This window comes from Anguilla anguilla, chromosome 5 (genome assembly GCF_013347855.1).
Source record: "Anguilla anguilla isolate fAngAng1 chromosome 5, fAngAng1.pri, whole genome shotgun sequence".
Classification (NCBI taxonomy): domain Eukaryota; kingdom Metazoa; phylum Chordata; class Actinopteri; order Anguilliformes; family Anguillidae; genus Anguilla; species Anguilla anguilla.
Window position 1 is genome coordinate 73,469 of NC_049205.1, and position 71,532 is coordinate 145,000.

At 47.5% G+C, this 71,532-nt stretch overlaps 5 protein-coding genes and 1 non-coding gene across 15 annotated transcripts in view; 3 read left to right on the top strand and 3 right to left on the bottom strand.

Annotated features, from left to right (window-relative positions):
* Positions 1-3,461: 3,461 nt before the first annotated feature.
* LOC118227397 lies at positions 3,462-14,678 on the top strand. Of its 2 annotated transcripts, none has more exons than XR_004765272.1 (9): positions 3,462-3,843; positions 5,939-6,166; positions 10,489-10,599; positions 10,988-11,053; positions 11,428-11,454; positions 12,102-12,137; positions 12,229-12,264; positions 12,493-12,670; positions 13,335-14,678. XR_004765272.1 is itself a non-coding variant. In XM_035417800.1 (9 exons), exons 1-9 carry the CDS (start codon positions 3,756-3,758, stop codon positions 13,388-13,390), a joined length of 687 nt encoding a protein of 228 aa, XP_035273691.1. In that variant the 5' UTR covers positions 3,469-3,755; the 3' UTR covers positions 13,391-14,678. The 2 variants fall into 2 exon arrangements, 1 of the variants encoding a protein (XP_035273691.1); XM_035417800.1 differs by having other exon boundaries at positions 3,469-3,843; positions 12,493-12,531.
* Positions 14,679-14,768: 90 nt separating this feature from the next.
* Positions 14,769-28,814, bottom strand: fam114a1 (family with sequence similarity 114 member A1). The gene is made up of 14 exons (XM_035417799.1): positions 28,677-28,814; positions 27,040-27,343; positions 26,708-26,792; positions 26,204-26,305; positions 25,712-25,806; positions 25,236-25,370; positions 24,379-24,531; positions 23,807-23,936; positions 23,455-23,540; positions 22,707-22,919; positions 22,308-22,447; positions 22,071-22,143; positions 21,064-21,117; positions 14,769-18,376 (listed from the first exon to the last, which is right to left on the bottom strand). Exons 2-14 carry the CDS (start codon positions 27,337-27,339, stop codon positions 18,233-18,235), a joined length of 1,710 nt encoding a protein of 569 aa, XP_035273690.1. The 5' UTR covers positions 27,340-27,343; positions 28,677-28,814; the 3' UTR covers positions 14,769-18,232.
* An 815-nt stretch (positions 28,815-29,629) lies between these two features.
* On the top strand, positions 29,630-29,701 carry trnap-agg. Its single transcript has one exon. It is a non-coding gene; the product is annotated as a tRNA-Pro (tRNA).
* Positions 29,702-33,445: 3,744 nt separating this feature from the next.
* klf3 (Kruppel-like factor 3 (basic)) lies at positions 33,446-52,199 on the bottom strand. The gene is made up of 6 exons (XM_035419807.1): positions 51,795-52,199; positions 43,581-43,641; positions 40,171-40,609; positions 39,159-39,300; positions 34,208-34,371; positions 33,446-33,901 (listed from the first exon to the last, which is right to left on the bottom strand). Exons 2-6 carry the CDS (start codon positions 43,620-43,622, stop codon positions 33,720-33,722), a joined length of 969 nt encoding a protein of 322 aa, XP_035275698.1. The 5' UTR covers positions 43,623-43,641; positions 51,795-52,199; the 3' UTR covers positions 33,446-33,719.
* Positions 51,942-53,894, top strand: LOC118227459 (repetitive proline-rich cell wall protein 2-like). The gene is made up of 3 exons (XM_035417954.1): positions 51,942-51,956; positions 52,600-53,433; positions 53,838-53,894. Exons 1-3 carry the CDS (start codon positions 51,942-51,944, stop codon positions 53,892-53,894), a joined length of 906 nt encoding a protein of 301 aa, XP_035273845.1.
* Positions 53,895-70,708: 16,814 nt separating this feature from the next.
* The window catches only part of tbc1d1 (TBC1 (tre-2/USP6, BUB2, cdc16) domain family, member 1), a 57,040-nt gene continuing 56,216 nt past the window's right edge, over positions 70,709-71,532 (bottom strand). For 2 of the 9 annotated variants that reach the window (XM_035418639.1, XM_035418640.1), the window contains exon 22: positions 70,709-71,186. In XM_035418639.1, coding sequence (XP_035274530.1) covers positions 70,968-71,186 — 219 coding nt within the window. In that variant the 3' untranslated portion in view covers positions 70,709-70,967. The remainder of the gene's footprint in view (positions 71,187-71,532) is intronic. The other 7 variants (XM_035418645.1, XM_035418648.1, XM_035418641.1 and 4 more) reach the window with 6 other exon arrangements.

The window sequence follows — 71,532 nt, forward strand, 5'->3', positions numbered from 1 at the left end:
AATTATGCATTTATTAGACATTTTGTATGGTCATAGGTACACATGCTACTAGAGAATTTTTTTGGTTCATTCAAAATCATTAACAAACCCATGTCTTAACCTTTCTTCAAGCTGCTAAACACAACCGTGAACTTGCCTCAACCCTCAGACTTACCGTTTTCGAAACCCTAACCCTAACCCTAACCCTAGCTGAACCCTAGTTTGAGCCCTAAACACTAATTGAAGCCATTGGTACCATTGAAATCATCATAAACCCATTTAAAATTGATGGAAAACAAGGTAAATTTCATGAATACAATAATTCACATGCAAAATAATATATTGGAGGTCATTTTAGAAACAAAAAATGTTTTCCCTACAAAATATGCATTTATTAGACATTTTGTATGGTCATAAGTACACATGCTATGATAGAAATATTTTGGTTCAGTCAAAATCATTAACAAACCCATGTCCTAACCTTTCTTCAAGCTTGTAAACACAACCGTAACATTGCCTCATACCTCAAATTTACCGTTTTCCCAACCCTAACCCTAGCTGAACCCTAGTTTGAGCCCTAAACCCTAATTGATGATATTGGTACCTATGAAAACATCAGAATATCCATTTAATATTGATGGAAAACAAGGTAAATATCATGAATACTATAATTCAAATGCAATATAATATGTATGAGGTCATTTAAAAATCAAAAATGGTCTCCCTAAAAATACATGCATTTATTACACATTTTCTATGGTCATAGGTACACATACTACTAGAGAATTTTCTTGGTTCATTCAAAATCATAATCTAACCCATGTCCTAACCTATTTTCTGCTTGCTAAACACAACCGTGAACTTGCCTCAACCCTCAGACTTTCCGTTATCCTAACCCTAACTCTAACCCTAACCCTAGCTGAACCCTAGTATGAGCCCTAAACCCTAATTGAAGCCATTGGCACCATTGAAAACATCATAAAACCTATTTGAAATTGATGAAAATCAAGGTAAATATCATGAATACAATAATGCACATGCAAAATAATATATTAGAGGTCATTTAAGAAACAAAAAATGTTTTCCCTAAAAAATATGCATTTGTTAGACATTTTGTAATATCATAGGTACACATGCTACGAGACAATTTTCTTGGTTCATCCAAAATCATTACCAAACCCATGTCCTAACCTGTCATCAAGCTGCTAAACACAACCGTGAACTTGCCTCAACCCTCAGACTTACCGTTGTCCTAACCCTAACCCTAACCCTAACCCTAGCTGAACCCTAGTTCGAGCCCTAAACCCTAATTGAAGCCATTGGTACCATTGAAAACAACATAACACCCATTTGAAATTGATGGAAAACAAGGCAAATATCATGAAAACAATAATAGACATGCAATAAAATATATTAGAGCTCATTTAAGAAAGAAAACTTGTTTTCCCTAAAGAAAATGGATTTTTTAGACATTGTGTATGGTCATAGGTACACATGCTACGAGAGAATATTCTTGGTTCATTCAAAATCATTAACAAACCCATGTCCTAACCTTTCTTCAAGCTGCTAAACACAACCGTGAACTTGCCTCAACCCTCAGACTTACCATATTATATTGCATTTGAATTATAGTATTCATGATATTTACCTTGTTTTCCATCAATATTAAATGGGTATTCTGATGTTTTCATATCTGCGCCCCACTGTCACCCATCTAACTATCTCTGCCTACCTGCTCTGGCTTCTCTCCCCTTCCCAGCTGTGGCGTGCACACCAAATCCTTATAGGACACACTACTCAGTTCCTGGAACTCTAACAATTGCGAGAGGTGGTGTCCAGCAAACTGGCCCTCAGGATCAAGAATCTTGCTCCCAAGGTGCTCAACCAGTTGGCAATGGTAGCAGACAAACTCGCCCTGGAAATTGCTTTCCAGAAGTGCGATCATCCTGCAACCCTCACACAGCTTTGGCCACATTTTTAGCCCCTAACTCTCACCCTGTCTCTCCCTATGTCTAGAGCAAGTTACTGCCAAAACGAAAGCACCAAGACCACACTTAAAAACGGGGATAAAAAACGTGCAGGTGGTTCTGGACAACTAGCAGCAGAAATTGGAGAATAAATAAATAAAAATAAGGTACTTTTAACTATCTAACATTAAACATTGAATAAATAACACTGAAAAGCACTACCCAGAGTGAAATCCCTCTGGTTATAGTAAACTTAGATAGCTTTTTACTAAATAGCAATGACTGGAGGAACCCCTGTACTAGGAAATATTTTGTTTATCTCAGAACAGACTACAACAAAAATCTACCCAGAATCAGATTATAATATTATACTAAACTACAGCCAATGTTAGCACAAAACAATAGGGTAAAATTCACTATAACTACAATAATATTTTGCTCTACTATCTAACCGGCTAGTTTGTTAGCCAAGTGCTTAACGGAGGAAAAACAGTGGAAAAGCCCCCCCGTCCCCTAAAGGCAACAAAGATTTTCACCTTAGGAGCAAAACGGTCTTACCTTACCTGTAATATGGGGGATTTGTTTAAATAAAAAGCCCAAAATAATATCAAATACACACTTGAAAGCACAATACAATCTTGTAACAAACTATGTCAAATACTCCACACTCTTTTCACCACAAACAGGAAGTGCGTGTCAGACACAAGCAATCGAGCAGGATAGCAGCAATCTTGAGCAAAAAACCTAATAATGGAGAGGAGTCTTCAGAAGGATTGGGAAGGACGTGGAGGTCGGTGGATGACCCAGCCTGGATTGAGAAGGACGTGGAGGTCGGTGGATGACCCAGCCTGGATTGAGAAGGACGTGGAGGTCGGTGGATGACCCAGCCTGGATTGAGAAGGACGTGGAGGTCGGTGGATGACCCAGCCTGGATTGAGAAGGACATGGAGTTTGGTGGATGACCCAGCTTGGATTGAGATGGGGAGCTCCTCCCACTCCGAAGGGACCCAGGCTGAGAGTTAGGATTCCCCAGGGGCCCCATAGAGCAGCATTTGATGGAAGGGGCTGTCAGTCAGTACAGGAGGAGCACAGGACACATACTTATGTCAGTTTTAGAATATTAACATGGACATTGTGGGTAAATACCCAAAATGCTCCTGACAGCATTGAGCTAATGCAGGCATAAACAGACAGCCTATGGAGGGAGAGATAATGTGTGTATTCTTGAAATGTATTAAAATTTAATTAAACTGGTAGCAGATTTGTTCAGGAAAGCACATGCCTAATGGTGGTTAAGGGTGATCTACTATAGTGAGGAACACAAGAGTGGTTGTTTCAGTTTCCTGCTCTTGCCACTACCATGACAATGTCTGGAAAGAAGGAAGATCATAACTGGGTGAGACCATGTGAGTATGCTTTCCGGATCTCAGAACCCTGCAAATGTTCCGTTAGACTGGTGGCCACACCCACCTGTCTCAGGAGAACCGCAACTGATGGTAATTATCTAACGCTTCTCTGAGTCACAGATAGAGGAAGCTCAACAGGAAGTGGTAAGGCAGGAGGTGGTTGTGGGTAATTCTGTAAAAAAATTTGACTGCTGACAACGTGACATGCGACACAGTTACACTAGAAGGTTGATGACATATATTCATATGCTTCGTTCTGGAAACAAGAAATGGTCAAAAGAAGCAACAAGTGCCTGTAGCACCAAGGGCCAGGCTGGAAGATTACAGCGTACTGTACAGGGCAGAAAGCCACCAAAAGGCCAGAGTCTGGTCATGCCTGCTTATCCGTCTGTGTGTCGCCGCAATGACACGCATCGTTTTCATCAAACTCCTCATCGTCGTGCTGGCGGCCTTCATCATTTGCCTCCCAGAGTTCTTCACTTCAGATCAAGGTTGGTAACAAAGGCAGCGTGTTGGTCCTGTCCATGCTAGATTCTAGGGAAAATATTCTTTGTTTCCTGTTCTGTGTTCTTGGGGCACTGCTCACCTTGTATGCTGTGGAAGATGGCAAATCTACTTTCACAGCTTCGCCTGAGACACACACAGCGATACTGTGAAAAGGTATTGATAGTTCTGTCATCATTTAGCATTTATATTTATTTGAAGAGTAATATAAATTTTTTGCTTTTTGTAACAGGACAAGTAGCATTTGCTTATTGAAAGTGATTGAAGGAACACAATGTGCACAGTTTTTTTTCATAGTTTCTTCATTAAAATTCTTTTTCCTTTGTGTAGATTCAAGAAGTTATTCAAGAATTTAATTTTAAGCTGTATTTAAAGTTACTTATGAGGGAAATGCTGTATATTAACCCATTGAACAAAAATAAGTCTGTTTGGTCTCATCCCATTCACTGACAGCTTTTAGCACTCCTCTTTAAACCTGCACCGTGAATTTATGATGAAACGACATGTTTGGGACGAATGGTATTTATGATGAAATGATATGTTTGGGACGAATGGTATTTATGATGAAACGACATGTTTGGGACGAATGGTATTTATGATGAAATGATATGTTTGGGACGAATGGTATTTATGATGAAACGACATGTTTGGGACGAATGGTATTTATGATGAAACGACATGTTTGGGACGAATGGTATTTATGATGAAACGACATGTTTGAGACGAATGGTATTTATGATGAAATGATATGTTTGGGACGAATGGTATTTATGATGAAATTATATGTTTGGGATGAATGGTATGCCCATCAGTTATTGGTTTTTGGGCCAGGGCATATAGAAATAAAATGCTGTGCAATTTAAGCCTTTTTCTACCTCTAGCCAATATTTACAATTTTTCGCTCCATTTTCTGTTTCTGTTCAAGTTTATGAGGGCTGTACATCTAGCATTACTATATTCTGATTCAAAGCCTGGCACACAGACATACACAGCGGCTTTGCTCAAGACAAACTATGCAGAGAGTGATTTCCGGTCAGTTATGGTAATAAAAAATACACAGTGCAGCTTTGCAAAAAAAATGTTTTCTATTTTTATCTTTTTTTTTTTTTTTTTTACATTATTTTAATTCATCAATGTGTTGTTAGCTGGCATGACTGAGGAACAGGTCCCCGAGGCAGCCATATAACAAACATTTGTGAGGGGAGGAATGCATTAAAGCCGCATTACTATCTGCAGAAGGAAACTGCTGATACTGATAGAGAAATAGCTGTGCCCTGTGTCGCGCTGATAGAGTTGCAGTGCCCTCCTGTGGACACAGGCGGTTTTACCATAGGTCATAGGTAGGCAATTGGCTTGGGGCCTCGTCTGCCAAAGGGGCCTCGTGAATTTGAGTTTCCTTTTTTTTTTTTTTAATTTATAAAACATTTTTCCTTTCTTGTCACTCCAAACGAATGATAATGTGTAATAGATTTAAAAAAAAAAAAAATCTATCTACATGTAAATGTGGGCCTATCCAATTAAATATCTATATTTACCAATATTTATCACCCACATTTCACATTTAACGGACTATTCCACCTTGACCTCCCTGCATTTGCGCCTAATCAATGATGTCGAAATTCAAGTTTCCATCAGAGGCAGAGAGCCACTATGTTACTGTGAAGCATTTTCAAATTGGATTTGAGAAGAGAAAGAAGAAGGAACATGCCCAGTTTAAGGAAAGTTTGCCTAAATGGACGAAATTCTTTAATAAAACAGCCAGAGACTCCACGACGGAGGAGCAACAAGTAGAGTGAGAGCACCTATTATCGACCACCCTAACCGCTAGTGTATTTACTTTGTATTTATTAGAACTGGACATTGATACCTATTTAAATGTAAGTCATGTAAAAATACACATAATAAATTGTCTAAATGTAAAAGACCAACTTCATACACAAACTGTGTAACAGTTTGCACTGTTAGAACAGTGCAAACTATAATAAGAGAAGAACTAAAACAGCATACCCAAAATGGCATTATAATTCAATGTTGTCCCATTTTCTACTGGACCTGTGATCTGCTGACTTCTGGCTCCATCAGAAGAGGCACATCAGCAGTTCTTCTGCTGCAGTAACTGCACCGCACAGCAGGAGAACAGAACCGCGCAGCAGGAGAACAGAACCGCGCAGCAGGAGAACAGAACCGCGCAGCAGGAGAACAGAACCCATGCGGCTACCAGACTCAACCACCACTGTTGCATCCTCCACTCTCCGGGAACAAACCCAGCGGGATGTAAAACTTCCCCTCTGGACACACACACACCGGGAGGTAGGGTTCCGGGGACACACACATTGGGAGGTAGGGTTCCGGGGACACGCATCGGGAGGTAGGGTTCCGGGGACACGCATCGGGAGGTAGGGTTCCGGGGACACGCATCGGGAGGTAGGGTTCCGGGGACACGCATCGGGAGGTAGGGTTCCGGGGACACGCATCGGGAGGTAGGGTTCCGGGGACACGCATCGGGAGGTAGGGTTCTGGGGACACACGCATCGGGAGGTAGGGTTCCGGGGACACGCATCGGGAGGTAGGGTTCCGGGGACACGCATCGGGAGGTAGGGTTCCGGGGACACGCATCGGGAGGTAGGGTTCCGGGGACACGCATCGGGAGGTAGGGTTCCGGGGACACGCATCGGGAGGTAGGGTTCTGGGGACACACGCATTGGGAGGTAGGGTTCTGGGGACACGCATCGGGAGGTAGGGTTCTGGGGACACACGCATTGGGAGGTAGGGTTCTGGGGACACGCATCGGGAGGTAGGGTTCTGGGGACACACACATTGGGAGGTAGGGTTCTGGGGACACGCATCGGGAGGTAGGGTTCTGGGGACACACGCATTGGGAGGTAGGGTTCTGGGGACACGCATCGGGAGGTAGGGTTCTGGGGACACACACATTGGGAGGTAGGGTTCTGGGGACACGCATCGGGAGGTAGGGTTCTGGGGACACACACATTGGGAGGTAGGGTTCTGGGGACACGCATCGGGAGGTAGGGTTCCGGGGACACACATTGGGAGGTAGGGTTCTGGGGACACACGCATTGGGAGGTCAGACCCACTCCTGGCTTAGTCCAGGCAGAAGAGACTGTTTTTTTTTTAACATTCCAGTTGAGGATTAAAAAATATCAACATATAACAATGTACAGTAGAGCCTAACACCACAGCTAATAAAAATGTCTCTATATAGACAAGAGAATTGTAAAATCAATTACACTCTGTACTGAAAGGGCTTATGATATTAAATGGCATCCCAAAGCAGTATTTCATGTAAATCCACTGCTGGCTTTAGAACCCACAGCAGGGTGGCTGTTCTTCAGGAACCATAGTACTGTAGATTCCTTTGTCTTTATTTAAAGGACTTTTGAAAAAAAAAAGGTCTGTATGGCTCTGCAGATATTCCCGAAGCGCCAGTGAAATGGAGGAGGTGGGATTTATGACCCTTATTTTATTTATCAAGTATTAACCCAGGTTCCAATGAGAACATTTTTTTAAGGCAGCCATGATCAAGTGTTCACAGGACACAGCATAAAATACAACACGGTACAATAAAAATACAACACAACCACGAAACACAGTGTCTTGATGTCTAGAAATCAACAGCATCTTATTTGTCAAAGCAAAAACCCACGTGAGATACTATAGTTCATAATAAATATTTTAAAAAAGGAATGAAGTGTGGGAGCTGTGCCTGTTTCTGGAGCAAGCCCCAACACCACAGAGCTCACTAAACTAAGAGCCAGCCCCAACACCACAGAGCTCACTAAACCAAGAACCAGCTTCAACACCACAGAGCTCACTAAACTAAGAGCCAGCCCCAACACCACAGAGCTCACTAAACTAAGAGCCAGCCCCAACACCACAGAGCTCACTAAACTAAGAGCCAGCCCCAACACCACAGAGCTCACTAAACTAAGAGCCAGCCCCAACACCACAGAGCTCACTAAACTAAGAGCCAGCCCCAACACCACAGAGCTCACTAAACTAAGAGCCAGCCCCAACACCACAGAGCTCACTAAACTAAGAGCCAGCCCCAACACCACAGAGCTCACTAAACTAAGAGCCAGCCCCAACACCACAGAGCTCACTAAACTAAGAGCCAGCCCCAACACCACAGAGCTCACTAAACTAAGAGCCAGCCCCAACACCACAGAGCTCACTAAACTAAGAACCAGCTTCAACACCACAGAGCTCACTAAACTAAGAGCAAGCCCCAACACCACAGAGCTCACTAAGAACCAGCCCCAACACCACAGAGCTCACTAAGAACCAGCCCCAACACCACAGAGCTCACTAAGAACCAGCCCCAACACCACAGAGCTCACTAAGAGCCAGCCCCAACACCACAGAGCTCACTAAACTAAGAGCCAGCCCCAACACCACAGAGCTCACTAAACTAAGAGCCAGCCCCAACACCACAGAGCTCACTAAACTAAGAACCAGCTTCAACACCACAGAGCTCACTAAACTAAGAACCAGCTTCAACACCACAGAGCTCACTAAACTAAGAACCAGCCTCAACACCACAGAGCTCACTAAACTAAGAGCCAGCTTCAACACCACAGAGCTCACTAAACTAAGAACCAGCCCCAACACCACAGAGCTCACTAAACTAAGAGCCAGCCCCAACACCACAGAGCTCACTAAACTAAGAGCCAGCCCCAACACCACAGAGCTCACTAAACTAAGAGCCAGCTTCAACACCACAGAGCTCACTAAACTAAGAGCCAGCTTCAACACCACAGAGCTCACTAAACTAAGAACCAGCCCCAACACCACAGAGCTCACTAAACTAAGAGCCAGCCCCAACACCACAGAGCTCACTAAACTAAGAGCCAGCCCCAACACCACAGAGCTCACTAAACTAAGAGCCAGCCCCAACACCACAGAGCTCACTAAGAGCCAGCCCCAACACCACAGAGCTCACTAAACTAAGAACCAGCTTCAACACCACAGAGCTCACTAAACTAAGAACCAGCTTCAACACCACAGAGCTCACTAAACTAAGAGCCAACCCCAACACCACAGAGCTCACTAAACTAAGAGCCAACCCCAACACCACAGAGCTCACTAAACTAAGAGCCAACCCCAACACCACAGAGCTCACTAAACTAAGAGCCAACCCCAACACCACAGAGCTCACTAAACTAAGAACCAGCTTCAACACCACAGAGCTCACTAAACTAAGAGCCAGCCCCAACACCACAGAGCTCACTAAACTAAGAACCAGCTTCAACACCACAGAGCTCACTAAACTAAGAACCAGCCCCAACACCACAGAGCTCACTAAACTAAGAACCAGCTTCAACACCACAGAGCTCACTAAACTAAGAACCAGCTTCAACACCACAGAGCTCACTAAACTAAGAACCAGCTTCAACACCACAGAGCTCACTAAACTAAGAACCAGCTTCAACACCACAGAGCTCACTAAACTAAGAACCAGCCCCAACACCACAGAGCTCACTAAACTAAGAGCCAGCCCCAACACCACAGAGCTCACTAAACTAAGAACCAGCTTCAACACCACAGAGCTCACTAAACTAAGAACCAGCCCCAACACCACAGAGCTCACTAAACTAAGAACCAGCTTCAACACCACAGAGCTCACTAAACTAAGAACCAGCTTCAACACCACAGAGCTCACTAAACTAAGAACCAGCCCCAACACCACAGAGCTCACTAAACTAAGAGCCAGCCCCAACACCACAGAGCTCACTAAACTAAGAACCAGCTTCAACACCACAGAGCTCACTAAACTAAGAACCAGCCCCAACACCACAGAGCTCACTAAACTAAGAACCAGCTTCAACACCACAGAGCTCACTAAACTAAGAACCAGCTTCAACACCACAGAGCTCACTAAACTAAGAGCCAACCCCAACACCACAGAGTTCACTAAACTAAGAGCCAGCCCCAACACCACAGAGCTCACTAAACTAAGAGCCAGCCCCAACACCACAGAGCTCACTAAGAACCAGCCCCAACACCACAGAGCTCACTAAACTAAGAACCAGCCCCAACACCACAGAGCTCACTAAACTAAGAACCAGCCCCAACACCACAGAGCTCACTAAGAACCAGCCCCAACACCACAGAGCTCACTAAACTAAGAACCAGCCCCAACACCACAGAGCTCACTAAACTAAGAGCCAGCTTCACCACCACAGAGCTCACTAAACTAAGAACCAGCTTCACCACCACAGAGCTCACTAAGAACTAGCCCCAACACCACAGAGCTCACTAAACTAAGAGCCAGCCCCAACACCACAGAGCTCACTAAGAACTAGCCCCAACACCACAGAGCTCACTAAACTAAGAACCAGCCCCAACACCACAGAGCTCACTAAACTAAGAGCCAGCCCCAACACCACAGAGCTCACTAAACTAAGAACCAGCTTCACCACCACAGAGCTCACTAAACTAAGAGCCAGCCCCAACACCACAGAGCTCACTAAACTAAGAACCAGCTTCAACACCACAGAGCTCACTAAACTAAGAGCCAGCCCCAACACCACAGAGCTCACTAAACTAAGAGCCAGCTTAGGCACAGTCACCTGAGCACTTACCTGAGCACTTGTCTCCTGTCCTGTGTGCAGCACACTGGTGGAGCGGCAGACTCACCTGGCTGGCGCTCATCCTGGCCGTCATCCTGCTGGTCCTGGGCAGCCTCGTGTATGAAGTTCAGCGGGGGACTAACGGCCGCAGAAGTGCGTGAGACATTCGGACCTGAGCTCCTAGAGAGCAGCGAGGACTCTGAGACACAGGCAGGGCAGGCGACTGGCCCGTGCCCTGGGTGCTCAGTTTAGGAGTTCTGGGGAACCCGATGACAGCGGAAGTGGGTCAGAAGAGTCCATCAGGATTTTTGGCTTGGGGCCCTACAGCCTCTGCTTCAGAGCTAATAATATTATATATATATATATATATATATATATATATATATATATATTCACTGAAACATATTTGTGGCATCCAAGACATTTGTATTTTGTAAAAAGAGAATTTAAATACTAAAACAGGCACAAGATCCATAAATACTGTGAGTAGACTGGTCTGTTGTGATTCAACAGGCATTTATTTTCACTGTCTCAATCACAGAGAAGGCTGCAGTGCTCCCCATCAGCACCAATCAACCCCCCCAGTCCCCGGGGAGGCATATGAGCGGTAAGAGTGGTTGAGTGTGTTTGGGCAGAGAAAGCGGTAAGAGGGGTTGAGTGTGTTTGGGCAGAGAAAGCGGTAACAGGGGTTGAGTGTGTTTGGGCAGAGAAAGCGGTAACAGGGGTTGAGTGTGTTTGGGCAGAGAAAGCGGTACGAGGGGTTGAGTGTGTTTGGGCAGAGAAAGCGGTAAGAGGGGTTGAGTGTGTTTGGGCAGAGAAAGCGGTACGAGGGGTTGAGTGTGTTTGGGCAGAGAAAGCGGTAAGAGGGGTTGAGTGTGTTTGGGCAGAGAAAGCGGTAAGAGGGGTTGAGTGTGTTTGGGCAGAGAAAGCGAGGCTCACTCCAGCCTTCTCAGTCATTAAGCTGCTCTTCTGTTCCTGCAGGGAGAACTCCAGCAGAGCTCATGGATGGTAAGAAACAGACCTTGTGTGTGCAGTCTCCAGTTTTGGGCTGGGTTCCATGCAGCTCCAAGCTCTTGCTAGGGGTTTCCCCGTACCCCACAACAGTAAATTTCATATTACATTACATTCATTATCATGTATCACACATTTCAGATACTTGTATAAGTACAATATCAACAAAATTTAGTTCTACTTTCATACTAATGCCCTGAGTGCATGAGAAGCATTTCTGAGCAGTAATAATATGTAGGTCATGTTGCAATAGTATGTTGTAATAATATGGAGGTCATGCTGTAATATGTAGGTCATGTTGTAATAATATGCAGGTCATGTTGTAATATGTTGTAATAACATGGAGGTCATGTTGTAATAATATGTAATAATATGGAGGTCATGTTGTAATAATATGTAATACTATGTAGGTCATGTTGTAATAATATGCAGGTCATGTTGTAATAATATGTAATAATATGTAGGTCATGTTGTAATATGTTGTAATAACATGTAGGTCATGAGTACAGTGAGTACTGAATCACTTCTACAGGGAGACAGAGCGCACGCCCAGTGCGACTCACTTTTAATCAGACAGACACGGACATGTGATTCAGGTCTCATAAACACCAACGTGTTCAGAGTCTTTCTGTTTCCCCCTCCAGAGGTGTATTTCAATGGCTACAGATGCAGATATAAAAGTAAGGGACATTTTTCATATACAGCATATTAATTTTTACAATGTGTTATTCTCTGTTCTAACAGCAATTCGTGTTTTGTTTTTAATCTTAGGATCAACACTCTCCCCAATTTGTGAATATGAAGCAGGTAATTGTCACGGTTACTCTTAATCGACTTGAAGTATAAACCTGTGAATGGCACAGTACCAATAATACTGCAGCATAAAGCTCTGTACTGAGTGAGACTCCTGGCCTGTGATATACTGGACTAGATAACACATCACAGTTCTTGGCCTTCCCAAGTAAGGCTTAGGGTTAATGTTTTAATGGATAAGAGAATCTCGCCTGATGTCATGTGTGTCCATCTGTGTCTCAGGCCCGGAGCTTCCCGTCCAGGAGAACCACGTCAATAGTGGTGAGAGAAAAAGCGCCCATCGTTGGAGAACAGGAAATTGAGCAGAAAACACATGTTGAAATAACTTTTCCACCACCTTGTGTTTTTGTGCCCATTTACTGAGCTTTTGCCAAACAGAAATAGAGAAAAGAACACTGAGGTGAGGTCTCATTCCTAATAATATGTCCCCAAAGTAATGAGCCATCAGTAATATATTAGTACAAATAACAAGAACAATTCAATTACCACGAGCTTACGTGTTATGCAGAATAAGGTTTAATAATTGATTAAATAATTGTAGTATTTTTAAAAGTAACAAATTAAGAACTCTGGCACTCTACTTCTCCCCAAATGTATTTTTGGGTTATTACTTTCATATATTATGCATATTTAATGCTAAATTTACCAAAATAATTGACCCAGGAAATGGGTGAAACCAATAAGCGCAGATTATTAAGCAGAAATATTCAGATATATCCCATAAAGGACTGAGCAGTCATTATTCAGCTCAGTAACTGTGTTGTCATTTGTAAGTATTGATGTGAAACGGAATCATATGAACTGTGTTCAGTTTAGAGAGGGCTTGGCTGTATGAACTGTGTTCAGTTTAGATGGGGTTTGGCTGTATGAACTGTGTTCAGTTTAGAGGGGGCTTGGCTATATGAACTGTGTTCAGTTTAGAGGGGGCTTGGATATGGAAAGCTGATGGTCAGTTGTCGGGCACCACCTCCTTGACAGTTGGGTTACTGTGCAAGAGTTGGGTTACCGTGTGAGATGGGTTAGTGTGCGAGAGTCAGGATGAGTCTGTGCTTTGTGCTCCACAGATTCTGCCTCTGCGTCACGCCCAGCAAACGAGCCCTCCCTGACAGGAAGGAACTAACTCCAGCCCGCGCTCTGCTGCCAAAGCACATGTGAAACTTCAATGGGGCGTCAGTTAAGGATTCATTAATACTAGAAAAGGAGATTAAATGTGCTGCACAGAGTAGATTGGAAAGGTTCAGTTACAAACTTTACAATCCTCATTTCTCACCGTTAGCATGGAGACCTGGTACTGGTGGCTGGCTCACCATTCAAGCTGATACACTCCATCTGCTTAAGGAAGAACACGCTGAGTATGCAAGCATATACGCACAGAGCTGTCTCACGCAGTGCTGTGATTGGCCACACTCAGGCATGTATGCACAGAGCTGTCTCACGCAGTGCTGTGATTGGCCACACTCAGGCATGTATGCACAGAGCTGTCTCACGCAGTGCTGTGATTGGCCACACTCAGGCATGTATGCACAGAGCTCACTCTTCCGCAGTGCTGTGATTGGCCACACTCAGGCATATACACACAGAGCTGTCTCACGCAGTGCTGTGATTGGCCACACTCAGGCATGTATGCACAGAGCTCACTCTTCCGCAGTGCTGTGATTGGCCACACTCAGGCATGTACGCACAGAGCTCACTCTTTCGCAGTGCTGTGATTGGCCACAGTCAGGCATGTACGCACAGAGCTCACTCATACGCAGTGCTGTGATTGGCCACAGTCAGGCATGTACACACAGAGCTCAGTCTCAAGCAGTGCTGTGATTGGCCACACTCAGCATGTACACACAGAGCTCAGTCTCAAGCAATGCTGTGATTGGCCACACTCAGGCATGTACACACAGAGCTCACTCTCACGCAGTGCTTTGATTGGGGGCAACATAGCTCAGGAGGTAAGAGCGGTTGTCTGGCAGTCGGAGGGTTGCCGGTTCGATCCCCGCACTGGGCGTGTCGAAGTGTCCCTGAGCAAGACACCTAACCCCTAACTGCCCTGGTGGATGAGAGGCATCAATTGTAAAGTGCTTTGGATAAAAGCGCTATATAAATGCAGTCCATTTACCACTAGCCTTCTTTCCCCCTGTCTCAGAAGCCCCCAGTCACATTAGAGGCTTCTGTCCTCTGTTGACAGGTTTTCTTCTACTGTTATAAATTTACTTAATTTCATTATCCTGTTTTCATGGTTTTTGTTATGGAGTGTCTGGTTTATGCCTATTATTTTTTTTAATAAAATGATGCTTTAGGTATTTACTTTACCATTATGTAATAGAATTGTCTTCCTAAAATTGTGCAAAGTAAGGCTATTTATTTAATGTGCAATGTTTAGTAAACACAAAATGACTAATGGTCATAGTACCTGATTCTACTGATTCAGACGTTTTCTTGACTTGGACAGATGGAAATGGATTATGCACTTACATAATACATGACAAAACAAATGTTTGTGTTTCTCATATTTATTTGTTTGGAACACTGAGTTAATCTCAAGAAGACTCCAGCGTTAATAATTATTTTTTGGCAACGTCTTCAATGTAAGGCCACTTGGTCATAAGCATGTAAGAGATGACAGAGAGCACCAGTGGAGACAGTCTCTAAATGATGGATTGCCTGTGATGATCTGCAGCTCTATAGGTGTCAGGCTTCAGTCAAATCCAAACAATACTCTCTCTCTCTGCTCATCTGCCTCACTGCACACGGCAGGGTTATAAACATAATGATCTTTCATTTTAAGGCCGTCATTCTTTAGGTTGGAGCTATCAGCAGTAATTAGAACATTTCTGTGGGTGCTGTCCCCTGCCTTGGGGTGCCTAGCTCCAAAGTAAAGAAATGAACCACACATTCTGTTGCTAGGATACGGGATAATACAGACTAAAAATGACTTCCCACCTCATTCATCAAGGTGTCTGGTGCCGTAAACTTTAATACATATTTACATATCTGATGAAAACCTGCACTCTCAAAAACGCATTAAAAACAACACGTATAACTTGTCATTTTTAATACGTCTCCATGTCTGGTTAAGGACAGCACAGTCTGTTAAAACGTCTCCCTTTGTCCTCTACACATAAATTGTATATTTGTAAATACTAACATCGACACAAAATGTTGAAAGTAACACAAAAGTAGTAAAACAAAGTGTTGGGTATGAACACATTGTTTCTGAGAGTGTGGCGCATGCAACTGAAGCTTAAGAAGAAGGGAACAGACTGGAAAGCAAACCAGCCAAAGCTGTACTGTATTTCTGTAAAAACCACAGACTTAAAAATGTAAATGATAAAAATAAGCAAATGATCACATCCTTCAATCTTAAATATGCTCAATCTTTCATTATTATTTTTGATCACGCCTTTAGTCAGCTTGTCTCCTGACACGGTGCAGCTTGGGGTATAAGAAACTAAGATCCCAGAGCACTGAGATTAATATTGCCAGTGTGGAATAGCACACAGAGTATGAAGCTTGATTTATAGTGAGAACCATGGACCAGGTTTACACAGAGAGAACCATGGGCCTGGTTTACAGAGAGAACCATGGACCAGGTTTACACAGAGAGAACCATGGACCAGGTTTACAGAGAGAACCATGGGCCAGGTTTACACAGAGAGAACCATAGGCCTGGTTTACACAGAGAGAACCATGGACCAGGTTTACACACTTCATTCTGCATATTTGCATGTGGGAGGAGACAAGCTATGATTTTGAGAGACAGGTCCAAGTGCCTTTCGTCACAAAAAATTCCAGAGGAACAGCAAAACTTTGCCATCATCAAACTATTAGTATAATTATTAATATTTTCAACAGTAAACACTATTGCCATCCTCTGCTTTTTCAGCTCAACAAAGAAAGATCTCACACTAGATACAAAACACATTAAATGCATTCAGATCTGAATGTGAAACACTTCCCATTAAACAAAAATGTACATTTTATTTCATGGTTTTCTTTTATCATGTCAACAAAAATGACATTTTAAAAGATTCTGTATAATTCTTGACAAAAACTTCAGGTCAAGGTTGGAAATGTCATCCAAATTCAAAGTATGTGTTCAAGGCCTTTCTGTTATTAATGGCTAAAAGCCATATACATTCCCCCACAATTTACAAAGAACAGAAATGTAAAAGTTAATAAATGTTATCAATACAGCGTATGAAGGGTGCTTCTGCTCTTTTTAATTAATGAAATTAGCTTTTGTTAATTGTCATTAACTGTGGATTGACTTCCCAGACCTGCCACTTGAGCACTGTTACCATGTAGCAGTGGGAAATAAGAATTTAGTGTTGGTTTGACTTTTCATATGAAAAGAAAATGCATTTGATCCCTCTTTTAATATAGTTATACTTCACAACTGTCACCCTCAGCCTCAAAACTGTTGGCCTGCAGATTTAGGTTTGTAAAATAGTCATAACCCTCCTCTACTATACTTAATTTACCTGACTCTGCTATACTTAATTTACCTGACTCTGCTATACTTAATTTACCTGACTCTGCTATACTTAATTTACCTGACAACAAGGTTAAGGATCTGGGCTGCTATGAGACTGGCACCCAAAGCCTTGCAGCTCTCCCATGAGTTTGCTGGGTTTGTGCGGCGCTGGTCAGCTCAATTTACCGTTAATTACTCGACACAAGGTTTCGAGGCTCCAGAAAGTTGGATTCAATTACATGCTTTGTATTGTTTTGACTGCTGCTGGTAAGATGAATGAATATTCCTTCTCTGTTTTATTCTGTTCTGTAAACCCGTAACAGTAATACAGCGCTGCAGTGCAGTAAGAGCCGATGCCATCGTAGGATGTTCTCCTGGTAACCAAATTACGCCAAATAATAAAGCTGGCAGTGAGCTATTGCATCCAATAACCTTCCAGTGTACATGTGTATGTGCTGCTCTTTCCTGTGGTAAGAGGTAAAGCTGCTCTTTCCTGTGGTAAACGGTACAGCTGCTCTTTCCTGTGGTAAACGGTACAGCTGCTCTTTCCTGTGGTAAACGGTACAGCTGCTCTTTCCTGTGGTAAACGGTACAGCTGCTCTTTCCTGTGGTAAATGGTACAGCTGCTCTTTCCTGTGGTAAACGGTACAGCTGCTCTTTCCTGTGGTAAACGGTACAGCTGCTCTTTCCTGTGGTAAACGGTACAGCTGCTCTTTCCTGTGGTAAACGGTACAGCTGCTCTTTCCTGTGGTAAACGGTACAGCTGCTCTTTCCTGTGGTAAACGGTACAGCTGCTCTTTCCTGTGGTAAACGGTACAGCCCACACAGCCCTTCAGCTACCCACAGAAGAAATAAACTCACGTTTTACAAAATAAATTTGTCAGAGCAGATCTTTGCAAGTTTTGCGTTGCTATCATGAAAAGGAAACCCTTATTTATTTGTTCAAATTAAAGGACTGTTTCAGAATGTTGATCTGAGGTGCACTGCACAAACCCTGATGCTTCAGTCTAAAAGCTGCATTCATACATACGTCTGTCCTCTGTCTTTGTACATCACTTCTACTGCTACACATTTCTGTCACTTTTTCTGTTTGTCAATAAATGAACAATTACTAGAGGATTAATGAGTGAATACAGCCAAGTTTAATAAGATCAGTGAGTCATGCGCAGCGAGCGTCTGGTTAAGATCAGTGAGTCATGCGCAGCGAGAGCAGTTACTGTACTCTCTGCTCACCTCAGTTGAGCAGCTTTAAAACCACAGAGAAGGTAAAACATACAATAAGGGCAAACCCAGGCAAGAGGCCATCAATGAAGATGCAAACGACACTGCAGATACACAGCATCACTGCTATTAATCCACTATCCTTCCCTTCCAAAGACCACACATATATTACTACTGTACATACATACATACATAAATACATACGTGCACAGGCTCCGGCAATGACACTACTGCTGTGGTGGGTGGCAAGCAGGCAGGCAAGAGGACCTGCAGTCAGGCTGAACGCTGGTCTGAGTCCTGCTGGTCTCGGCCGGACTCCGGGCCAGTTCTGGCCCGGCTGGTCTGGATATGGGAGAACTGAAGCACTGGCAGTAGGAGCTGAAAGGCGTTCTGGATGTAGCTGGTGCTGTTAGCGCCCTGCAGTGCAACACACAGAACAGGCCAGTTAAGACAGGTCACCATGGATGGGTAATGGAGGTCTGGATGGTGTGCGGATAATGGAGGTCTGGATGGTGGGCGGATAATGGAGGTCTGTATGGTGGGCAGATAATGGATGGATGGGTGAATGACATGACTCTCAAAACATAATGTGATTTTTTAAACACACCTCCATCTAGTTAAGGACATAACACTTTGTGTTACTTAAACAGTCTGTGTTAAAACATCACCCTTTGTAACACAAATTGTATATTTGTAACACATAAGCTGCAGTTGTGCTGACGTCCACAAAATGTGTCAAAAGCACACTTAAGCCGCGTTTCCACCGCAGGAACTATACCCCGGAACTAGGAACCTTTTGAGGAACTCAGTGCGTTTCCACCGCAGGAACTAGGGTCTAAATTTTGTTCCGGGGGCTTTGTTTTACCCCCCAAAAGGTTCCTGCTCGGGGGGTAGTACTTTCCGAAAGTACAGGAACCTTTTGGGTGGAGCTTGCAGCGCTGAACATTTCTGATTGGTCGAGTACTCGCAGCATTTTTTTGTGTCTATTTTCAGGCGCCATGTTTAAAAATATGCAGGCGCAAACCGATTTATTTTCATAATAACTTCAAATCAAACTTGTATGTTATGCGGCGCAGTAGCCTACTTTTGGTTATAGCCTGCCAACGTCTTGGAATTATAACGTGCTCTTCTGTTCTTTTCTTGCTTTAGTATTTGTTTTATAAAATGCTAAGCATTCGTGCTGGGACAGCATATTACGTACCAAAACATTCAAACGGATTAATTTGGTTGCTGAATATTTTCTTCCGGATTTTCTTTGTTAGCCCGTTGTAATTGACTCAAAACGTTTGATACAGTTATGTGAGGTATGCGGTAGTTCTGCGTAATTCACATTGGTGATACAGTAAAAGCAAACTGGAAATCACCTTCCGCACTTTTTGTCATGGTAAAATAACAGGTTAATTCTAGTAATCCTACCTTCAGCTTTTTCAGACTGCCGTAATTTTACTCTGCCATTCTTCAATTCCACAAAAAGACCAGGAAGACTATGGACTAATTTATGGTGCATGGTTCGCATCTGGAGGGCACACTTCGCTGCTCCGCTAACAGTAACTTCGAAGGAAAGCAAACGGTGGCTGTACCACTACTAATTTACATTTTCACGCAAGTCCGAGTTTTCGTTCTATTCTTGTCATTTTGCGATTAGCCTATATAGAATTGACGATGAGAAAGTAATCAAACCGCAAATTGTTTACAACGTGTGCATGTTTTCTGCTGTTGTTGCCAGTTATATTGGAAATGTGAATGCATTCTGTCGCTTCGGATGTCAAGACATGAAAGCGAATGTTCGCATAAAAACATAATGAATGTGTTTGAGAGGATATATAAAACAGTTACAATCTGACTATTGGTCTGTTATATCCTATTTGTTGCATAACGGTCCAAGTTCAACTACCAACGACAGTTTTGCTTGACAACGGTAAAATATGCCCAAACGGCTGCAGAAGAATATTTCAATTCCATGTGATTAAATCGATAAAAATCAATAAATACAAAAGTAACCATATATAGTCATTGTTGGTAACCCGTTGTATATAAGTGGAATAAACCCCTCCGGGCTGTCCCGGTTATTAGAAAATAATGTAGGCTACTTCGGTGGTAGTATGGGGTTACAGAAGAAATCATATGACAGATGGACCGACGACAACGTTGCTTTTTCATACGTCAGTGGGCTAATTTGCCTAATCTTCGCGGGACTTTAGACCCCGGTGGAAACGCAGACAACCATTGGCTGAAGGAACCTTTTAGTTCCTGGTAAAGTAGTTCCTGGGACTGAAAGTTCCGGGTAATTTTGGTGGAAACGCGGCTAAAGGTAGTAAAAAAATAAGGTGTGTTGGATCTTAAGTGTTTCCCACACAGAAGAAAAGGTGTGTTGGATCTTAAGTGTTTCCCACACAGACGAGGACACTAAGCCCCACTGTGGAGCGGCCTCCACCCACCTCCACCTACCTCCAGCATCAAGACAGAGGACCCACCTCCACCCACCTCCAGCATCAAGCCAGACCCACCTCTACCCATCTCCATTCACCTCCACCCACCTCCAGCATCAAGCCAGACCCACCTCCAGCATCAAGACAGGACCCACCTCCACCATCAAGCCAGACCCACTTCCAGCATCAAGACAGAGGACCCACCTCCACTCACCTCCACTCACCTCCAGCATCAAGCCAGAGGACCCACCTCCAGCATCAAGCCAGACCCACCTCCACCCACCTCCAGCATCAAGACAGAGGACCCACCTCCACCCACCTCCAGCATCACTCGACCCACCTCCACCCATCTCCACTCACCTCCACCCACCTCCAGCATTAAGCCAGACCTACCTCCAGCATCAAGATAGAGGACCCACCTCCACCCACTTCCATCATCAAGACAGAGGACCCACCTCCACCCACCTCCACTCACCTCCACCCATATCCAGCATCAAGACAGAGGACCCACCTCCACCCACCTCCACTCACCTCCACCCATCTCCAGCATCAAGACAGAGGACCCACCTCCACCCACCTCCAGCATCAAGACAGAGGACCCACCTCCAGCATCAAGACAGAGGACCCACCTCCACCCACCTCCACCCACCTCCAGCATCAAGACAGAGGACCCACCTCCAGTAAAATGCTGTCCACCATGGGGTTGAGCTCCTCGGCCTTCTTATGGGTCTACAGGCACAGAAATGGAAGAACAGAAATCTTACAGGGAATCTAAAGCAGCTTCCTAAAAATCCATCAGCAGTTCACATCTGCAGTCATAGCATAGGTACTATGTGCAATTGTGTTACAACTTTACGGTAACTATGAATTAGAATATAATTAATATATATGGCAAAAGTGAAAAAGCCTTTTAAAACACACATGGAGGAAAGAGTTAGGCTGCACGAAGAACAGATCAAGTGAGCGAGGGGCCACCCCTAACGCAAATATCTTAATGTCCTGCATCTCCAGAGTAACACCTGTATAGGCATTTATAGCCTCATAAAACACACACTTCAGATGGCTTTGTAACCACGGGCTACACAGCTGACAGCCTTGGGCCAAATGCAGCACACCACAGATTTACTGGGGCCTCTGATAACTGAGAAACATAAAAACATGACATATTATCCACACGGAACGTAAATCAGGAGCTGTGTGTCTGCACAGCGAGTCTGCACCTCCCGCCAGTGACACAACACTAAATAACAGCCATGAAAACTTTATGAGTGCCTCGCCGTTGTTTACGCACATACAGACGCTGGTTATTCATTGTGTTCTTTTACAAATAGCTTGTGGAAAATGTTTGGCCAGTGTGCACCGTTTGAGAAAACATTTTGACATATTCACATATTAGTCGGCCAACAGATCTCTCACAGAGGACTGCGGCCCCACATTACCTACTAAACTGTCAGAAGAAGTCTGACTTCCCTTCTGTTTCTCTAAGGTGTTAATGAGTCATTTACTGTCTACTGATATACAGCCATATGTACACACTCAGTTCATCCTTAGGGGACCTTGGATGCTCTTAAGAAAGACCTGATTTCCACCAAGAAAGTCAGAGGGGGACACTAGGGAGGGGGATTATGGGTTGTATATTACTCGTTTATGAGTGTGAGCTGTGACACCCTAACCCTTCTTACCCCCACGATGAGCAGGGTGTCGGAGAAACTCTTGGACAAACAGCCAACCTCCTTGCACATGGCCGTGGTCAGCCTTACAAGAGCACACAGGGGAACACAAGCAAGAGCATTACACCAAATATCATTACAGTCAGTCTGAACACAAGCAAGAGCATTACACCAAATATCATTACAGTCAGTTTGAACACCGAACCACTCACAGGTACACCTGGGACCCTGTTCTAAAGTGGTGCTCACCTGGTGAGAATGTGTGCCTGGTCCAGTGCTGCCTTCTCCAGGTCCTGTCCATGCAGGATCAGCTCAGCCACCTTGTGCAGCTGCTCAATGCTGCGAGCAGTGACCTCCGCCAGACTGCCTACTGCGGACAGGTACACACCCTGAAACACACAAATTCAATGGCAAAACAGAACCCCATGAATGTTAGTCAAGTAAAATTAAAAGCACATAAATAGGCCCATCCAGATCTGCCCCCCTCATCATAAACACATGGCTTATATCTCAGCAAGAGGAGACCAATTACAGAAGCTCATTTCCTATGAAGCCAATAGTTTTAGCACAACCTGGGACCAGTGAAGCTTCAGCAGGGTGATGTCATTGTGAAAACCTGGATCTTCAGTGAAACAGAGGGTCGCTGACCTCCACTTTCTCGGGGCGGCCATTTTCCATTTGGTTCTCCTCCTCTCTCTGGCCTGCAGAAGGGGCGGGCTCACTGCCATGCTCCGCCTCTGGCTCCTCCCTCAGCCCCGCCTCTGGCTCCTCCTTCATCCCGTCCTTCGGCTCTGATTCCGCAGCCTGTTCCGCACTGGGGTGCGACACATCCCTCAGCCAATCATGTGCCCTCATCCGAGCCTAGAGATGCGAGCAGAGTCTGAGAGGGGTTGCCCAGCGGCACTACGCCTGTTCACACACTGGAACTGTGCTGCTTCCTGCTAACCCTGAACCAGGACATAACTGAACACAGCACATAACTGAACACAGGACATTACTGAACACAGGACATTACTGAACGCAGCACACTACTGAACGCAGCACATTACTGAACGCAGCACATTACTGAACGCAGGACATTACTGAATGCAGCACATTACTGAACACAGGACATTACTGAATGCAGCACATTACTGGACACAGGACATTACTGAACACAGCACACTACTGAACGCAGCACATTACTGAACGCAGGACATTACTGAATGCAGCACATTACTGGACACAGGGCATTACTGAACACAGCACATTACTGAACACAGCACATTACTGAACGCAGCACACTACTGAACGCAGCACATTACTGAACACAGGACATTACTGAACTCAGCACATTACTGAACACAGGATATTACTGAACACAGCACATTACCCGATACTGAACACAGGACATTACCTTGTTGAGTTTGTCTGGAGTAGCAGCAACATGCAGCTCAAACAGAAGCTCTGTCAAAACACTGACAAACTCCTCCCCACTGGCAGCTGAGGGGTTAGCACACGCACGTTATTACAGTTATATAATTTGATCATCTAACATGCTACAAGAACTGCCTACAGAATCAAGTAATATTTTCACAACAAATTACATAGATCACAGACTGCACGCCATCTGGTGCCCATGCCATGATTTCTGGAACGCTGTCCTTACCACGATTGTAATTTTGATTGCTGTTGCAGTTTTGGGGAACAACCTAATTTTGGTAACTTACAAAGGTGTGTAGGAAATTCAGTTAGCGAATAGGGTTCACCATTTTCCTCTGACTCCGCCTCCTGCTCCTTCTCACTGGCTCCCTCTAAGAAGACATCCTTGATGGCAATCAGGTCTTTCTTCAGAACCTCCAAGGTCTCGTCCTCGAGCGACACCAGGGCTGCTTGCACCTGTCGAGAGAGGGGAATTCTGGGACTGGAAAAACCGCAAAAACTCTGAAAGGAATGATATTGCATATATTTAAATAATTTACCAGGAAATTCCACAATATTAAGAAATTTCAGACATTTCATAATGGCGCATAGAATCACAATTCACCCCTTTACAGTGGGATGGTCTTCCCTTTTGCAGTTCTGTTGCCAAGGTAAGAGACTAAAGATACGTCATACATGAAATGCTGAACGCTTGTCCAGTGTGCTATCTAGTCAACAACCGACAATTTGATTGGTGAAGACGGTCACCAAAAAGCCAAAAATTCGGGTTGAGTTTTAGGCACCTTTGACTGGCTTGAGTAGGTCAGGTTTAGGGTCCTGCCTGTGTGCAGAGGAAACAGTGGTGTGTGCTGCCCCCATGGGTGAGGAGCATGACTGCAGTGTGGGCTGGCACACGGACCTGAGCCTCGCTCTCATTGGACAGGATCTCCAGCGCCTCCAGGTGGGACAGACCCTGGAAGTCGTCAAAGAGAATGCCATAATGCGCCGTGGGCTCACTGATTGGCTGGGAGCTCAGCCTCACCCTCTCCTTCTCCTTCGCCTCCTTCAGCATCTGGGGGGACAACCGGGGGGGGGGGGGGGGGCGGCAAGGGGTGAGGTTAGGCTTAGGGTTCGTGGGGGGGGGGGGGGGGGGGGGTGTTTGGGTTGGAGCCATCAGGGCCGAGGCCCAAGCTCAACAGGAGCAGATCAGTACCCCATCATTTCAAAATAAAAGACCTCTGCGAGATCAACCTGTTCACAACATTAACAGGGTTGATCTTACGGGTTGATTGTGCTGCAGAGACATGAATCTCACACACATCTCCTATCTCTTCCACGTATGAGCACTTCAAAGAGCCATGTAGGGCACATCTCATGCATTTGCTCAGGAGACATTAACGCATTAACGCAGGTTATATCTTACCTGAACAATCCAGGGTCAGGTACCGTGCTCAAGTGCACACCAGCTTCCCACCCCAGATTCAACCCGAAGACCAACCGGTCACAGGTGTGGAGCACACACTGCCACACACTCACACACACACTGCCACACACAGCAGACCTCACACACTGCCACACACACACAGCCACACACACAACAGACCTCACACACTGCCACACACACACACACACACACACACACACACACAGCCACACACAGCACACCTCACACACTGCCACACACACACACACACACACATACTGCCACACACATACACACACACACACACACACACACACACACACACTGCCACACACACACAGCAGACCTCACACCTGCGACAGGGACACAGTCCTCTGCATTAGCGTCTTGGTCCTCTTGAACCCAGGGTCACTCTCTGCCAGCACCGTCATGGTCTTCTTCCCGATGAACTCCAGCGCATCCAGGCCTCCCGTTATAACAGACTTTCCCTGTGTGAAGCCCAAACAGAAGCTCAGCCCATGTGTGTTCATGAAGAACACGCGCTCCCTCTGAACACCTAACTGCATCTCTGGGTCCACTCCATCACTGCAACTGCCTCTCTTAGTGAGGGGGTAACAGGGTGAGGAGTGGTGACAGGGTGAGAGGGGGTAACAGGATGAGGGGGGGAGGCAGGATGAGGAGTGGTGACAGGGTGAGAGGGGGTAACACGGTGAGAGGGGGTGAGGCAGGATGAGGAGGGGTGACAGGGTGAGAGGGGGTAACAGGGTGAGGTGGGGAGGCAGGATGAGCGGGGGTGACAGGAATGTGGGGGAGGGTAAGAGTGACCCACTGTGTTTTGGACAGCGCTGGTGATGGTGGAGAGAACTCCTCTGGTTGCCATGGCGGAGGAGCCCACAGACGCGCCAGGATCCCCCGGATCAGAATCTGCACAGACACAACACCAACATCACACACCTGCCACAGACACAGACACAACACCAACATCACACACCTGCCACAGACACAGACACAATACCACCATCACATACCTGCCACAGACACAGACACAACATCAACATCACACACCTGCCACAGACAACACCACCATGGAGCGGATGGAGGGGTGGAAAATGAAGGGGCGGGGCATGAAGAGGAGGGGCATGGAGGGGGGGGGCATAGTGGGGCAGGGCATAGAGGAACGGAGCATGGAGGGATGGGGCATAGAGGGGCGGAGCATGGAGGGCCGAGGCATGGAGAGGTGGAGCATGTAGGGGCGGAGTGTGGAGGGGTGGGCATTGGGGGGGCAGAGCGTGTAAACACTGCAGTGGCCGCTCTGGGTTACCTGTCTGGGCTGCCAGGTCTTCCTCGACCTCCTCGCACACAGAGGTTCTCTGCACGCGCAGGGTGACCCCCGCCTTCTCCTTCACAGCACTGAGCCCCTGGCCTGAGGAGCAACACCCACACACCGCTATCATCAAACACCTACATACCAGCCTCACCCAACACCTCCATACCGCCATTACCCAACACCCACACACCGCCTAGCACCCACATACTGTCAACACCTACACACTGCCATGCCATTACCCAACACCCACATACCGCCATTACCCAACACCTACATACCACTATTCCATTACTCACACCCCTATACTGTCATTACCCAACACCCTCATACCGCCATCAACCAACACTCATACACCGCCATTATCCACATATTGCCATTACCCAAAAGCCACACACCGCCATTACACAACACTGCCATTACCCAACACCCACACACCACCATCACCCAACACCCATAATGACCCACAGTGGAAGTTGTGCTGAAACGATGGAGACTCACCCACAGTGGAAGTTGCACTCGTCAGAATAGACTTTCCCCAGGAACCCCAACCTCCCCAGCCTTTGTCTCTGCTCTGAGAGGAGTCCTGCAAAACACCACACACACACACAAAAACACACACAAATACGTATACACACACACTGAAGTACCTCCATCAAAGACAAATCAGCTTTAGTGCATATCAGAGACAGCAGTGTATAAATCCTAGGCGATTCATTCTACAGAATTCCAATTCGGCTTTTCAGCAGAATACCACCCAGAAAGACCCAGAAAGCCAGGAGAGAGAATTCACCACAGAGCTGCATGCTTAGAGCAGCAGAAGAATGCTGTACCTGTAGTACGCCATCCTGCCCCACAACGCTCCCAACAGGTCCATCTGGCTCCAGGCTCACTGATTCGGTACACTCAGTCACCTGAATGCCAGCCGTATTCTCTGATTGGTTCCCATGGGACTCTGCCTCCCTCGGAGGGTTGGCCGCCTCGCTCCCTTCATTGTCCAGCAGGGGTCCAGGCTGAGCGGGGGGGTCACACGTCTCCGTGTCCCCAGGAGAAGAGGGGTCACTCTCGAGGGGCAGGGAGAGGTGCTGGGGCATCTCTGTGGTGGCACTGCCCTCAGAGTCACTGTGTGACATCACTCTACAGCCGGACACACAGACGCAGCTCACACTACCACACAGAGTCTGTGTGTGACATCACTCTACAGCCGGACACACAGACGCAGCTCACACTACCACACAGAGTCTGTGTGTGACATCACTCTACAGCCGGACACACAGACGCAGCTCACACTACCACACAGAGTCTGTGTGTGACATCACTCTACAGCCGGACACACAGACGCAGCTCACACTACCACACAGAGTCTGTGTGTGACATCACTCTACAGCCGGACACACAGACGCAGCTCACACTACCACAGACAGGAAATCAGGCTGAACTCACTGCAGCACGGAGAGCATCTCACTGAGCAGTCTAAACAGTGCGAGTTCAGCTCATGGCCTGTGTAGCATGCAATGCAATGCCTGCTCTAAGGCTTGATTTAAGGCTCAAATAAAGGATAAATATTTCTTTTCAAATCGCCAAATAATGGTTCACACTGTACACAGCTTTAAATGCAGTCATTGTTTTCATTGGAATATAAATAAAGACAAACCAACACCCCCACATATTACACAGAAGACTTTTTTTTTTTGCTTATGCATCATCTACAAAAATTATACTTGAATATTTGCAGTAGGCTATTCTAAGTAGCTGAGCCAGTCTAACACATTTACCTGTCAATGTTCTCAGTTTATAAAACTTGCTAATCTAAAAGTTTCAGGAACTGCATCACGCTAGATAAACTGCTTATCCATATTAAGTATTAAAAGGTGTCAGGACTATAAATTCACTGTCTAAAAGGACTATCAAAACGTGCACGGCGCTTCAAACAATCTTTATGCCTTCAGGTACGCCGGTAACCCGTTCCCGTATGTACCAACAGTGACATCTTGTGGCCAAATACTGGTAAAACTCCAATTCCACTTAACATCCTTCAAAAAATAGAATATACGTAGTTTAAAACACAAACTAACGCGTGATGTATAACATTCCATGAAAGTCACAACTGAAAGTTAAAACACACCTGTAAGTTGGAGTGCGATGGAACGCACATTCACAGTACAATAACAAGTCAATCAACGATTAGTACCATAACTTATCCATCTATATTACACGCATTTCAATAAAGCTATTTGCGCCTGCAAGCTGAAAGTTTCTTAAATTGTTTTCTGTCATAATGACGCAAGAACAGAGAGGCAGTTATTATAGTTAGTCAGCAATATTGTGTTTCGTTCAGTGTGCAATTAATTCAGACAATTCAGACTGGGCGTTTGACACGCAAAAAATAGAGCACGTGGCTTTCACAGGAGAACACGCACTTACATTGAATAAAAGACAAGTAATACTATTTTAAACTGCAGTATCTCACCAGTTCTGCTGAACAGCCGGCAAACGCGTATTCTTTATCCTTCCGCCCTGCCTCTTCGCCACGTCGCCAGCCTGCCTTGGTGTTGTGGAGGGCGACGTCATCGGGAACTTCCGAACTTTATTTTGCCGCATGTTCCGACTGGACTTGTAGTCCGAATATAAACGTGCGTGGCTGGACGCGAGTAGTGGCGCGAGACTTCAGCGCTTCATTTTTTTCACAAACCACTTCAGCGCAAACCACGCCCCGTAGTTGCAAAGAACGTTCAGGATCGACTCCTTTGGTCAACACGCTCCGTGGTTAAGAAAATAAGGCCTTGTGATTTTTTTAATGGCTTTCCTTTACCCCCTAATATTCATACACTATGTTATGTTATTAACTGCTTATACGGACATAGATTAAATCTAATATGAATCTAAATGCACATTTGCACATGACTTCAGCGTGACCCTTGATCCTGGTAGCTCTTCTGAGAATGTTCTTAGCCGATAATTCCGAAGCAACCGAGGATTCGAAACGAAAGCTGTGGTTGCTAGAACTTGAAAGTCTATGTTCACGTATTGACGAAAATATACCAAACAGGCTTTATCACCTTTACTTTATCAAGCCAATAGGTTTTACGAATTGTGACCAGTCATAATTATATAGCTTTTAGGACTGTAAATTGTCGTAATTGTAAAATAAAAATAAATAAAAACAAGGTGGTTGTATAAATCCACTTTTACCACCACACCCCGGCATAACATACACACGATATAAGCAGTTGCCTACTCTTTGGAGACCACAGGTTTGCCCACTCGATTGTTTCTGCGTGAAATTTCCACTGGATGGCAGCACCGTACTATACAGTTCGTTGTCTCGACATTTCGACCCTACACTTTTCTTCAGAACTGTCAACTTTTGCAGACGTGGCAAAGTTTTGCAGAAGACTGCGGCTCCAGAAGGACCTTTCGTGTGGCTCGTTGGTCTAGGGGTATGATTCTCGCTTAGGGTGCGAGAGGTCCCGGGTTCAAATCCCGGACGAGCCCGAGGTTTTCAATTTTACTCATTTTCAGGACCTGATGCTCATCATCATTTATAGAAGCAGTGCAAAATCTAGGCAGATTTGAAGAATGCAGGACTTTGTTAAGCAGAACTATTGTAATAGTGACAGTTGTCCAGTTGAAAAAAACAGCACAAAATAGAGCGTTGAGGGGAAAACGTCTTGTGTGTAAAGTCTGCATATACAGACATGCATTTTTATATGCAAAGCACATATACTGTATGAAACAAAATAATTGAGCCATATGGAATAGCACTCACTTTGCCAGTTGCTTGAATTTGTGTTTTAGCACTGCTAACACAAGGTTAAGGCCCAGCAGTGCTAACACAAGGTTAAGGCCCAACACTGCTAACACAAGGTTAAGCCCCAGCAGTGCTAACACAAGGTTAAGCCCCAGCACTGCTAACACAAGGTTAAGGCCCAGCACTGCTAACACAAGGTTAAGCCCCAGCACTGCTAACACAAGGTTAAGCCCCAGCACTGCTACACAAGGTTAAGGCCCAGCACTGCTAACACAAGGTTAAGGCCCAGCACTGCTAACACAAGGTTAAGGCCCAGCACTGCTAACACAAGGTTAAGGCCCAGCACTGCTAACACAAGGTTAAGGCCCAGCACTGCCAGCAGAAATTTAAGGCCCAGGAGTGCTAACACATGGTTAAACGTTTGATTTTTAATGTTATTTGTGTTACAGTCCATTCAATCTTTTGCAAAAATGAAAACTTTCACACAAAGCTGTAGATTCGGTTAGATCACGAAACGTGGTGTTTCAGCTTGGTGTGATGTCATATAGGGTAACTATCCCCTTTCTGAAGGGACACTGTCTGGCTGGTTTTGCAGCCCCCTGTTCCCATGCAGGCAGGAAGTGCCCTGTTGGTGGAGTACAGTCTCCCAGGAGCTCTGCTAACTGAAATTCATCTGCCCTCCTCCCAACAGCTTTCCCTGAATACTGAAATAATCCATGCTCATCTTCCTCTAGATGTCCCCATATCGCCCCCTTGGGGTAGGATTTGGCAGAGATTCTGATAGGCTAAAGCTACATGCGAAGACTCAAAGAAGATGGGGACAATTTAAACAGGTGTGAGAGCTGCAACAGGTCACTTTAGCAAGAATTTGAAAAAATATGAATTGAAACAGAAATTAAACAGACATTTTTCAATAAGAGTTTATTAAATGATATATTCATAATAAAACCATATGCAAGAATGCTCAAATACAACTGTACAGCATATATTTGTGTTCACAGTTTGGTTATGACAGTATGTCATTACAAATTTCCCTCTCAGACGCCTACAGAAAGATAATAATGCAATAAAAATTCACATCTTTACAGAAATGCATATTATTTGTGATAAAAAATTTTATCATGCTTTAAAAACCTTTAATTACCCATTCAGTCTTATTATTTAATAAAAATATATTACAATTTGTGTTTAAAAAAATCTGCATAGTTATAAAACAATACATGTAGCTGTAAGGCGAAACCTTTGCAATTCAACAGGGTGCATCTGCTGGATCTGAAGCAGAGAAGAAATGACACTTGAAAATGAATTCATAACCCTGACCCTCAGCTGCCATCTAATGGTGTTACATGAGGACATTCAATTGCTTTGATTCCTTGAAGTTGCCTTTCAAGACATTTTAGGAAAGTCACTCTATAATGGCAGCATAAGACTTGGGTTACACAGGATATTAGGTTCTGCTGTTCCTGACAGGTTAACAACTGTGCAGAACGCAGTTAGATATGACACTATAAAAGGGGACAGGCAGTGACTGGGGCCCACCTTAGCCAAGCTTTGTCCATTACACCGGCCACGTCGCTTTCATTCTGCCCACAATGCACTCCCTCGCACCATCAGGCTACACTTCCCATAAGACACCTTCCAGAAAATCACAGAAGCCTACCCGTTATTAAGGGGTAAAGCAAATGCCAAATGGCTCTGAATCAGATTATATTTGGCTTTTAAGTGCATTAAAGTGCATACTATCCATTTAAAGTCACTGTGTTCAAACATTAGTTCACTGTTAAGCATATTTAATCAATAAAAAGAAACACAAAGTCACCCTGGATTGCACCGTGATTTCCCTAAAAGGAAAACCCTAACCCTATAATTGAGCTACACATGGTAATAATATAAAAGAGGCTACATGTTATTGCTTCCCCAGAACAAACTGAATTTCTTTCTACCTCAATAATGCCCAGATAACAGTTCAGTTCACATTTTCAACAATAAAAAGTCTACTTGCGCACTGATCTCCACACTTTCCTATTCTGCACAAACCCATGGATACATGCATCAGCCATCACAGGACACAGGACAGTCAAGTCCATCCTGCTCTGCTTCCCGAAGCATCTTTCTTCAGTGTGCGATCACGACCCTCCAGCCAGAGAAAGGGCAGAATCCAGCTCTGGTCCCTTTCAGCCCACAGGCCAGACCACGGTCAGACCTGCCTGACCTGGAGGAAAGCCAGCTTCCATAAGGACCGGCTGTCCACAGGTCAGACTGCACTTCTCTATCTGTCCAGCAGTCAACAGCATTCTATTCTATTTGAATATACTAATATTCTGCATATCTTTAAGTACATTCAGATCATAACATGTGATATTGAGACCAACAAAGTTAGAGGATATCGTAGTGGAATAGTTGGGGACAGTGTGACCCTGCTGGAACTTAAACTGATCATTTTTAAGTTATCTTACCACTTGCTGGTTAAATGTAATAGTTCTTCAAGGGAAATTTGTGGCCCAGAATGTTTAGAAGTGCTTTGGTTTTTCTGTATTTATCTATTATTTTTTATTCCGTTATGGGTCCAGAAATGCAAACTGGAAGATTAATGCAGTTTAGCTTGCAAAGGAAGTTTTGACTCAATTTATTGTTCTGCTTCTGGTTTATAACCAATTATTTTGCTGGCATGCTTTGAAGGTAAACACACACAGGTATTGGCTTTTTCCTGCATATCCCAAAATATGAAATTATCCTTAACACCCCGACACACACTACAGAACTAGAAAGAAGCTCAGGAAACTCTTTTTGAATGGTCATATTTCATATCATATTCCTGCCGGTTTGTGGACACATGCAGCACTTCCTATCTGTGGCACAGTTCTTATCACACCCTGGACCTGTGCAGGGACACTGAAAGACTTCCTGAAGAACCACGGTTAGCGCCTAGCAGAGCTCACTCTACGGCCCCAGAGGAGCTCAGAGAGGCACAATCAGGGTCACAATCAGACTGCTCTGCACTTCTGAATAAAAGATGGACAGGAAGTAAGTACAGCTTCAGCCCTTGGAGAAAGATGCATATATTTATATTTACATTTATCTAAAAAACAAAAGAAGGAAGATTCACATTGAGTAGGTCTGAGCAGGGCGAGGCTTCTGCAGCCCCTCTGCAGTGGTGTGTTCTGTGTGCTACAGTCAGCGTGCCCTCTGTGACCACCTGCGCTCAAACCAGCTGAGCGACCACACCCACGTCATGGCACACAGTGGGGGGGGGGGCGGAGTGAGGGCTCGGGGGGGGGCAGGAGGGTCGGGGGTGAGGGGAGTGAGGGCTCGGGGGGGGGGGCAGGGGGGTGGGGGGTGAGGGCAGCGAGGGTGAGGGGGTGGCAGGAGGGTCGGGGGTGAGGGAATTCAGGGCTCGGGGGGGAGCAGGGAGTGAGGGGGTGAGGGGAGCGAGGAGAGTGAGGGCTCGGGGGGGAGCAGGGGGTGAGGGGTGAAGGGGGAGGGGACGCAGGGGGTGAGGAGTGAGGGGGCGCGGGGGTTTGGGGTAAGGGGGCACGAGGGGTGAGGGGACCAGTCGGTGGGGGTCCTTGATCCAGCACTGGATGTCGGTATGATGTGCTCCAATGAGAAAGGGCTTATGCTGATGCTGGCTTTGGTTAGTCAGGGTTGTCATGGGCAATCCTGAGAGGCACCTCCCCCAAGGAGCGGCAGTCAGCAGCTGAGCAGTGCAGCAGAGCGTGGTTGGCGTGTGGGCGGGATGGGGTGGGGCAGAGAGGGCGGGGCTCAGACCAGCAGGTGGCGCTTCTTGTGCAGCGCCAGGTGGTCGGAGCGGGAGAAGCTGCGCTCACAGCTGCTGCACTGGAAGGGCTTCACCCCGGTGTGCTTGCGGAAGTGGCGCGTCAGCTCGTCCGAGCGAGCGAACTTCCAGGTGCAGCCCTCCCACATGCACTTATAGGGCTTCTCACCTGCAGGCAGGGGCACAGGGGCAAAGCGGTACATTTGAGAGCTCCACACACTGGCATACAGGAGCATTAACCAAAAACAACAAACAAGCCTTGTTCTGCACACAAATCATTGTCTCTCATTTTTATCAGACATACACACACACACACACACACACACACAGACTTCTGTGGAGCATAACATTTAATCTAATTAGTGACCACTGTATTTGAGCCTTTGTGGCCTCTAATCATCCACCCATGTCCCCGCCCCTCCCCACGCCCCTCCCCTCCCCACGCCCCGCCCCTCCCCATGTCCCCGCCCCTCACCTGTGTGTGTGCGGCGGTGGGCCTTCAGGTGCGAGCTCTTGGTGTACACCTTGTTGCAGCTGCCGAAGTCGCAGCGGTGAATGCGGCGCTTCCTGAAGGATTCTGGGGAGTCTCCAGGGTCGGGGTGTTTGCCCGGGCGCACGATCACAGAGGGGCTGCCGTTCCTACGGAGACAAGGGCCAGAGGGTCAGAGGGCATCACCGGGGGGGGGGGGGGGGGACAACCCAGCGGGGGGTCCAGACGAGTACCTCTCTGTACAGCAGCTCTCACACACACCAGCGCTCTCACACACACCAGCGCTCTCACACACACCAGCGCTCTCACACACACCAGCGCTCTCATACACACCAGCGCTCTCACACACACCAGCGGTCTCACACACACCAGCGCTCACACACACACCAGCGCTCACACACACACCAGCGCTCTCACACACACCAGCACTCACACACACCAGCGCTCTCATACACACCAGCGCTCTCATACACACCAGCGCTCTCACACACACCAGCACTCTCACACACACCAGCACTCACACACACCAGCGCTCACACACACCAGCACTCACACACACCAGCGCTCTCACACACACCAGAACTCTCACACACACCAGCGCTCTCACACACACCAGCACTCTCACACACACCAGCGCTCACACACACCAGCGCTCTCATACACACCAGCGCTCTCACACACACCAGCGCTCTCACACACACCAGCACTCTCATACAAGTCCACAGAATGCGTCAAGTTTTTACTCCGCCACCTCCACTAACCCTAAACCTGATCATATAGTTACAGCAAAAATTACCTTTGCAATTTTGGCTACAAGAGACTCACTGTGACTACCACACGGTCCTGTCCCCAGTCTTAGTGTTTCCAAACCAGTGGCGTGACAGGCCTTGTTTTCGCATTGACAGCTTGCACTTCCTGGTTGTTTTTTTTAAGGGCTGACAGCTGTCGTCTGCGTAAATAAGTCGCCATGGAAACACACCCCCTGTCAGTTCTTGCCACACCTCAAGCACACACTGTAATTTTACATTTCCTGCCACTCCCAGTCTCTCTCTCTCTCTCTCTCAACTGCCATTGTCCCTTCTCTCTCTTGATTCTTCCCTCTCCATTTTGCCCTCCCTCCCTTCTGTTTTCCTTCCTTCTCGGGCCTTGCTCCCTCTTTCTCTGTCCTTCTCTCTTTTCCCCTCTCTGTCTCTCTCCCTTCTCCCTCTCTCTTTCTCTCTCCCCCTCTCTCTCTCTCTCTCTCTGAGGCAGTTGTTCCTCGTGTGATTTAGGGTGTCTGCTTTTCTAAAAGTAGTTAGGGTTAGAGTTAGGGTCACCCTGCCCCATTGAGAAGTTTTACAGTTGATGTTTTACTATTGCACATTCTCTACTCTATCAGAAAAATATTTATTAACTATTTTTTTTTGGGGGGGGGGGCAGTTATGGGCCAGTTTTCTTGCACTGAAACAGCTTGCGCAGTTGTTCACACACACCAATAAAATGTAAACAGCCGACACTCTCAGCCAATCAGACGGCATGCCCACATGAGGGTTCTCAGGACACATGGAGACATGCTGTCTAAGTGCTGCATGCTGGGAGATCGTATCGCCGCGAAAGGGGAAACCATACAAGGTGCACTCGTTTATACATAAATATAACTGTGTCTTTAAGGGTAAACCCCAAATATACAAATACATGCTGCTTCCCTTACATGCCTAATATCCCTGTGTCTAAATAAAATTTCTATTGTTCATATACTGTACTTCATAAATGTCTTCAACTAAACCATTAATATTAACCCTAGCCCTAACTGGAAAAAACTAAACCCTTAATACTAACCCTAGCCCTAACTGTGGAAGAAGAGGAGGCGGAGGAGCAGGCTGAAGAGGAGGCAGAGGAGCAGGCTGAAGAGGAGTCAGAGGAGGTAGGGGAGCAGGGCGAAGAGTAGGTAGAGGAGCAGGGCGAAGAGAAGGCAGAGGAGGTAGGGGAGCAGGCTGAAGAGAAGGCAGAGGAGGTAGGGGAGCAGGGCGAAGAGGAAGTAGAGGAGGTAGGGGAGCAGGGCAAAGAGAAGGCAGAGGAGGTAGAGGAGCAGGGCGAAGAGGAGGCAGAGGAGGTAGGGGAGCAGGATGAAGAGGAGGTAGAGGAGCAGGATGAACCGCAAGCTTGCACACACACACATAAACATAAACACACACACACACACACACACATGCACACATGCACACACACACACACACACAGGAATGTAGCGTGTGTGCAGTTGTTTTCTCTCTGCTCTGCATATGCACACACACACACATACACACACACATACATGCACACACACACACATACACATGTGCACACACACACACATGTGCACACACACACACACATGCGCACACACACACACAAACACACACACACATACGCACACACATACGCACACACACACACACGCACGCACACACACACACGCGCACACACACACACAAACACACACACACACACACAAACACACACACACATACGCACACACATACGCGCACACACACACACACGCACACACACACACGCACAGACTGTAGCGTGTGTGCAGTTGTTTTCTCTCTGCTCTGCATAACGCAGTGGGTCCTCTCTGTGACAGTTCTGCCACGCCCCCCTCCACAAGGGGGGGTAATTATCGGAGCGTTGACACGGAAACGCTGAGCCACTGCCCAGGCTGCATCAAGGCAAACAAGGTCCAATCTGGCGCCTGGCCAGCACTCCAACCCAGCACTTAGAACAGGGTTACCTACCAGCACTCCAACCCAGCGCTTAGAACAGGGTTACCTACCAGCACTCCAACCCAGCAATTAGAACAGGGTTACCTGCCAACACTCCAACCCAGCGCTTAGAACAGGGTTACCTGCCAACACTCCAACCCAGCACTTAGAACAGGGTTACCTGCCACCATTCCAACCCAGCGCTTAGAACAGGGTTACCTGCCAACACTCCAACACAGCACTTAGAACAGGGTTACCTGCCAACACTCCAACCCAGCGCTTAGAACAGGGTTACCTGCCAGCACTCCAACCCAGCACTTAGAACAGGGTTACCTGCCAACACTCCAACCCAGCACTTAGAACAGGGTTACCTGCCACCATTCCAACCCAGCCCTTAGAACAGGGTTACCTGCCTCCATTCCAACCCAGCGCTTAGAACAGGGTTACCTACCAGCACTCCAACCCAGCACTTAGAACAGGGTTACCTGCCAACACTCCAACCCAGTGCTTAGAACAGGGTTACCTGCCAGCACTCCAACCCAGCACTTAGAACAGGGTTACCTACCAGCACTCCAACCCAGCGCTTAGAACAGGGTTACCTGCCAGCACTCCAACCCAGCACTTAGAACAGGGTTACCTGCCACCATTACAACCCAGCCCTTAGAACAGGGTTACCTGCCTCCATTCCAACCCAGCGCTTAGAACAGGGTTACCTACCAGCACTCCAACCCAGCACTTAGAACAGGGTTACCTGCCAACACTCCAACCCAGCGCTTAGAACAGGGTTACCTGCCAACACTCCAACCCAGCACTTAGAACAGGGTTACCTACCAGCACTCCAACCCAGCACTTAGAACAGGGTTACCTACCAGCACTCCAACCCAGCGCTTAGAACAGGGTTACCTACCAGCACTCCAACCCAGCACTTAGTACAGGGTTACCTGCCAACACTCCAACCCAGCACTTAGAACAGGGTTACCTGCCACCATTACAACCCAGCCCTTAGAACAGGGTTACCTGCCAACACTCCAACCCAGCGCTTAGAACAGGGTTACCTGCCAGCACTCCAACCCAGCGCTTAGAACAGGGTTACCTGCCAACACTCCAACCCAGCACTTAGAACAGGGTTACCTACCAACACTCCAACCCAGCACTTAGAACAGGGTTACCTACCAGCACTCCAACCCAGCGCTTAGAACAGGGTTACCTACCAGCACTCCAACCCAGCGCTTAGAACAGGGTTACCTGCCAACACTCCAACCCAGCGCTTAGAACAGGGTTACCTGCCAACACTCCAACCCAGCGCTTAGAACAGGGTTACCTACCAGCACTCCAACCCAGCACTTAGAACAGGGTCAGGGTTTATGGACTGTTACTGAAACTGGACCCAAAGGAGCAGTGACGAATGCTAACCCCGACCCTAACCCAAACGCACACAGAACTAAAATTCTGTTTTTGTTTTTTTTGTTTTTGTAAATGATTACGGTTTCTCCTGACAATGGCAGCCTTATTTCGTAGGGTGAGAACAACATGCAAATTTGTCACCCCAGGACAAGGGTGTGACTCCCTGGGCGTGATGCACATGTATTCACTTGCGTCAAACGACCTTGGTTTCACCCACTGGTACAACACGCATGGAAAACACACGCACACACCCAGTACACGCCCTGACAGACCTACTTTGTTTGTCACAAGAATAATTGCGGTTTGGCTGAATATCAGCGCCAAGGCTGTGCACGCACTCGGAGCCCCGTGTACAGTTACAGCCTCCAATGAGGTTCTGCAAGGCTATTTTCGCTCTGCCGCTCCTGGCTGGTTAGAAGGGTATCTGAGTCTCTAATTAACCCTTTCATAAAACCAGTCTGAATTCATTTAGACAGAGGGAAACCTTTTTGTGACCGGACCAGACTGGTTCCCATGAACCCACACCCAGATCCGGCCACACGGTGTTGGGCTCCCCTGTCTAGTCTACTTCTCCCCAAGGTTCTTCCTACATCCCACCTCGGGCCTTTCTCCATGCTACTGCTGCCCCAAGCTGGCTCTCTGGGGGTTCAGGCTCGGGTATACTGTGATCAGGTGTGATCTGATTGGTAGGGTGTGGCAGTGTGTGCATGGCTGGGTGGTGTGTGTAAAATAGATCTGATTGGTGGATCTGGTTGGTATGATCTGATTGGTAGAAGAGCGTGGTGTCAGAGGCGAGCTGCAGCACTCACTCGCTGTAGGGTCGTGGTGCGGTGATGACGGTGGAGGACACCACCTCGCTATACGCCTCCTGAGCATGCTCAGTGTGCGGCTCGGCCTTGATGGGCTTGGGCAGGTCACCGGGCTCCCGGCTCATCTCCTTCAGGGACGACGCTGGAGACACAGAAGCAGGTCAGTTTCCCGGGAAACGCTTAGCCCCGCCCACTCACCGCCCACAGCTGGAGTCTCACTTCAGGAATAAAATGAAGATGGGGTGAAGGGGGGATGAAAGTGGGGCGGAGGGGGGGTAAAAGGTGGGGTGAAGGGGGGGTTAAGGTGGGGTATGGGGGGGTGAATGTGGGGTGAAGGTGGGGTTAAGGTGGGGTATGGGGGGGTGAAGGTGGGGTGAAGGGGGGAGAGGGTGGGGTGAAGGGGGGGTTAAGGTGGGGTATGGGGGGGTGAAGGTGGGGTGAACGGGGGAGAGGGCGGGGTGAAGGGGGGGTGAGGGTGGGGTGAAGGGGGGTGAGGGTGGGGTGAGGGTGGGGTTAAGGTGGGGTGGAGGGGGGGTGAAGGTGGGGTGAAGGGGGGGTGAAGGTGGGGTATGGGGGGGTGAAGGTGGGGTGAAGGGGGGGTTAAGGTGGGGTGGAGGGGGGGTGAGGGTGGGATGAAGGGGGGGTTAAGGTGGGGTGGAGGGGGGGTGAGGGTGGGGTGAAGGGGGGGAGAGGGTGGGGTATGGGGGGGTGAAGGTGGGGTGAAGGGGGGGTTAAGGTGGGGTGGAGGGGGGGTGAGGGTGGGGTGAAGGGGGGGTTAAGGTGGGGTGGAGGGGGGGTGAGGGTGGGGTGAAGGTGGGGTGAAGGGGGGGTTAAGGTGGGGTGGAGGGGGGGTGAGGGTGGGGTGGAGGGGGGTGAGGGTGGGGTGAAGGGGGGTTAAGGTGGGGTGAAGGGGGGGTTAAGGTAGGGTGGAGGGGGGGTGAGGGTGGGGTGAAGGTGGGGTGAAGGGGGGTTAAGGTGGGGTATGGGGGGGAGAGGGCGGGGTGGAGCTCACCTTGACTCGGGGGGCCCAGGCTCTGTATGTGGTCTCCGGAGAGGCGGGACACCATGAGGGGCGGGGTCATGGTCAGGTGGGGGGGGTACAGAACTGGGAAGGGCTGCACCATGACGCTGGGGAGCACAGGGATGACGCTGGCCCCAGAGCCCGGAAGCAGGAAGTGGACGGGCAGGCCTGGGGGGGTGCGTCTGTGCATGGGGGAACCCCCGCGGGACAGGGGGGTCCCAGATGCAGACGCACCGCTCAGGCTGTAGGGGGAGACCGGAGAGCTGCGGGACGAGGGGGGGGAGGGCGAGGAGGAGGAGGAGGAGGAAGCCCGTTTGCTGACAGACAGGTCGACGGGCTCCATTTGGGCGGCAGCACTGGGCGGGGCAAAGACGACGCTATAGGCCTCTGCCTGGGACTTGATCAGGGCGGGGTAAGGCTGATACAGCGACTGTGGGACCAGGCAGGAGCAGGGAGGGGATCAAAAACAAAAGCATGGAAAGTAGAGGAGGGGAACCAGAAAGAGAGAGAGAGAGAGAGAGAGAGAGAGAGAGAGAGGGATTACTATAAATCATTGAAATGCTGAGAGTTTGTGAGCAGGAGAGAAGTACTGATTGAGTCCAGGTGCTACAGTACAGCGACGTGTCGGCCATTCGGAGCAGAGCTGCAGTGGGTGGGCTCTGAAAGCGGCTGGCCCCTCCCTTTCCTCAGAGACCAGTAATGGGCCTGGAATGCGCGTTTATCTGTGGCCCTGGCCTCCGACGGCAGGGAGGGAGGGAGACACAGAGCCTGGAGCCTGAGTCACTGCATCGCCAGTTAGGAAAAACAACACCTCCTTTAAAATTGTGACATATCCCATTTCCTCCCCCCTCCACTCCCTCCCAAAATGGTCTTTGCTGGGACAACAGCTAAAAGAAAAAATAAAAGAGTCTGTATCCATATCCTTTTGAAGAGTAGGCTTTTCAGAATGCTTTTTCAAAATTCTAAGTCAGTGTTCTAGAACTCCACTGCTTTCAGTCACCAGTAGTGATTGTGACATCAGCATTAGAATGTTCCAGTTAAGAACATTCTAATTGCATATTTGTGACCTCACACCTACAAGGGCACAAAAACAGGGTCAGAAATGCAAACTGCCCTGACAGAGAAACATGTACCAGTGCACACAGGGCTGGCAGCGCCTCTGGTGTGAGGGTTTCTGGGTAATCCGGGGTTGGGCTGGCTGGCGGAGGCTGAGGAAGGGAACTGCTTTTGACAGTTAAGGTTTCCCCTTTCGCACGCAGACACACATATATCTGCAGGCACAGAGGTCAAAGTGAGGTGAACCGGAAAGCGATCCGCTCGCCGTCACTCTGATCTACAGCACTGCCTGGCGCACCACCGCCCATGAGGATGGGGTTACCGTGGAAACAGCCTGGGGATTTCCCAGACCCTATGAAACACAGACATGTTATGCCAGGGAAGGTCCTGACAGTGCTGAGAGCTGAAACGTCCACTCTGACAGTTAAATGGGCATTCACTCTCCTACAGTTCACTTATGAAAAAGCCAAATGTCAACACTATGAAGGGTAAACTATGAAATTAAAAGCATATTGATGTATATATGGGCTAAATCCATCTACTGTTGCTTGTTTTTTGTAATATCTTGTGACAATTTTAAAACACAAAACTCTGGCTGTGTATTTTGTTGGATCTCAAAAGAAGACTTTTTTCTACTTCTCCCAGGGGACCGTTCTTATCACTCTTGAGACTTTGAACAATTTAAATCTGCTTGAGCTGGCCTGGTTGTTCCTTTCAACCATTCATTTAAGCACAAAAAAAACAAGAAAAAAGAAAAGAAAAGAAAAGAAAAAAAAACATTCTTCTCTCTGTTTAAACACAAGAGGCTGAGGTGGGCGTGTCCTCTAGTTCCACTCCTTTTGTACACGAAAGGGTTCCAGGGAATCGTCTTCATCATCTTCATCGCCCTCTTTTGTTTATCTCAACAGCAGTCAGGACATCCTACCGGTCCCAGCATCCAGTGAGGGTAGACTGTGACATCCGTCCGCTCATTCTCATTGGCCGAGCACACGTTAACCTATTGTATGCTAATACTGTGGCCTGTTTGTCAGGGAGGAAGCCACAGTACAAAGTGGTTTGGGCAGAAAGCCAAAACCAGTAGGTGCAGACATGTCCGACAGAGTCTCTTCTCTTATACCTGGGCTGAGTTTTCGCCTCCTGCTATTTGACAGTTAAATAGGTAAATGTTTGCAACTTCGCCAGGGGGAGGGAGGATGAAGTCCACATTTCTGTGTTGAGTAACACCTCTAGAGCAGCTCCCAACTCCACTTCCTGTCAGTACCTGTCTAATGTAGAGCAACTTACTGGGAGGTATTTTTATTGCCAGTTAAATATATACAGCGCATGTGATGTTCTTGGCTTTGGATCCTTAGCTGTAAACAGTAATATGATGTCATGCTGTGTAAGAAAGACTAATCAATCAATATTAACCGTAACAGATATATTACGGAAATAATTAATAACTAATCTAAATTTCCTTGTTTACGTAGCCAATCATTCTTTGTGCTATTTAACCAACCTGAGCACGGTTATGCCTTATGCTCCAACCTAAATTATGGGCAGTTTAACCCGTTATGCCTAATGTTCTTCAACTGAACTTTTTAAAGAAATCTTAAATGGGTGGAGCTACCACATGCTGTCACTGAACTGTACATGAACACCATACGTTCACTCCACAGCACATCCCGGTGAAATCAGACGGCTGCAAACGGAACCAACATTGGTCTGCACAATCACAAACCCCAATCTCACACAACCGCCCACGCTGGAAAACTTATTTATTTATTTATTACTATTATTATTATTATTATTATTAATAATAACTTGTGTTCAAAGGTTTAAGACTAAACATTCAAACAAAAACAAATAACAAAGAATAACCAGAATGCAGCTAAATGCAGTTCACCAGCACAAACACACAGTACATGCAATATAAACACAATTAAGGGAGCAAAATAAATAAAACTAAATTCATAATAAAATTAATAAAATCAATAACTGCAGCAGAGTGCATACAAGTAGAACCCAATTTTGAAAAAAGTATCTTTGCAAGGCTTTAAAAGAGGAAACTGTTTGAGCAGGGTTCATATTTTTGGATAAACCATTCCAGGCCTAATCTGAACCCTAATTTGAACCCTTACCTGAACCCTAACCTGAACCCTAATCTGATGTCCTTTGGACTTCACTCTGGTGACTGTGGTGCAGAATAGGGCCTAATCTGAAGATTTTAGAGAATGTTCTGGAATGTGGGGGGGTTGTAAGTCCCAGGAGCAAGGCCAAGTACTGCCTTTAAAGTAAGCAGCAGGTGACCCCACAGGTGCAGCCAGCCCTGGATGCAGGTGTGGTGCAGCGGCTTGAGTGCTCACCGTTTCCATGTCTGTCTTCACCGGGTAGTCATACATCAGCATGGCGGCAGTCTGGAGCCTCCTGCGCAGAAGAAAAAGAGGGATAAGAAACATGGCACAGCTTTTAATTCACTACAGCGCCACAGCGCCATTCACTACTGCGCCATTCACCCCAGCGCCATTCACTACTGCGCCATTCACCACAGCACCATTCACCACAGCGCCATTCACTACAGCGCCATTCACCACAGCACCATTCACCACTGCGCCATTCACTACTGCGCCATTCACCACAGCGCCATTCATTACTGCGCCACAGTGCCATTCACTACAGCACCATTCACCACTGCGCCATTCACCCCAGCGCCATTCACCACTGCGCCATTCACCCCAGCGCCATTCACTACTGCGTCATTCACCACAGCGCCATTCACTATTGCGTCACAGTGCCATTCACCACAGCGCCATTCACCACAGCACCGTTCACAGGGAAGAAAAGAATAAAAGATGGAAGCAATAACTAGTGCGATTCCTCCCAGGTGTAGCGAGCTGGGGGGAATCTTTCATGTCCCGAAGGTGTGGATACTACAGGGACTCGCTGCTCCCATGAAACCTGCCCCATGTGTCTCTGACAGCAACTGCAGTCTGTTCACATTGGGCACGCCACTGCGGATGATGTCATGTGTTAGAGAAGGCGGGCGGTTTCCGTGGTTATAATCTCCCCAGCGCTGCCCTAGCAACCCTCCGCCTCTGGACAGCTTGGCTCAATGCAGGTTGAGTAGGGGCCACGGGGCGGATCGCTTAAGAAAATGGCCGCCATCACCTTGACAACACCATGCCCAGTGACAACAAAGGCACAGGCCACCCTTTTACTGAATGAAGGCAATTTACACTCACACTGAATAATGCAGTTTACACTCATACTGAATAATGCAGTTTACACTCATACTGAATAATGCAGTTTACTCTCACACTGAATAATGCAGTTTACACTCACACTGAATAATGCAGTTTACACTCTCACTGAATAATGCAGTTTACACTCATACTGAATAATGCAGTTTACACTCATACTGAATAATGCAGTTTACACTCATACTGAATAATGCAGTTTACTCTCACACTGAATAATGCAGTTTACACTCACACTGAATAATGCAGTTTACACTCTCACTGAATAATGCAGTTTACACTCATACTGAATAATGCAGTTTACACTCATACTGAATAATGCAGTTTACAATCACACTGAATAATGCAGTTTACACTCACACTGAATAATGCAGTTTACACTCTCACTGAATAATGCAGTTTACACTCATACTGAATAATGCAGTTTACACTCACACTGAATAATGCAGTTTACATTCACACTGAATAATGCAGTTTACACTCTCACTGAATAATGCAGTTTACACTCTCACTGAATAATGCAGTTTACACTCTCACTGAATAATGCAGTTTACACTCACACTGAATAATGCAGTTTACACTCTCACTGAATAATGCAGTTTACACACACTGAATAAGAACTGAGACAGACAGGGGGGAGAGACCCCACCAGCGGGGTGTGGGACCGTTTCCTAAAATGTACAGCCCCCCCCACCCAGTGCGGTCCGCACCCCCCGCACCCCCATAGTGACGCCTCTGATCACACACACTACAGTGGTCTCTGGACTCACAAGCCACAGGGTCATAGTGTCACATCCCAATGACAAAGCTGTTGTATTATTAACTACACCTTACACCCTGTCATAAAAAATCACCTACGTTAAAATGAAAGTGACAGCATAGATATAAAGTACTGACTTATGTACAGATTATAACATAAGAATCACATACAGTAGGCTTTACAGTTATGTATTTTAACAACATAAATGTGCTGTGTGGTTTTTAAGTGTATTTTCATGCACAAATGACAATACTGTAAAATTATATTTTAGTCTGCATTTAGGACAACATATGTTTAAAAGGTCAGTTACAAGTTTTGTTTATGCATATAAGATAACATGGCTCCGATCTCAGCAAACAATTTTGACTGTTGCTTTATTAGCCTCCACACATTAGACTTAATATCCTGCCCTAAAGCTAAACACTGAATTTATATATAAATGCCAACAGGCCACAAAATGCTTATGGATAATGAATTAAAATAATGTAAACCCTATTAATGTTACTGTATCAATGGGAAATTAATAAACCAGACATTGACAGCAATTTAGAAGCATGAGCACGTAGATTTAAAGCAGAGTGTGATAAGGCATTGAGATTAAATCAAACTTTGACCCAGCAGGCCAGCCTGTGGAGCACAGATGTGTGTTAGTGTTCCCCACTCCGCCCCACAGGGACCGTGTTCCCCACTCCGCCCCACAGGGACCGTGTTCCCCACTCCGCCCCACAGGGACCGTGTTCCCCACTCCGCCCCACAGGGACCGTGTTCCCCACTCCGCCCCACAGGGACCGTGGCTTCACTCAGCACAGCCCAGCACAGCTACACTCAACTTCACTCAGCACAGCTACACTCAACTTCACTCAGCACAGCTTCACTCAACTTCACGCAGCACAGCTTCACTCAGCACAGCTCAGCACAGCTACACTCAACTTCACTCAGCACAGCTTCACTCAACTTCACGCAGCACAGCTTCACTCAGCACAGCTCAGCACAGCTACACTCAACTTCACTCAGCACAGCTTCACTCAACTTCACTCAGCACAGCTTCACTCAACTTCACTCAGCGCAGCTTCACTCAGCACAGCTCAGCACAGCTCAGTACAGTTTCACTCAACTTCACTCAGCACAGCTTCACTCAGCTTCACTCAGCACAGCTTCACTTAGCACAGCTCAGCACAGCTTCACTCAACTTCACTCAGCACAGCTTCACTCAGCTTCACTCAGCACAGCTTCACTCAGCACAGCTCAGCACAGCTCAGTACAGCTTCACTCAACTTCACTCAGCACAGCTTCACTCAACTTCACTCAGCACAGCTTCACTCAGCTTCACACAGCTTCACTCAGCACAGCCCAGTACAGCTCAGCACAGCTTCACTCAGCACAGCCCAGCACAGCTTCACTCAGCTTCACGCAGCACAGCTCAGCACAGCCCAGCACAGCTTCACGCAGCAGAGCTCAGCACAGCTTCACTCAGCACAGCCCAGCACAGCTCAGCACAGCTTCAAGCAGCACAGCTCAGCACAGCCCAGCACAGCCCAGCACAGCTTCACTCAGCTTCACTCAGCTTCACTCAGCACAGCTCAGCACAGCTTCACTCAGCTTCACTCAGCACAGCTTCACTCAGCTTCACTTGTATTCACTATCAATATTGATGATAACCTCCTAAAACCCAACAAGTCTCTGGTCTCAATCTCAAGAGCCATGCATTCCAATTTGCTGAAACCCACACTGCAATGGACATTCAGCAAAAACTAAATAAATTATATTTTTGAAATTATTTTCCCTGTAACATATTTTGTCATCCAAGACACTTCAGACAAAAAATGAAGACACCTGAACTTCTTCTGCCAAGTCCCAGGAGGATGTGGCCGTTTCTCAGCTTGCAGCCATGGAAACAAGTTTGTGTTAGTACTCCGCTGTGCTTTGGGTTAATGTGACTGATAATTGTGGGCTTGGGGCAGGACCTGTTTGTAAAAGGTGTCCTCTGTATGCTAACTTCACAAAGACCTGGAACCAGCTGCCTCTTAAATTCACTGACCTTTTCAACACCCTGTTGTGTATCATTCTGCCCTCTTAGCAAACACTGTCTGTCGGTCACGCTCTCCCAGCCCCTAAGCATCAGAGCTGATTTCAACCCCAAGGCTGAAATCCCAAACCCTAACCAGGACCCCCAGGCATCCCAAACAGCTGCCATGCAGAGAAGACAGAAATTCTACGGGGAATTTTTTATTTTATTTTTTTTATATAATACATGCAGCTCCTTTGACTGACGAGGAGCAGAATGCTCAACCTGGTTTGAAGCACCACACCCTCTCTTGCTGTTCAAATTTTCTTCACCAAACATTTTCTGGAAAATCACCATGCCTGTGTAAGTGGCTGACACACCGTAAACCCACAGCTAGCCAGGCCAGGCACCCTCCCTGAACTCTGAAATCTCCATCACCCTCTTCATTCTGAGCTGTTCTGTTCAGCTCAACCTGAAGGACTTTAGCACAAGCAACAGCAGACTATTCTGGGGCCCAGACAAACCAACTACAGCAACACGGAGGCCAGGTTCTAAACAACCCCCCACTGATCCAGGATCTGTGATCAGTGGAGCTGCACTTTGTGCAATTCAGGAAGGAGGTAAGAAGACTGGTGGCTGCCTAAAACTAACAAAGATACACGCTTCCTGTAGACATCAATGTTAGGAATGTTTACTCACAACAAAGCAACACATAAAAAAGAATTATGAGTCCTTGCTCAACATGCAAATCTGATCTCCAAAACAGAACAAAAAGAGTAATTGTCTTGTAGCCCCTAAGCCTCCCCTTTTAAGGAAAGTCATTTAAATTGCAGGTCTTGCAGCACATGGAGAACAGCCCTGGGCCTGGCTGCAGACCTCTAAAGCCGGGGGGGGGGGGGGGGGGCAGGCGCTGGGGAGCCGGAGGCCTGGGAGTTTACAGTGAGTATTACCACACAGCGAGGGGGGGGGCTGAGGGGCGGTGGGGGGAGCTGGACAGTGTAGGGGGGCGGGGGTCACTCTTTGCATGAGATTTCCTGTCTGGCCTCAATCCCAAAACCCCCCAGCAGTGAAAAACAACAGAGACAGAATGAGAGAGAGACAGAAAGGCAGAGAGTGCTAGAGACAGTTACTGTTTTAATTTATTTGTGAAGCAACCCCCCCACTATTATTATTTTTGTTATTAATAATAGTAATATTAGTAGTAGTATTGAATATGCAGTTACTATTGTTTTTCTTTGTTGATAAATAGCTCATGTCTGTGAAACCAGTAAAGTTGATTTGATCAGAACAGGACTGAAGGAGCCGAGCCCTTACTTCCATAGAGCCCCGCCCCCTGAACCCTGAATCCCTGGACTTACCCTGAACCCTGAATCCCTGGACTTACCCTGAACCCTGAATCCCTGGACTTACCCTGAACTCTGAATCCCTGGACTTACCCTGAACTCTGAATCGCTGGACTTACCCTGAACTCTGAATCCCTGGACTTACCCTGAACCCTGAATCCCTGGACTTACCCTGAACCCTGAATCCCTGGACTTACCCTGAACTCTGAATCCCTGGACTTACCCTGAACCCTGAATCCCTGGACTTACCCTGAACTCTGAATCCCTGGACTTACCCTGAACTCTGAATCGCTGGACTTACCCTGAACCCTGAATCCCTGGACTTACCCTGAACTCTGAATCCCTGGACTTACCCTGAACCCTGAATCCCTGGACTTACCCTGAACCCTGAATCCCTGGACTAACCCTGAACCCTGAATCCCTGGACTTACCCTGAACCCCTGGACTTGTATTGCTTCACTGATACTGGTAACAAAGGCTGGCTGGATGGCACTGAAACTGACCTCCCCCTTTTGGAGTGTAACTCCTGACTGAGCTCCTGCCTGCTCATTGCACGGGGCCCTGGCTGTAACGTCCCCAGTGCAACGCCACCATAGATAAAGAGGTCCTGTTTCCAAACACTGGACAGCGTCACAGCTGTGACCTTGACACCACATTTCCTGTGCTCTTTGTAAACCGCATCGCAACCCGTTTGTAAATTGAAGTGACCTGTCATTCCGGTCAGCGCTGGTGTTATGCTTTGTGTTCAAGCACAAAATGTTACAGACACAGAAATGAGGCAACTTCCGCTCCTCAAACAGAAGGGAATCAACAAAAAAACTACTGGAAGGACAAAAAAGTTAATAATTATCCCGCCTTCAGTACCGAGGAACATGCTCTTTGAGCAATGTACAGCAATGTACCTATCTTCCTCTGCGTGTGTATGTGTGTGTGTGTGTATGTGTGGGGGTGGGTGTGTGTGTGTGCCTGTGTATGTGTGCCTCTGTGTATGTGTGTGTGTGTGGGTGTGTGTATGTGTGTGTGTGTGTGTGTGTGTGTAGGGAGAGAGAGAGAGTGGCCTGATTACATCAGCGTTGTTTGGGGAAAGTGGAGGGCATATGGCATGGTGAGTGGGTGGAGTGTCTGGGAGGGAATGATATAGACCAATACCCCCCCTCTGCTCCACCCCACCCCCATCCCAAACTCCAAACCCAACCCCACCCCCTCCACCCACCTCTCCCCCTCCGGCCTACAAACAGGAAAAGAGCATTCATGAGCCAAGAGGAATGTCTGACGCAAGCCTCAGCCTTGGAACAAAAGCAGAGGAAGCAGAGCAGCGGAGGAGAGAGAGAGAGAGGGAGAGGGGGATAGAGAAAGAGAGGGGGAGAAGGGAGAGAGAGAGAGAGGGGGGGAAAAAAAGAAGGACAGAGAAAGAGGGAGCAAGGCCCAAGAAAGAAGGAAAACAGAAGGGAGGGAGGGCAAAATGGAGAGGGAAGAATCAAGAGAGAGAAGGGACAATGGCAGTTCTGTGAAGCTGCCATCTAAAGACACATACTCTCTCTCTCTCTCACACACACACACACACACACTCACATACACACTCTCACATTCTCACATACACACACTCTCACATACACACACTCATCTAAAGACACATGCACATTCATCTAAGGATAAACACACTCTCATCTAAAGACACACATACTCCCACACACACACTCTCACACAAATAAAATGAGTTCAAACTTACAGACACACACACACAAACAGACACATACACACTATCTCTCTCACACACAGACACACAACCATGTACACACACACAACCAGAGAGGGTGGAGGCGTTTAAGGTCTGTGCCTGTTTTTATGGGTGTGAAGGAGAAATAATAAAGGATAAAGCCCTGTTCTAATGTTAACCTAATGTCCAACCCTGGCACAAACCCTAACCCTAACCCTAACCCTGGCCCAAACCCTAACCCTAACCCTAACCCCGGCCCAAACCCTGTCCTGCTGTCAACCCACAAAAGGAACATATGTAAGCTTGCATTAAAGATAGTTCATACTTCTCCACTGTCCTATCAATAATAACAGTAATTATAATAATATTAATAATGATAAGAATTATTGTTATTATTTGCACATTTCTTAAACATCTCTTCAGAGCTAATATTTCAGACCTCAGACACCATGACGAGATCACCGACGTAGAAAGATAATGATCCCTTTCTTTGTAGTGGCTGAAAAGCGGCAGCCCACCAGCAGGCATTACGATTCACATCAGCGACAGTATTTTCTTACAATCAATGTTTACTTAACGTGTTTTAAACTGCATCAGTCCTGCAGTCGCGCGGACGCAACCAGTATTCCAAAGAACACCCCAGGCCGCCAGGCGACACGCGAGGGACTCCGCACTAAAGACATTGTGGCGGCGGTGATTGCACGATGGAAGCCAGAGAAATAACTGAGTTTATATGGACAGCTATAGATCGATACTTCAATGAAAATGTCATAGCCAATGCTACATACTTTAAGCTGGTTTGCAATACATTTTTATAAAATCTACTACTTCAACGTATTTCATTCAAATCACAATTGTAACGGTACTGACTACTTATCAGTCTTCGGGATTAGTGAAATATGAAATATTTTCGTCCACATTAGTGGTCCTGAAATTAAACTACTCGAAAATTCTTAACTGTCCAACATAACTGCTTACAGTAACCAAATCCCGGCTGTGACCTAATTTCGATTTGGGGTTGAATGAGGTTCAAAGATGTGTAAACCTATCAAAACATTACATAAACTTTTGTCTGAAAGCAGGCAAAAGTACACTTCACTCGAAAATATAGTTTATGGACAAACCTTTTTCCTATCAAGAGGTTTAAGCGAAAAGAGTAGCAACACTGATAAATCCACACATTTAGGAATTATTATAACATTTAGCCAATTCATAATTAATGGTACAATCCAGACAGGTGTGATAACTTGGCTTATATTGCTTTCTACCTTGCAATGTAGCCTACCGAAAATAAAACAAGATAGACAAGGGGTCCGGAGCTGTGACATGCTTACAGTTGCTAAAAGGAAATAAATCAAGCCCAAATCTATTTAGGTTATGTTATTTATTATTATTTATTATGTTATTTATCCTATGTGGATAGATGTGAGTATACAGGCGACATAGCATACATAAAACTTATAACATAGTTTAAAACAAGGAATTCCACAAAACCTACTTCACAGATGCTGTATCGATGATTTCGGCTTCGGCTTACAGTCCGGGGTCAAGAACAGCCTGGAAATTGAGAAGTTACTGTTTTTCGTTGGCTCAGTTTTAGGAACCCGCTTGAGAGAAAAGGTGACGCAGAGAACTAGACCCCGTTATGTCACTGACATCGGTGAGCGTAGCCCATGTAAATAAACGCGAAAAATACGGAAGGCTACTGAGTTAACCAGTTGGCTTCGCAACAAAAAACTTTCCGCGATGTTGAGGAAATTCCTGCTCACTTTTCTTTAAAAGGTCCAGAGTAGATCATACACGCGTCACATGACCGTCTCGGGCTGTACTCTAAGGGCGGAGTGGTGGCCGCGAGGGTGGAGACGCAGGCGGTTCATGGCCGAAGAGGGGATTGGAAGCTGCAGGGTGGTAAAATGGGCGGAGGCGGCAGGGGTGGGGTTACTTCAGCTCAGTCCCGTTTTATCTAGGCACAGTGGAAGAGAGAAATTTCCTGTGGAGATATTTGTGACTGCTGTTAGAACCCTTTGATCCGAAGACCTCGTGGTATAACTTTGCCGGTTATCATTAAATTCCCTATAATTATCAACCCATCCAACAACCAATCAATCAGTCAAATATGTCTGCATGTCTTCACCTTGGCCATTTTGGAGAGGAGTAGCGGGAGTTTGACTTTACTAATTATTATTCTTCGTACTAACAAACAAACTGGGGGTGATCAGACAGATCAGCACACAGAATGAAGGAGATCCCACAAACCCGCCGCTTACCAGCAACCCGCGCTCCTCAAACCCGCCGCTTACCAGCAACCCGCGCTCCTCAAACCCGCCGCTTACCAGCAACCCACGCTCCTCAAACCCGCTTACCAGCAACCCGCGCTCCTCAAACCCGCCGCTTACCAGCAACCCGCGCTCCTCAAACCCGCCGCTTACCAGCAACCTGCGCTCCTCAAACCCGCTTACCAGCAACCCGCGCTCCTCAAACCCGCCGCTTACCAGCAACCCGCGCTCCTCAAACCCGCCGCTTACCAGCAACCCGCGCTCCTCAAACCCGCCGCTTACCAGCAACCCACGCTCCTCAAACCCGCTTACCAGCAACCCGCGCTCCTCAAACCCGCCGCTTACCAGCAACCCGCGCTCCTCAAACCTGCTTACCAGCAACCCGCGCTCCTCAAACCCGCTTACCAGCAACCTGTGCTCCTCAAACCCGCCGCTTACCAGCAACCCGCGCTCCTCAAACCCGCCGCTTACCAGCAACCCGCGCTCCTCAAACCCGCCGCTTACCAGCAACCCACGCTCCTCAAACCCGCTTACCAGCAACCCGCGCTCCTCAAACCCGCCCCTTACCAGCAACCCGCGCTCCTCAAACCCGCCGCTTACCAGCAACCCGCGCTCCTCAAACCCGCTTACCAGCAACCCGCGCTCCTCAAACCCGCTTACCAGCAACCCGCCGCTTACCAGCAACCCGCGCTCCTCAAACCCGCCGCTTACCAGCAACCCGCGCTCCTAAAACCCGCCGCTTACCAGCAACCCGCGCTCCTCAAACCCGCTTACCAGCAACCCGCGCTCCTCAAACCCGCTTACCAGCAACCCGCGTTCCTCAAACCCGCCGCTTACCAGCTACCCGCGCTCCTCAGACACGTTGCTCCGCAAACCATTCTGCCCCAGGCCTGGGGGGGGTCTCAAACACAGCCAGGCCCCTCACTTCTAGCTGGGGGGCGGGGGTCTCAAACACAGCCAGGCCCCTCACTGCTAGTTGAGGGGGGGTCTCAAACACAGCCAGGCCCCTCACTGCTAGCTGGGGGGGCAGGGGTCTCAAACACAGCCAGACCCCTCACTGCTAGCTGGGGGGGCGGGGGTCTCAAACACAGCCAGACCCCTCACTGCTATCTGGGGGGCAGGGGTCTCAAACACAGCCAGACCCCTCACTGCTAGCTGTTTTTTCATGTTGCCTCACCCAACGGAGATCTGCGATAAGACACACGGTCATTTCAGTGAATTGGGCCCGTGTGGTGTCACTGTTTTCTCTGGTTATCTTATCATAGATCAGTACTGGTAATTCAGTGCCTCCTGACATACGTGAGGCCCTTCTAGACATGTGAGCCTCTGCAGACACATGTACTGTTCTGATGTTGTCAAAGAACTTCCCAGAAAGTCAATTAATGTTTGACCAATATTCTCCTGACAGTCAATTGTCAGAACAAACATCTTGAGGCCGTATGGGCTGGCCAGCCTCACAGAGGAGCTGGTGCTGCAGAAGGATATTTCTGTGCACATTTTATTCATTTTATTTGTTTTTGCTCCTTGAACATGTTTGTGCATGGAGTTTGTTCTCACTTCTGATCTCATTATTTTTGTATTCAAAACTGAATATCCCTCTCAAATACATGTAAATTGTCATCTAATGCTAACCCAGTTTAGAAAATACATACGCGCAAAAAAACTCAATATTTTGTAGTGCCTGTAATTGTGGATAGTTATCCCAAATCCCAAGTCCAGAATTAAAGCAATGAGGAAATGTGACACATGCAAAGGTATTTTCTCATATGTTTATAGATTAGGCCAGTTAGGGTTAGGGTTATTTCAGCTTTAATCTTAGAGCCCTGCTCATACCTGGCAGGTGGACTGAGAGTTTGGCTGTGTGGGGACGGTCTGTTTGGAAATGGACTCAATGTTTAAATGTGTGGAAAGCCCAGCTCCTGATTGGACATCATTACATTATATCATTACTCATTAGAACAACCCATTTTATATACTGTTATGGCCCAGTTGCAAAAAAAACATTTCTGAGCTTTCAAACCAACCTACTGTACACACAAACACACACACTCACGCACACACGTCTATACACACACACGCATACGCACACACGCAAACACGCACCCGCACACACACGCCCACACACATACACTCATGTATGCATGCCCACACAACCACACACACACTCTCGCATGCACACACGCATGCAAATGCCCACACACACACTCACGCATGCATGCTCGCATGCACGCACACAAACCCACACACACATGCTCGCACGCACCCACCCACACTCATGCACGCACACACACGCACACACACACAGCATTTGAGTTTTCTCCAGACAACAGCCGCCGCCACCTCTTCTCCTTCTCCTTCTCCTTCTCCTTCTCCATAATAATAATAATAATAATAATAATGAATGTAATCGAGTGAATGAATGCTTTTCTAACATGCTGCTACCTTTTCTCATACTGAAGCAGCACACATTCCTCCTCCTCCTCGCCTCTGCCTTTCTTCTAAAAAAACTGAAAGTAAAACTTGATTATGTGAAGGACAAGTTTCATTACCTGACAAGATTCCTGTGTGTGGTGTTGCTCTGGGGGAGCCTGAATCAGCAGGCGGTTAAGATGTGTGACAGGTGTGACAGGTGTGACAGGTGTTTGTGAAGCAGGAGCTGTTTCCCATAATGTCTGATTTTTTTGAGGATATACTTTGGATGTGTGTTAAAATATGTTTTGTCACGTCAAATACGTCTTTGATTGTCACTTTCTGATCGTCACTTTCATTCATGTACTTGCACGCAAATGTTTTAATTTTACACCTGTCACAAAATTCAGTTTGCAATGTATGTATGAAATAACCTGAGCAAATGACATGGGTTTTCAGCTTTATCTCATATTTAAATGTTAATTTACTGAATTCTTTGCAGCGTCAGCTAGCGGTTACATTAACCCGTCCAGCCACGGTGTTGCTGACCAAGAAGCAGAACTAAATCAAATGTAGATGAATCCAGGCCTGCTGTTCCTCAACATCAACCTACTTTCCACTGGCGAGAGGCACAGAGGTTTCTGGGAGTTTAAATAAATTAATATCTGAACTCCAGAAGTATTCTACATTTCCTGCTCCTATATTTTCCCATAATCCTCACTTCAGCCAAAGCACTAACTCTGGAGGAAAGATCTCTCACACCAAGTAAGTTATTTTTCAGTAAAACCTAGCCACAGGCTCACAGTATCTGTATGACACTGCCATGAATTCTACTTAAAAAAATAAAATATAAAAAGATGAAAAGATGGAGAAAGGGAGGGACCGAGGAGGGGTGTGGCTGAAGGTCCTCAGTGCCCCATGCAGATGCTCATCCAGTTGAGGCGACAGGTTGAAGCTGTTATGAGCACCGGACCAGTGAGCTCATGGAACAAAAAGAGCCCATTGGATTGTGGGATAGGTGGAAGATGGCCTGTCCAGTGTAAGCGTGCCGTCTCTGGAAGGCACAGTGAATGCATTCCAAGGGTGGGTTTGGTCCTCCGTGCACAATTAAGAGCTTCCCAGAGGCACACAGGCTGGGTTCAGCCTGAATCCCCCACCCTGTGTGCCTGAGTGCCATAAAAAACTAGAGTGATATCATCTGCAAACTAGTAATAAATAGGCGCTCAAAATTGTTTCATAATTGAAGGTATGCAGTACATTTCAGTCAAAGTCAATGGTTTATTGTTGTTTCTTTCTACCACCGAGGACCTTTTTTCCAGGATAGGGATTTTACAAGCCAGCGTTCTTTGCAAAACATGAGGAAATGGATATTTTACTTAAAGCCTGAAGAATCGACAGGTAAGAGCCACAGTTTCTGAACTGTTGTCAGCTACAACATTAGCCTGTTTATTAATCAGGAAACAATCGTCTTGTGTTTGTTTTTAAAAACAGAAAATTAGATAGATATATGACCCTAATGTCGCCCAATCACTGCACAGTGCTGATGCTAACCCTAACAGGCTAACAGACCCTAATGTCACCCAATCACTGCACAGTGCTGATGCTAACCCTAACAGGCTAACAGACCCTAATGTCACCCAATCACTGCACAGTGCTGATGCTAACCCTAACAGACAAACTCACCCTAATGTCACCCAATCACTGCACAGTGCTGATGCTAACCCTAACAGGCTAACAGACCCTAATGTCACCCAATCACTGCACAGTGCTGATGCTAACCCTAACAGACAAACTCACCCTAATGTCACCCAATCACTGCACAGTGCTGATGCTAACCCTAACAGGCTAACAGACCCTAATGTCACCCAATCACTGCACAGTGCTGATGCTAACCCTAACAGGCTAACTCACCCTAATGTCACCCAATCTTTGCACACTGCAAGGGGATTAATGAATTAACCACCTTCAAAATGTTGTACCTCCATGAACACCTCAAACGGAGCACTCTGCTCTAATAACCTGTCACTTCCTGGCCCGTTTCATCACTGCAGAACCCTGCAAGGAGTCTTCCTCTCCACAGCCTGGGGAAGCTTCCGGAACATTGCCAGTGAAACGTGGTCTGGCCACACCAGACAGACACAGATATCAGCGGAGACAGCCACAGGCATTCAGAACCTGATCTCATTACCCACAGCTACTCATCTGTGTCCTCAGCAAACTGTCCATTCATTCATTCATTCATTCATTCATTACCTTTATTTCTAAAAGGACGCTCCTCTGAGAGCGGTGGGAGGCCCTGTCTGGATACAAAAACAGCAAAACAAGTGAAAATAACAAAAAATAAATACAGCTATAATAAGGTAAGAATGACAGTATATTAAAAAAATAGTTATAGAACACGTAAAAGAAATGATGAATTGTGCATCAGAGACGAGCAGTATTGTTTTTATAAGAAACATTGCCTGGCAACAGATCCACACTGCTGCCTGTGCTCTATGACCTGATGCTGTTTCCATCCAGCAGCAGCGTGCAACAGACTTATTAATGCCACCCCACCCTTTTCCTCCCAGAAAAGCACCCTAGATAGGTCAGTCCTGACTAAAACAGGATAAGCTAAACCACTAAAACAGGAAGTGTACGGGAACAGAAACTGAATCAGAAACAGATAAGAACAAGAGATCCAGAGCAATCATTCCAGCACATTACACTACTACCCCTCCAGCACCTTCGACTGGGTGTGGCAAGGTGTTAGATAAACAGAGACCGCCAAAATTCCTTAGAGGAGAGACGGCACAAAAAGGCACAAAGGGAGAGCTGCAGTTACGCAGCGTTTGAGTCTCTGAAATGCACTCTGGTGTCAATCACACCCCCACAGTGCAGCCAGCAGAGACACAGACATTCCCAGTGAGAGACCCAGGCATTCCCAGTGAGAGACCCAGGCATTCCCAGTGAGAGACCCAGGCATTCCCAGTGAGAGACCCAGGCATTCCCAGTGAGAGACCCAGGCATTCCCTGTGAGAGACCCAGGCATTCCCAGTGAGGAACCCCAGGCATTCCCAGTGAGAGACCCAGGCATTCCCAGTGAGAGACCCAGGCATTCCCAGTGAGAGACCCCAGGCATTCCCAGTGAGAGACCCAGGCATTCCCTGTGAGAGACCCAGGCATTCCCAGTGAGGAACCCCAGGCATTCCCAGTGAGAGACCCCAGGCATTCCTCGTGAACTTCAAAGACTCCTGTGCTCAATGAGAGCAGAGAAAGTATGTCCTAAAACTGGAGCCGCGGCTTTCTGTCAAGTGCACGGTCTCTAAGTGCTTTTCAGTTCCATTTCAATAAGGAATCAGTTGTCGGGTTCTTAAGAGGAGAGAACACGGAAACTAGGCCACACTTACAGGCAGAGGTCGGCCATCATAGGTGGGGTCTTGCTTTGTCTTGCCTTTGTGGAGAGTTATTTTACCTAAATTGTTTGACTGAAATATTCACTTGCATAAAAGGATAAATATATTGTGTGTAACACAGATCCATATCTCTGTGGGACTAAGGAAGTGCTGGAGGCTCATCCTGTTAAGGGCCTGTTGCTGTGGACGGATTGGCCCCACAGTCTGGCATCATGTCTGACCCATTCCAGCTCGCGGGGCCACAGTGCCACACGGAACGGACTACAGCCCCACCCGGAGATGAAAGGTTTCCAGTCTGGAGCCTTATACGAGCCCCTGTGTGGGAAGGGGGTTCCAGCTAGGCCAAGGCACCCTCTGAACTCTGCTTCCTTCTCTGCCTGTTACCCACTCTGCTTTCCACCTGTCGGAATAAAGCAGAAATGGCAGGACGATCTGCTCTTCATAAAATACTTTTTAAAAAAGTGTGCAGAGCAAAGAAGTCTCAGTATCAATACATCATTTTTGCTCTTTGGATGATCACAGCAAACCACAACGTAAGTCAGTCTGCGTCTTTATTGTGATGTCCTGGACATGTAAGCTAAGGTGGAATCCTGTGATTGCTTTACTTTTATTGACTAATAAACTAAACGAAATTCCCTCACTGCCTCTTCCCAATCATGCAAGCTTGAGGTACAGCACCTATTTCAACAGAATGAGCCGCTCCAATGAGCAGTAACAACTTTCACCATTAGAGGCAGTATATTGTGAAAAGGCCCATCAGGGTAGGAGAATGAACAGTACAGTAAACAATTCTTATTTTCCCCAAAATTAACCAAAAATACACCTGAATTCAAAATGTACATAGAACTCCGTGGTGCCTTCGGAGGGTGAAATGACCCTCAGAAATCACAAGCCCCCCCCCCCCCCCCAAATCGCAGGCCCTCCCCAAATCACAGCCCCCCCCCCCCCTCCCCCAAATCGCAGGCCCTCCCCAAATCACTGGCCCTTCCCATGCAGAAAACTAGTCAAACGGCTCAGGAATAACAAACTGAGCGAAACACACAAGCATCTTGTTAAACAACTGTAAAAGGGTTCAGCGGAATTTTGAGCCTTCCTGAAATTCAAGTTGATTAGCAACCTGACACCAAGGCAGTTAAGCTGCATCCCATTATTTTCATGCTGCAATAAGTCAAAAATGGGCGAAACGAGGGTGCAGGGGGCCGATGGCTAGACTGCATGTGCTGTAAATGCAACAGCCATGGGTAAGACTGAGCTCACTCCAACCCCACAGCCAAACACACTGGTACAGGCCCTCCATTCTGATCAAGCTACACCATTCGTGCTTAATTCTTCCCGATCTGTCCCCATCCCTTCTCTCTGTTATGATCAGTTAATTCTTCTGGATCTACTTCCATCAGATCCAGAACAATTAACCAATCTTAACATAAAAAAATTTGCAAGGAAATCCTTTATAAATCCTTCAGATGAACAGGAACGGTTAAAGATCACAGAAACATGTGGGGTTTGCATAGATGTGTCATACGTGCACAGCTCACTAACTCATTTGACTATAAGAGAAAACTGCACCTCAGCCTGCCTTCACCGCAGCCCCAGGGGCAAAGACACCTGTGTGCCGGGCGGGGGGGGGGGGGGGGGGCGCTGGAGGGTACCTGGGGGGGGAATCTGGGACAGGAGATCAATCACCCCAGCCTCGCCTCGCTGCAACAATAGCGACCACGCCATCAGAAGAGCTTCCCGCCACGGTGGAGAGCGCAGTGAGGAGGGGGGGGGGGGGGCTGAGGGAGGGGGGGTGGGGTGTGGAGGCCCTGGGGACCCACGATTTGTGCCGGAGTTTCCACCTGTGAGGGCAATACAGCCAGTTCTGTTTGGTCTAAAAATGAATCATCTTCAACAGAAACCAAAGTGGTAAAAAAGACATTTAGTTGAACACACACAGCCTTCACAAATCCACTAAAGCCGCGTTTCCACCGCAGGAACTTTACCCCGGAACTAGGAACCTTTTGAGGAACTCAGTGCGTTTCCACCGCAGGAACTAGGGTCTAAATTTAGTTCCAGGGGCTTTATTTTACCCCCAAAAAGGTTCCTGCTCGGGGGGTAGTACTTTCCAAAAGTACAGGAACCTTTGGGGTGGGGCGCAAGCACTGAAAATTTCTGATTGGTCGACTACTTGCAGTGTTATTTTTTTTTTATTTCAGCCGCCATGTTTAAAAATTTGCAGCCGCAAACCGATTTATTTTCATAATAACTTAAAATCAAACTTGTATGTTATGCGGCGCAGTAGCCTAGTTTTGGTTATAGCCTGCCAACGTCTTGGAATTATAACATGTGCTCTTCTGTTCTTTTCTTCTATCTTCTGTTCTTCTGGAAACGCGGCTTAAGAGTCTCCCAAATAAACTCTTTTCCAAGTGGTCATGTTCATTGGCATCCTTTTTAGAATTAAGAATAATTATAAGATTCAATGGAACATGCATTTTACATAATTATTCTAAGATACATGACCGATCGAATAAATGCTAAATAATACCCTGAATCTCACAGCTCTAACTAAGCAAACAGATCACAGCTCTAACTAAGCAAACAGATCACAGCTCTAACTGTGCTAACAGATCACAGCTCTGAGCAAACAGATCACAGTTCTAACTGAGCAAACAGATCACAACTCTGAGCAAACAGATCACAGCTCTAACTGAGCAAACATATCACAGCTCTCATTGAGCAAACAGATCACAGCTCTAACTGAGCAAACAGATCACAGCTCTCACTGAGCAAACAGATCACAGCTCTCACTGAGCAAACAGATCACAGCTCTGAGCAAACAGATCACAGCTCTCAATGATTCATCATTGCATTTAATATTGTACTAGTTGTCTACAAAAAAAAAATATATTAATATGCACCTAAACAAACTTTTCTTTCTCTATTTCACAAGAACAACCGCATTCCCATTAAAATATGACCCAATTTTTACTTTCCTTTCACCGTCTCAATGACTGTCAATCAAAGATGTGATATTGACGGATCTTCCGAAGGCAATCATCAGCTGACATCGGCGTGTAGTGAAACAGAGGATTGCTTCAGTCATTTTGTATGGGGGGCTTTGAAAACAGTGCATACATTTCTGACCTCTGAACTGTTCCTTTGAACTGGCCGCCATGTCCTGGAACTGCAGAGTGATTCCCGCCTCCCAGCCCTGCCCCCCCAGCCCTGCCCCACGGCACAGCCAATACCGCCGTTCTCCCCAAATTTGGCAGACTGGCTGACCCTGGATCAGCCGCCTGGGGACAGAGTCTTGGGAGATGCAGAAACCGCACGCGATGCACAAGTAAAGCCAGGATGACCAACCAATCATCTGCGTGCATGCCGGTCCCACCCTGGCCCTAATTTGCATGCTGCTGTGTTTCTGTGGTCGTTCATCAGACGGGTGTGTCTGCTAATGCTGTCTGTTATATGGGGGGGGGGTGGGGTGGGTGGGGCGATGCTCGGCACCAGTGCAAATAAACAAATCAGAAATAACACCTTAGACTGAACTCAGTTGAACTTCATTACTTGTCTCGCTTATTTTTTGTGATCATACTTAAATCAGCTTATTACTGGCCACAGTGTTCTGTTAGTACATGTTAAAACACAGCGAATGAGGAAGTTGAGGCAGTAAATTACCTTTCATAACAGAAGCTGTTATTTGCCCTCATGCGTGAATTGTTTCCTTTGAGTGATTAGTCGCACCAGCGATGTACCCAACACTCTGCCACACACAGCTCTGCCACATGCAGCCCTGCTACACCAGTGCTGTACCCAACACTCTGCCACACACAGCCCTGCCACACAGCGATGTACCCAACACTCTGCCACAAACAGCCCTGCTGCACCAGCGCTGTACCCAACACTGCCACACACAGCGCTGCTACACCAGCGCTATACCCAACACTCTGCCACACACAGCCCTGCCGGACCAGCACTGTACCAAACACTCTGCCACACACAGCCCTGCCACACCAGCACTGTACCCAACACTCTGCCACACACAGCCCTGCCACACATCCCTGCTGCACCAGCGCTGTACCAAACACTCCACCACACACAGCCCAGCTGCACCAGCACTAAACCCAACACTCCGCCACACAAAGCTCTGCTGCACCAGCACTGTACCCAACACTCCACCACACACAGCCCTGCTGCACCAGCACTGTACCCAACACTCCGCCACACACAGCCCTGCTGCACCAGCACTGTACCCAACACTGCCACACACAGCCATGCTGCACCAGCACTGTACCCAACACTGCCACACACAGCCCTGCTGCACCAGCACTGTACCCAACACTGCCACACGCAGCCCTGCTGCACCAGCGCTGTACCCAACACTCCGCCACACACAGCCCTGCCGCACCAGCACTGTACCCAACACTCTGCCACACACAGCCCTGCTGCACCAGCGCTGTACCAAACACTCCGCCACACACAGCCCTGCTGCACCAGCGCTGTACCCAACACTCTGCCACACACAGCCCTGCCACACAGTCCTGCTGCACCAGCACTGTATCCAACACTCTGCCACACACAGCTCTGCTGTACCAGTGCTGTACCCAACATTCTGCCACACACAGCCCTGCTGCACCAGCGCTGTACCCAACACTGCCACGCACAGCCCTGCCACACATAGCCCTGTACCCAACACTCACCCAGAACTCACATTATTCCAGCTAACGGAACCCTGTGAGGCTCCAGCTCCACGCCGGACGCTTCTGCCAGAGCTCACATTATTGCAGCAGTGTCTGGAGTTGAACAGGAAGGAGATGACTCCACTCCCCCACGAGAAATATGATCAACTCACAGAGCTGACGGGAGTGGAAAGTGCCGACTCAGGCGTTGTTCTGGAATATCCCATAAAGCTGGACGGGCTTCTGATCTGGGTGCAGACAAGGCCAGTGCACATGGCCAACATGCTCCAGGCTCCTCAAAGTGCTGAGCGCCTCCTTGTGCTCTGCAGATGGGCCCCATCGCTCAGAATCCCCCCAACCGACCCGCTAGGGAAGGTGCGCTTTAACATGGGGAGATGATCATTCCGCAGTGTCACAACTAACATCCACCTGTCCATCAATGGGTCTGAGCACCCCAGCCATGGCAGAAAAATGCACCTGACACCTTTAGGGAACCCCCAGAACCCTTCACCGCAGGAACACTGCTGCGTTTCCATTTTCCAGCTCACTCCCAGTATCAACCCTACGGAGGTGCAGGCCATTATAATCACATCAGCAAGGTATCAACAAGGAATTCAGGTTTACTATACTGTCTGCAATGGTGTCACTCTGACTAACACGTGGGCACATACATGCACAAGTAAATGTGGACACATTCACACACACATACACGCACACACACTCACAAGCAAATGCACATGCACACTCTTACAGTAAAAGCTGGTCTACAGTAAAAGCACTGCTTCAGGTAAACCAGGCGTTGGTGTCTCCTGGGAGCCATTTTGGCTCTGAGCCCAGGGTTCAGTGTGAGGGACTGGGAGCCATTTTGGCTCTGAGCCCAGTGTTCCGTGTGAGGGACTGGGAGCCATTTTGGCTCTGAGCCCAGTGTTCAGTGTGAGGGACTAGGAGCCATTTTGGCTCTGAGCCCGGTGTGAGTGAGGGATTGATCGCTGGTGCAGAGGGGCAGACATGGGGGTGCAGTTCACAGGGCGAGGGTTACGGCCTCCACTGCCGCCGATTAGTCAGAGTTGGGCGGGGGTGGGAGGGGGCCGGGCGGGGGTGGGAGGGGGCCAGGCGCCACATTCTGGGTGTGCCTGGTATGTTTTGTCAGCACATCCGTTTGTTTCAGGACCCCTCCCAACCCCTCCGCCAGCCCCCCCTCCATTCTCACTTGCATGCTGCTCTCCTTCAGGCCCTCAGCCTTCAGAAGCACACTCACAGTACACACACTACACTACACACACACTGTACACACATTACACTACACACACACTGTACACACATTACACTATACACACACACATAACACTACACACACACATTACACTACACACACACTGTACACACATTACACTATACACACACACACACTATACACACACACACACATTACAGTACACACACACTGTACACACATTACACTACACACACACACACACATTACACTACACACACACACACACACACACATTACAGTACACACACACTGTACACACATTACACTATACACACTACACACACACACACACACACATTACACTATACACACTACACACACACACATTACACTACACACACACTGTACACACATTACACTACACACACACTGTACACACATTACACTATACACACACACACACTACACACACACTGTACACACATTACACTATACATACATACATTACACTATACACACACACACACATTACAGTACACACACACTGTACACACATTACACTATACACACACACACACATTACACTACACACACACACACACACATTACAGTACACACACACTGTACACACATTACACTACACACACACTGTACACACATTACACTACACACACACACACACATTACAGTACACACACACTGTACACACATTACACTATACACACACACACACATTACACTACACACACACTGTACACGCATTACACTATACACACTACACACACACACACACACATTACACTGCACACACACTGTACACACATTACACTACAGACACACTGTACACACATTACACTATACACACACACACACATTACACTACACACACACTGTACACACATTACACTATACACACACTGTACACACATTACACTACACACACACTGTAAACACATTACACTATACACACACACATTACACTACACACACTGTACACACATTACACTACACACACTGTGAACAGATTACACTATACACACACACCTTACAGTACACACACACTGTACACACATTACAGTACACACACACTGTACACACATTACACTATACACACACATTACAGTACACACACACTGTTCACACATTACACTATACACACATTCACTGTATACAATATACACACACACACTGGGCACACTGTACACACATTACACTATACACACACTCACTGTATACACACACACTGGACAAACTGTACACACATTACACTATACACACACACACTGGACAAACTATACAAACATTACACACTATGCGCAAACTGTACACACGTTACACTATACACACACTCACTGAATACACTATACACAGCACACACACAATACACTATACACAGCACACACTCACAGTACATACATATGCACACACAGCAAACACTATAAACACACTACACAGTATACACACAGCACACATCACACGTACTCACTGTACACATTATACACACACACTATATACAGTGTGTTACACAGTACACACACAAGCAACCTCACGTGCCATACTGTAATCTACAACCCGCCACAGCGCGGGTTTCCCTCACTCATGCCATTGTCTAGGGGGTAAACAAAGGTAATCTCCTTTTTAAGATACATCTCGCTTCAACCACATACAGTTTTCAAAAACATTTCTTCCAGGAAGAAGATGGACAACAGTCAGTTCCAGAGAATTTAAAAAGAGAGACACACAATCCGCAGTGGGTGGAGTTACAGTGAAGGACAGACAATAGAAAACCAGGGTTAAATTTCCTGTGTCGGAAGATCAGAACAAACTGCACTGAACTCCCTGCCCCCTCCCTCCCCTCCCCTCCCTCCCCCCCCAACCCGCCCCAAACTCTTAACTGTGGCTAGGCAGTCAGTCTGGATGAGGCGATGTTATTCAGCATGTGGGGGTGGGGGGTGGGTACCCAACGGCAGTGCATATGACCTGCAGTCTGGCTCCACACTGCCAGCTATCTAGACCCCCCGCCCCCCAAAAAAAAAAAACAGACCCTGATTTTATCGGGATGTGTGTGGACAGCCCTAACAACGTTTAAAAAGCCATGCGTGAGCACTGGAGCTCAGCCTGCTGAGCTCATGGCCTTGTTCAGCCCCGCAGAGCCTAACACTCAGCGCTGCACAAACTGCACCCGGCTCACAGATGCACCTACATGTCCTCACCCCCCCAATCTGGATTCCCATCAAGATGACAGTTCTGAAGAAAACAAATTTGTATCGCTGGACTGACTTGAAGAGATGTGTCAGCAGAAACATTTAAGAACCTTTGGGCGTGACAGAAATTTGTAAGTCGAGACTCTTTAATCACAAAGGCCCATTGCTCAGAACCTTTCAGTTTCAGGGAAACTGAGATTTGAGAACTCTGCAGCACCAAAAAAGTTCAACCAAAGAGCACCTCCATCAGGCACTGGAGTCAGGAGGACAGGTCCTGGTGCCCGATCTGAAACTTGGCACATCTACAGCATTTGAAGGTGTGGCGATGGGGTTTGGACACAGTGATACTACACACACCAAGAATGGAGAATGGCTAGGGTTCTGTCATTGGACCCAACCCAACCACTCTCTGCACAACCAAAGAAAAAAATTAAGATAAAAAAAAAAAAACGGACATTAAGGAGGCGCTCACATTAAGGAGGCGCTCACATTAAGGAGGTGCTCACATTAAGGAGGCGCTCACATTGAGGAGGTGCTCATTAAGGAGGCGCTCATTAAGGAGGCGCTCACATTGATGAGGCGCTCACATTACGGAGGCGCTCACATTAAGGAGGCGCTCACATTACGGAGGTGCTCACATTGAGGAGGTGCTCATTAAGGAGGCGCTCATTAAGGAGGCGCTCACATTGATGAGGCGCTCACATTAAGGAGGTGCTCATTAAGGAGGCGCTCATTAAGGAGGCGCTCACATTACGGAGGCGCTCATTAAGGAGGTGCTCACATTAAGGAGGCGCTCACATTGATGAGGCGCTCATTAAGGAGGTGCTCACATTGAGGAGGCGCTCATTAAGGAGGCGCTCACATTGAGGAGGTGCTCACATTGAGGAGGCGCTCATTAAGGAGGCGCTCACATTGAGGAGGCGCTCACATTGAGGAGGCGCTCATTAAGGAGGTGCTCATTGAGGAGGCACTCATTAAGGAGGCGCTCACATTAAGGAGGCGCTCACATTGAGGAGGCGCTCACATTAAGGAGGTGCTCACATTGAGGAGGCGCTCACATTGAGGAGGCGCTCACATTGAGGAGGCGCTCATTAAGGAGGCGCTCACATTAAGGAGGTGCTCATTAAGGAGGCGCTCATTGAGGAGGCGCTCACATTAAGGAGGCGCTCCACAGCCCTGTGACCAATTAGAGCGCTGTCTACTATTTTCATTTATGTCACAAAATATTTCTCTGGCCCCTCCTGTTTGCTCTCCGCAGGTAATATTACATAAAGGGACACATCTGGTGCTTTCTAGGGCTGTAAATACTATAATATCAAATGACGTCCACAGGAACAAACATATTACTGACCGGTTGTGTTGCTCACAAAGGTTCTGTTTTGTTTTACTCACCAAGTCAAAATCTGATCACCCCCATAAAGCATTTTTATTATAAAATACAGAAATAATCTTTCACACAAAAACACGATTATAAGAAAATAAAACTGCAATCGCACTAACGGTGTCAGCTTCCAGTGAAGATGGAAGAAACGCAAACAGAGAACAGGAGATAAAACACGCTGGCGCCTCTCCACGACTATAAACATCTCAACAATGCTCATATCAGGAAGGAAGATCTTGCCAAACCTTCCCCACACCCACACCTCGTGAAGACGGATGGGCCTGAATCCACAAGCTCAAACATGGCCAGAGGCACATGTCAATGGCAGCATTTCTGCCAGTCTGTCTGTTACATCAGGTGTTGAAACAGGTAGATCAGAAAGAGCAGCAGAAGTTTTCACACAAAAGCAAGATCATTATTGCTGTAATATGTTGGTGGTTGTCTTTGGTGGATTCCAAGTGATTTACATCTTCATTTAATACAAATGCTGGCTATTTATTCGGCTGGGTATGTAACTGAAGAACGGCACCATGGCAGTCCACCCCCCGTAACTGGATGTGCGGGAAGAAAGACAAGACTTACACTTCTCTACTCCCTCTAGTCATTTACATCCACAGCCAGAGCTGGTGTGAGATGAGGGTTGGTGTGTGATGGCAGTAGGTGTGTGATGAGTGTGAGTAGGTGTGTGATGAGTGTGTGAGTAGGTGTGTGATGAGTGTGTGAGTAGGTGTGTGATGAGTGTGAGAGTAGGTCTGTGAGTAGAGCGTCTGCCAAATGCCTGTAATGTAATGTGTGTGATGAGTGTAGATGTGAGATGAGGGTTGGTGTGTGATGGCAGTAGGTGGTAAATGGTAAATGGTAAATGGACTGCGTTTATATAGCGCTTTTATCCAAAGCGCTTTACAATTGATGCCTCTCATTCGCCAGAGCAGTTAGGGGTTAGGGGTTAGGTGTCTTGCTCAAGGACACTTCGACACGCCCAGGGTGGGGTCTGAACCGGCAACCCTCCGACTGCCAGACAATCGGTCTTACCTCCTGAGCTATGTCGCCCCTGGTGTGTGATGAGAGTGTGAGAGTAGGTGTGTGATGAGGGTTGGTGTGTGATGAGAGTAGGTGTGTGAAGAGAGTGTGAGAGTAGGTGTGTGATGAGGGTTGGTGTGAGATGAGAGTAGGTGTGTGATGAGAATAGGTGTGTGATGAGGGTTGGTGTGAGATGAGAGTAGGTGTGTGATGAGAATAGGTGTGTGATGAGGGTTGGTGTGTGTTCCCCTGAAAGTCAAAACAAACCTTAGTGCTTCTCTTGGCTCTAAAAATATGAAGTAGCTTACCTCACAAAATCATGTATAAAATTAAATCTGAGGTTGCAGTGTAATCTTGGCAGGAAAGGTCAGTTTGTTAACTGGGCAGAATTGTAAAGGCATTTTACATGTTCAAATAATATTTGTACAGGGAGTTTGTATTCATTGATTTCACTGTCTTTTTGAGAGGTATACAAAGGCACCTGCACAATGTTCAAAATGGTGGACCGGCAGCCTGACAAAATGACCCTTCAGGAAGAGAGAGCAACACAAACATGAAAAACAAGGAGAGCTAAATCTCTACTGTGACTTTACTCAACAGATATGAAAGGCATGTTTATGCAAATGATAACAATAATAATTATTAAAATGAACATGTGCCATGGTACAAAGAGTCACACTTCAGAAAGGAAACTTAAAGCACAGTGTGGAAGACAAACACAGGCACACACACAAACACACACACACACACACACACGCACGCACACACACACACACACACGCACAGGCACGCACACACACACACACACACACACACACGCGCGCTGGCACGCACACACACACACACACGCACACACACGCACACACACACACACGCACGCACACACAAGCGCTGGCACACGCACACACACACACACACACACGCGCACACACACGCACACACACGCACACTGGCACGCACACACACACACACGCACTGGCACGCACACACACACACACACACACACACACACACACGTGCGCGCTGGCACGCACACACACGCACGCACGCACACGCACATGCACGCACGCACACACACACGCACAGGCACGCACACACACACACACACACACACACGCGCGCGCGCGCTGGCTGGCACACACACACACACACACGCTGGCACGCACACACGCACACACACGCTGGCACGCACACACACACACGCACACACACACACACACACACGCACACGCACACGCGCACGCAAGCACGCACACACACACACCCGCCGGCACACGTAATCTGGATCACATTCGCAGTCTCTCATGATTGACAGCTGTGCTTGAAGTTTAAAACAGTAAATGCAGAGCCCCGCCCCTAACAGCACCCAATGTGGCGACAGATTTGGGTCACAGTGACAGACTCCGCGTGACACAGGGCGCTTCACCCCCCCAAAGTGCGCCATTCACCGGGGTTCACCCAGCACACGCGTGTGCGGACACACGCAGGCGCTCCAAGCAGAAGCGTCATGTGTTCCTCAGCAGATGCACAAAATGAATCTACGCCCCACAGCCAGAGTGCAGTCGGCACATTCTTTGGTTGCTCTAAAAAGCAGACATTATCATTACCCCCCCCACGGGGGAACAGAGCTGCAGACCTCAGCACAGGCAAGAGAGCCCCCCCCACAATACTGCATCCTCCTGCATTTCTGCCCCCGCCCCCCAAAATACTGCATCCCCCTGCATTTCTGCCCCCCCCCCCCCCCCACAAAACTGCATCCCCCTGCATTTCTGCCCCCCCCCCCCCACAATACTGCATCCCCCTGCATTTCTGCCCCCCCCCCACAATACTGCACCTCACTGCATGACTTAATGATAATACCTGAAACCCCACCCCCTCGGTCCCTCCTCTCTCCTCAAACCCCTCCCCCTCCCCTCCCCCCTCTCTTCTCAAACTCCATGCCAGCCCGATGTGTGTGGGGCTCAGGTCAGGGCTGGGGGGGGGGGGGGTGACAGCACTCCAGTGACGGCTCTCATCAGGTCTTTGGGTCATGTGACACAAACCACGCCCCCAGCATCGTCACTGGGACGGGAGGTACCATGGGCTGGGCACAGCAGACCCCTGTCCCTGAAATCAGTGTGGGGAGCGCTGGTCCTGGTGTGTGAGGGGTCCCGTGGGGGGTCCCGTGTGGGGGCTCGGGGTTTGGGGCAGCTGTGCCCGGAGGGAGGCCACAGTGTCCAGCAGCCAGGCGCGCTCCTGCTGCAGGGACTGAACCTCCTGCTGCAGCCGGCCCTCACTGCCCTGCAGGCCTTCCACACTCTCCTCCAGACTGTGGATCTTAGCATGGGCCACCTGGGACAGGCAGAGCAAGGGAGGGAGAGAGAGAGAGAGGAGGGGGGGATAGAGAGGGAGAGGAGGAGGTGGATAGAGAGGGAGAGGAGGGGGGATAGAGAGGGAGAGGAGGGGGGGATAGAGAGGGAGAGGAGGGGGGATAGAGAGGGAGAGGAGGAGGGGGATAGAGAGGGAGAGGAGGAGGGACAGAGGGAGGGGGGAGGAGGGGGATAGAGAGGGAGAGGAGGGGGGATAGAGAGGGAGAGGAGGGGGGGGGAGAGAGAGAGAGAGAGGAGGGGGGTAGAGAGGGAGAGGAGGAGGGACAGAGGGAGGGGGGAGGAGGGGGATAGAGAGGGAGAGGAGGAGG

Excerpts from the sequence above, each read along its gene's own strand:
- LOC118227397 (XM_035417800.1), top strand. The coding sequence starts at position 3,756 with ATGACACGCATCGTTTTCATCAAACTCCTCATCGTCGTGCTGGCGGCC. Across the intron at positions 11,455-12,101 it reads TCCAGCAGAGCTCATGGATG|AGGTGTATTTCAATGGCTAC; the intron begins GTAAGAAACAGA and ends TTCCCCCTCCAG. Across the intron at positions 12,532-13,334 it reads GGAGAACCACGTCAATAGTG|ATTCTGCCTCTGCGTCACGC; the intron begins GTGAGAGAAAAA and ends TGTGCTCCACAG.
- fam114a1 (XM_035417799.1), bottom strand. The coding sequence starts at position 27,339 with ATGTCACACAGTGACTCTGAGGGCAGTGCCACCACAGAGATGCCCCAG. Across the intron at positions 26,793-27,039 it reads GGCAGGATGGCGTACTACAG|GACTCCTCTCAGAGCAGAGA; the intron begins GTACAGCATTCT and ends GGTGTTTTGCAG. Across the intron at positions 25,371-25,711 it reads CCAGCGCTGTCCAAAACACA|GGAAAGTCTGTTATAACGGG; the intron begins GTGGGTCACTCT and ends GGCTTCACACAG.
- klf3 (XM_035419807.1), bottom strand. The coding sequence starts at position 43,622 with ATGCTGATGTATGACTACCCGGTGAAGACAGACATGGAAACG. Across the intron at positions 40,610-43,580 it reads TGAAGACAGACATGGAAACG|TCGCTGTATCAGCCTTACCC; the intron begins GTGAGCACTCAA and ends CTGGTCCCACAG. Across the intron at positions 34,372-39,158 it reads GCACCACGACCCTACAGCGA|GAACGGCAGCCCCTCTGTGA; the intron begins GTGAGTGCTGCA and ends TTGTCTCCGTAG.
- LOC118227459 (XM_035417954.1), top strand. Across the intron at positions 53,434-53,837 it reads TACCCGCGCTCCTCAGACAC|ATCAGTACTGGTAATTCAGT; the intron begins GTTGCTCCGCAA and ends ATCTTATCATAG.